The 60,976-nt window shown below is 40.9% G+C and overlaps 1 protein-coding gene across 1 annotated transcript; it reads right to left on the minus strand.

Moving 5' to 3' along the window:
- Nucleotides 1–25,920: 25,920 nt before the first annotated feature.
- Nucleotides 25,921–60,472, minus strand: ENPEP (glutamyl aminopeptidase). Its single transcript, XM_027677031.1, has 20 exons — nucleotides 59,580–60,472; nucleotides 54,518–54,659; nucleotides 51,868–51,999; nucleotides 47,663–47,783; nucleotides 45,398–45,552; nucleotides 44,657–44,770; nucleotides 42,853–42,987; nucleotides 39,718–39,783; nucleotides 38,270–38,335; nucleotides 36,823–36,974; nucleotides 33,900–33,979; nucleotides 32,114–32,241; nucleotides 31,941–31,996; nucleotides 30,973–31,123; nucleotides 30,299–30,372; nucleotides 30,097–30,198; nucleotides 29,818–29,988; nucleotides 27,901–28,041; nucleotides 26,999–27,077; nucleotides 25,921–26,752 (listed from the first exon to the last, which is right to left on the minus strand). The coding sequence occupies exons 1-20, from the start codon at nucleotides 60,209–60,211 to the stop codon at nucleotides 26,612–26,614; spliced, it is 2,838 nt and encodes a 945-aa protein (XP_027532832.1). The 5' UTR covers nucleotides 60,212–60,472; the 3' UTR covers nucleotides 25,921–26,611.
- Nucleotides 60,473–60,976: the final 504 nt, after the last annotated feature.

Genomic DNA, 60,976 nt, shown 5'->3' on the forward strand with positions numbered 1-60,976 from the left:
TACTTAATCTCTGTCCACAGAAATCGGTCAGCTCTTTGGGACCAGGGTATGTCTCGTGTATATGCATTAAAATTGGAGAAAACTCTCTAAAGGAGGTCTCTGAAGGCTTTTCATGGGGTAAGGAAGAGACCATGCTGCCCGGGCTATGAAGATCATGCTGACCCTGTTCTTTGGCTGAGTAAGAAGAGAAGATGAAACAGTTTGAGAAGAAGAAAAGAAATCTTTTTTCTGATTCCTGTTAGGTGTCTTGTGCAGTGACTATCACAAGAAGAAACCTTTGTCTAATACAATGCCACTGAAACCAATGTGTTATCTAATTAAGAAAAGTCTGTGTGCTCTGTAGATCAGCTCAGGGGTGGTATGTTATAGGAGTGATAATTCTGAATCTAATTCTTTGGTGATATAACCCAATCAATTTTGGTTTACTGATTTATTTTAACATAGCCTTGTCACTTGCTTAAAAGAAATGTAGTTGAAATAAGCTTGCAGAGGGAAAATGGGACAGCTAATTTGGTGATCTTAATGTAGTTTCTATAAAGGTAATGAAGATACTCATAATTTGTTCTTTCTTATTCTTCATGACATCTAATTAATTTCACTGTAAAATTCAGTTTACACGTATATACAAGCAGTGTATGGAGTGCTGTGGGCAGAATGCCCATCCTGACTATCCCAGAGGATTAGGAATGTCAGGCTGTTACAAAGGGAAATGAAGAGCCTAGAACAGGCCTTAAGAAGCAATGCTCTGGTCCTGTCCTTTCACCTTTTCCATTGGAGGTAACTGTAGGATGCTTGAGAAGTTACCTGCTCGAGGATTTGTCACTTAGTGCACTGAGGTCTCCCAGACGTACAAAGATAAGCCTTGCTCTGTCCACCAGGAGGTATGTGATTTGAGGCTAGAAACATGGACTTTAGCCAAATGAGTGAAAAGTATAAAATTGCAAAAAGCACTCATTGATATCTTGGCAAGAAATTCAGTAGGGTATCTGACACTCATCTACGCATAATGCTATAGTTCAACACTACTTAACTCTTAAAGGCATGACATTAGATATGTAATCTTGGCTCCATGGCCTCTGTGATTACAATGCTGTCACGCAATCCAGCTTAGTAACTGGTGTTGGACACACTTATGGTACCCCAAGGGGCTCTTGATGTTTTAGACCGTAGCCAAAAGATTCCTGCGACAGTTTCTGTGGGCTGGAGACGCAGTAGTAACCTGTCTTTCAGCTGCTTCCCACTGTCCCATATTGCCCTGTGAAATGGGACCTCTCTCTCCTCTGAAAGTGAACCCTCCTTGCCAGCTCCCTCTGTGAGCAAACAGTAAACCCCCAAGAGAGCTTGTGGCTGAGTTGGTATCTGGCCCCCAGCACCAAGAGGATGAGGCAGTTTCTGGATGCTATGTGTGTGAATGCAGAATGACCCTATGCCTCTAGCACAGAGGGTTAGACCAACACATCAGGTCTCCTGGACCCTTCTACATGTAGAGCCTGTGGCCATAGTGTTACTGGCCCATCCTGAAAAATGGCATGTCCTAAAGCTTAGCCTAGCTAACTAGGTTGTAAATAGGCTGTGCGTATGCTGAACTCAGCGAAATACAGGACACCAGCACTAGTTCATGTTTTGAGTACATGGACAACCTCAAGCCACTATGGTGGTGTTTAAACTGAAGAATCTGAGGTGCTTCCAGACCTTTAGATTCAAGTGCATGTCCTGGCCATCTAGATTGGTGTAATGCTTTAAGCAGTCAAAAACATGTTGAATAATCCCATGTATTCAAGTATGGGAAAGAAATCAGGCATGCAAATAAGCAAAGAGGGAACCACAATGTGTTCTCATCAGGTCCTCGGTGTGTGCCAAAGGAGATGGGCACCTGGAAGGTCCCAGGTAGTTCGTATGCCATGTAGGCTTGGTTCAGACGTTCTTTTTCAGATGCTCTTATTTGAACTAAAGCAACAATTGTCTCCCATGTGATGTAAAGATAAAAGTGCATTGGTGGTTGCAAAATGCTCAGCTAACTTGGTAAGGAAGAGCATTTCAATATGTGGACAGAAAATTAAATCCCTAATTTCTACCTAGAAATGGATACTTACTGTGCATAATGCACACTTTATTTTTTATGTTGTGTCTCTTGGTTTCATTGGATTGTGTGTTTTTGTTTGTTTTTAATGCATTATATTAGCAGTTTCAACTCCAGACCTTCTGTTCAGGTGATAATGATTATCTTCTTAAAAGTGTCTAGCTTGTTTGCAAACAAGCAAAGTGGCTTGTTTGCCTATAAACTGGAAATTGTGTACCTTCACTAAACACCACAAAAGGTTTCAATCAAAAAGACAGGCATCGCTACAGGAAAAACTGACTTAGAAAGAAGCAGCCACCTCACTGCAATATCATTAAGGAAAGACCTTAATAGGCTGGGACAGATTTATAATAATTAGTACAACTTGCTCATTATCTGAGACAAGGCATGTACAGCCTATAGCATGTTGCTCTGTGAAATTGTAGACAAGTGTGAGCTGATTACATTACATGCAAGTAGCCGGGTGAAGCAGGACATTTGGTCCAAATACATGTAAATAGAGTACCTAATAGTTTCGGTACTATGCCATGAGTGATTTATACCTCCCTACTTTGTCAAATCATGTTGGTCAGGTTAGACCTTTTCATTTGGTCTCCCCAGAGAAAAAAACCACAGCATTTTAGGGACTCGTCTCCAGCAAAAGTGCCACGGTGGTAGACATGCCAGCTTTTCATTTTCCCAGTGGGTGGTCTGCTGCAAAATTCCCAAAAGGCAAAGGATCTAGAGCTAGACAGGGCCTCCCTTAATCTGAAGCATTTAAGAGATTTTTTTCTGTGTAATTTAAGATGTTTGCTGAGAAATAGAGACTCTGATTTAACTATTTGCAGCTTATGATTTTTCCATTAGAAAATCTTAAGGAACCATCAGCACATTCCATATTTGACTGACCACAAAATCACAATTTTTTCCCTCAAATCTGTTGCCCCACAGCAGTGTTCTTTGTTCTTCTCCTTTCTCATTAGGCCTGTGCTTATTTGGAAATTGTCAGAGAAGACACTCAACTGCTGTCATTCACACTAAGCAATACGAACATCTAAAAAGGTTGCCACTAGCTCCTTTTGGGGCAATTTGCGAAGCAAGGATTTCATCTGGAGATCTGGGTGGACTGACATCTCTGCTTAATGTTTAACACAATTCCCCCAAACACTCAGAAGTTTCTCTCACCCCTTCCTGTGCAGAGCCCTCTCTTTAACAGCCTGAAAGTTCAAACTGAAGAGAAGCAAGTTGCATGCAGGATTCTTGCATGCATAAACCTCCGAGTCATCCCAAGTCATCCCAAACATGTTGGAGCTGCGTTGCAATAGGAAAATGCAACTACATCTAATTGTCTCCCTTATTTAAGTATTATATTTTTTGTATGAAATATATAACTTTTGTTTGACAGTGCAACAGGGTGGTCCTCTTCAAGTAGCCAAAAGGACCTGGAGCCAGTTTTCCCTCCTGCTCCCCCCAGTAAGCTCTTTTTAAGGAAGTAGATGTGTGAAGGAACAGCAGACAAGATAGAGACTGGAGCCAGATGTTCCTCTGGGAGCTGCCTCCTTACTGGGATAGAAACCCAGCTGTTTGCTGACTCAGGGAGATTCCAGGCAGAAAGCTCTGCGATTTGCCATGTGTGCACAAGAGAAAGGCACAGCCTACAGTCCCCTATGCTTACTCTCCCCAGCTTGTAGATGGAGGGGGAAAGCGTCTGCTTGGCTGGGAAAAGGATGCTGCAAGGACAGTGAACGTGTGCCATACAACCCTTTTGGAAGAAAGCCTCAGCACCCCATATTGTGCCAGTGAGATAGATAGCACATTTCTCCTGGGACCTGTGTTAAGAAATCCTGTTCTGTGAAGTGAACTGTTGCCTTAAATAGTCTGGGCATTTGCCTAATTTATAGAAAGAACACTGAGGAAATGGCTGTGCTATGGATGTGCTGCAGGCTGACAGCTTGCACCTGGCTTGTAAAATATATTAGATATTTCTGGACAAATTTACAAACAAATCCTAGTTAGGGTAATAAGCTGCTTGGCCAAAGTCAACATAAGCTGTAGCACACATTTTATCACCAACCAAAAAATTCCATCCAAAAATCATGGTTCAGCCCCAGAAAACCTCTCTACTCCAACTTGTGTTTAATGCTGTTGATTCTGTGGGAATACAAAGCTTCCCTGCATTATTGGTCCGTAGGTCACAGTCCCTAACCAAGAGTCCAGTGGGATGCAGCTCCACAGGCTGTACACATTGCTTGCTCAGAGATGTCTACAGATAATATGCTATGAAAAAGGAAGAAAAGTCCATTTAGGGTGGGTTTTATTTTATAATGTTTCCAACCTTCAGAAACAGGTTAAATGGCTAAATTGCTAAATGGCTAGGTGAGGCTCTTGCTTATAAATTCTGGAGAGGTGCACCATTACCCAGGACCCTGAAAGCATGCATAGCAAGCCTCTGTACTCTGTACTTGTTCTTATTCACAGTGTATTTCATTATGAGACACTGCCAGTGACAATTACCCACACTGGAAACACTAGAGCTGGCTGTGGCTTCTTGCTGCTGAGCAGGCATGTCTTTCAGCTGTATCTAAAATACCTCCTCAGGCACAAAGGTCTTGGTGGCGAGTGAGCCACCTGCGTTATCTGTCCTCTGCCACTTCGAGCTGTGTGTTCAGGTTAAAGGGAGAGAGCTTTGCGCACAGGAATGCCTGTGGCTTTGGTCTCTCTGGCTCAGAAGGGCTGTGTTGCCTGTAAGTCTCATCCTCCTCGGAGCTGGCCATCGCCAGAGGAATACTTCGGCAGCTCTGCAAGCTCACTTTCACTCACGGCCAGGATTAGAAGCACCTCTCATCCTCCTTGATAAAATGCAGCATGGGAGTGGATTTGACCTGCTCCTAAGCCAAGTGCAGCTCAGCAGCAACAGCTTGGCCAGCTCTGCTTCACGCTGCTGCACCCTACATCTTCATGGTTTTGAGGCTTGCCTTCAAAAACCTTGACCATAAAGTGGCAGCATTGTGATGCTGTGTCACTGCTTCAGCTTCTTGACAGGAAGAGCAGCAGAAGTGAAGTACTGGAGAAGAAGGCTTTACTACTCCTCTGAGTCCACTAACATTCCCTCTGGAAAAATATCTTATCAGTATTTTATACTGGTGCTTTTAATTGGTAGTTACTTGCTGGCTTTGCAATACAATAATCCCAAGGAAGACGGGTTCACATTCAGCTAAGCACTGCTAGCTAGCACAAGGTGAGAAATTCCCTGCTCAGAAAGGCTGCCATTTAGATAGATAAGGCAAACTGTAGGAAGAGAGACAGAGCTAGAGGAAAGTGAAAAGACTTGCTCAAGGTCACATGGCAGATCAGTGGCAGATCAACAAAACAGTCTGGTTGTCTGAACTGCCAGTCTACTGTCTCGCAAAATCTTTGGAAAAAGGTCTCTAATAGCTGTAGATATCCTTTTGCCCACAGTGTCTCTCTGAAGATGATATAACATAACTCAAATTCTGACATCCCAGAAATAAGAATTCCATATTTTATGCACTTGGAGTATGATTCCCTAAGGCGACTAATTTGAAAGTGAAAAAATTTGTTGGATTGGTTGTTTATTTTTAAATATTAACTTCTGTAAAGCATAGATGAACTGAAGTCTATTTTTTTTTCTGTGGTGAGAGGAACATGCTGGTGACCATAATCTTGGCTAAAATATAGGATAAGAAACTCTTTGTCCTTCCCCCCCATGTGCTATTTTGAGTTGGCATGTGTTTACAGAGATAACATTTGATGTCATAGTTGCCACATTTGACAGAGAAAAGCTGAGAGAACCATTAACTATAGGACGAGTCAGCAATCTAAGGCATCTTTGTCCTTTGCTAAATGATTAGCTCAAAGCAATACTCCTTCTGAAGTTTTCTGCCCAAGAAAATCCCACAAACAAACATTCCAATAGCTATTATAAAGCAAAGAATCCTTTATACATAACAGAATTTTACAATTGTGCAAAATCAACTCATCTTTATTGCCCACAAGAAAAAATACTTATTTGTATTCATTTCTAAATACGTTACAGCAATGTTAACTACAGATTTGAAAGCATCAGTAAATGAGAGAATAGAAACCAGAGACAAATAAGAGTCAGGATGCCAGATGTCTATTTCTGCTCTACCACTTGGCTGCTTTGCTACCCTAGGTATGTAGCTTAACCTCCCCACCTCAGTGAATCTATATGCAAAAGGCAATGATACTTTAGCATTCACAGAAATATTCTATGTCTTCTGGCATAGATCCAGACCCTTGACCCTTCCAGGGACCTGCTTGTGAAGATTTTGAGAGAAGTTTTTTTTCTTTCCCAATGAGTGTGAATTCTACAGGATCATATCCAGTAGACTAGATGTTGCCATCAAAAAGAAGAATTGCATGGAAACTACACTGCTAAGATGGTGCTTTCAAGACCTATGAGGTCTTGAGGGTGAGGACAAGACTGGTCCATGATGAAGCCCCAGACCTTGCTTTATTCTTAGACGCCTCCAACCAAGCAGAGGAGCCACTGGTATTTTCACCTGCAACTTATTTGGTTTCTCAAAGCCATAGCTGCGAGAAGGCAAAGATGGGAATGGGATAGGGACAGCTTTATTTGCCTGTGTAGGACAGAGGAAGACAGCACACAAGGAGGTTCTTTGGATAATGGGATCTGAGCACTTGGGGGAAGATCCCACTCTGAAGCATATTTAAGTTCACTTCTTATGGGTTAAGAAAAATTAGATCATTATTAACATACTACTTGTGAAACAATTTTCCTGTTCCTTGAAGAAGGGCTTTAGCAAAAGTTGTGACACAGACACCTGTATTAGTAAATGCTGTTACCGGGAAACATGGCACTACATTGCACCCATAAGAATGTAAAGTTGCCCTATGTAAATGACTATTTTAGGCACTTAAAATTTTTCCATGCTTTCCTTCATACTAAAAACATCCATGAAGGATGTCTATCTTAGGTTGTTGATTTATTTATCTTTTGGTTAAAGATTCAACACAAATGGCTCATCCAGTGTTTCCAGGGATAATGAAATTAATCTGTTGTTTGGCTCATTTTCCAAAGGGAGAAAAACACCTTCATCCTGCTGCAGAGCACTGGCTTGTGTGTGCTTAGGAGCAGGGATGTTAATTTGCTTAAAGGGTTACTCTGGTGTCGGGAACATGCCTTTTCCTTTCCTAAATATTATCAGCCAAATTTGTGAAATTCCAGTTTGGATGTATTCTAGAGAGACTTCTTAGAATTGGGCAGCTAAATTATCTGAAGGTTACGCGTGCGGTAGCCCCTGCCAGCTCACATCAAACTATTGCTGCTTTAAGAAACGTGTTACAAAGTCAAACTGCTGCAGTATGTCCCAGTCGTACTGCGCTGATGGCGAGACAGGGGCTGCTGCTTGCTTCACTTCTCAAAACCACCCAGGCATCTGTCAAACAGACCCGCAGGCTGTCCTGAACCCCAGCTATCCAGCCCAGGCTCCACTGAGCTGGGCAGGCTTTTCCTTGGCCAGCTTGGAGGATCTTAAGGAGACTTTGTGGCCAAGTGATGGCTGGAATCACCACTTTTTGTAAAGCAGAACTTGCCAAAAAAATTAAATAATCCAAGCCAAGCTAAAATTTAGGGAGGGCTGATTGCTGTTTCCATAGAGATGGTGGGGAACTAAACAATGTTTGAATTAGAACACTCACGCCAGAGACCATGAGAGACAGCACAGACAAGGGCACTATGGCATTAGGAAGAACTGTGATGGATCATATTCTCTCTGGAGTTTGTAAGTGTGAGTAGTGGGCAGTCAGTATGGCTAAAGAAGGTGACAACAGTGGTTTTGGTAAGATAAGATTTTCCATTGTCATTGTAGAGAATATGCTGGCGAAAGAGCTCAGCCTGAGTAACCCCCACTGCCTGCATCACCTCTGCTACAGCCATGCTAAGCTAGGTGGCTGCTGTTTCCACTCAGGAAGGGCTCAGGGCTGAGGTGGGAGCAGCTGTGGCTGGCAAGGAAGCAGAGCTGTCCCTATCAGCTGGTCTGGGAGTGACATGCTTCTATCCCAAAGATTTTGCACACAGGAACCCAGTTTCAGTCCATCACATTTTTTTATTCCCTCTATATGGTAAGATGGGCTGCCTCAGTCTTTGTCTTCTTATCCCAGGAGAAGCAAAACTGTGTTTTGCTACACAGCTGAGAAGCCTCAAGAGCTGTATTAGTGTGCAGCCTTCAGCTCCAAGGACAGTGCCTGTATGTTCAGAACTGACAGCACTTTAGACTCACACAGTGCATGTATGTGTCCCAGTGACATCCCCAGACCATGCTGGGTCAGGACCTTGCTGCACAATACTTCCAATGCCTGGCATGGAGCTGCAATAGGCCTGGGGATGGAGACCTGAGGGCACACAATGGCTCTGCCAGAAGTCAACATTGGCAGTTAGTAGCTTATATCTATACATGAGCAGTTCTATACCTATGCATGGAGATAATTACTTGTTATTACAATGGCTAGAGAGGGAGATATGGAGAGCTGGAGTTTGACAAGGTTTGTAATTAGTGCCACCCAGATCCTCATATGACAGAACAGGAGGCTATCAGAAGTGTTGGCCCTAAGCTAACACTGAGCAACACAGTTTTCTGCAAAATCCTTCTTCAAACCCTATTTCATCCAGATATGTTACTGGTGAATAATGCCAGTGGAATTTGTACCATGTTATGGAGAGTATCTGAAGAATACAGTGCCACCTCTCAGGTATCCCAATTGTGTGAAAACTTCTTGACTTTAGCTTCTCTGTGCTTACTTCACCATGATAAAACCAAAGACAACGCTTTTCCTTTTTGTCTTCCCTAGGAAAATGTTATTTACCTGCTAGACTCAGGAAAACAGAGACAGGAACAAGAAAAAAAGAGGGGAAGGAAAATAAGGAAACAGAATTAGATTTTTTTTTCCTTAAAAATGTTGAACATTTTAAAACTCGAATATTTTTCACAAAAAAAAAGGCTTACATCTGTTATTTATAAAATTCCATTTTTATGTGATTTTTTTTTACTGTCTTCCATTCAGATGACAAAAACCCAAATCAGACACAAGTATTACATGTTGTACCAGTAAGTACTAGATTCCCTGAAAGAATATAGCAACAATTAGTTTTTTTCTAAAGATTTGGCAACAGAGGTGTGTTTGGAAGAGGGATAGAAAGACCAGAGGCAGCTCAAGAACAAAGAGAAGGGTGATTAATAGAATACAAACCTCTTTATCTTCTTTTCCTCCAGATACCAAAAATATTCAGGTGAGCAATGAAAATGGCAAGTACACGTTACATCCCTGATGAGAGCCTCAGTCAAATGAAACAGACTTTCAGATAAATCCATTCTCTTCTTCAGATGAATATATTCAAAAAAGAACAAGCTTGTCAGCTTGGGCACTAGACTTATTTTTAAACATTTATCTAGTCAGCATGCCAAGCTCCTAGATATGCTCACAAGCAAAATTCTTAAGCCCAGTGCTTTGTAACAGCAGAATGGCACTGTTGTCTTCCTTGGGAAATGCATTATTTGGGCTGTGTCTGCACATAGAAGCTGTGTGGCTTCAACCACTCGGGCATAAGAGCACAAACACAACCATTCCCCTCTCCCCCACATCGTGTCTGCCATTATACCAACATAAAGACCCCATACCGATGTTGTTATTCCTCATCAGGAAAAGGAATGAATTGCAAGCACCTTCCTGCCACTGTAAGTGAATTGATACCAGGAGCTGTAGATGCAGTTAAAAGACCCCTGTTGTGCTTCTCCCGCACCAGGTCTCTCACACAACTGACACAGTTACACTTGTACAAAATCTAGCTATAGAGCAGGCTTTCATGGACCAGGAGACTTTACCCTTATTTAATCCACTTAGACTAACAGCAGTGCACTGCTAATTCACATGGCAAAGGGCAAAGGGCTTTTTGCAAAGAAAAACTTTTTCTTGTAACAAAAATAGATGAACCCACTTTCCTACAAAGAATTGATTACTGGATGCCTTTGTGGATTTTGTACAGCAATCTGGTCATGTGAACTAGGTGTAGTTTGGTGGATGCAAAGGCTTAACCCCCCTTCCTCCAACCATATGTGGGAAAGGAAGGAATTTGTACTTAAGTTTAGGATTGCAAAAAAATACAACAGCTCTCTATTTTTTTTTTTACACATAACTTACTTGGTTTTACATGTAATACCAAACATTTTAAAATAATAGCAATACAGAGCCCTCTGAAGTTTTCCTAAAACATTTGTCGTGCTAAGAATCTCAATCTCCATTAAGATGGCAACACATTTTATTGGGAAACAAAATCATAATTTGTTATGTTAAGTGCTAACTTTGTCCTGTTAACATTACTGCTAATCTGAAGGAGCCTTGGTCCATAAAGAAGTTTCTTAGAAGATGGACAGCTAAATATTATGGCTTTATTAAATATTAAAGGATTATGTACACTTCATGCACATACTTGCTTAAATTGTGTCTTAGGCCACTTCCAATTTTCACTAATAGAAATCAAGCATTTTTGAATCCAGGCTATTGCTGCTGTCTCAGTTGTGTTAAGTTGCAAAAGGAATTTTTAGGTATGACATGGTCTCCTATGTGCTACTTACAATTCAATTACATTGAATTTGACCAAATGCAATAAAGAGCCAATGCAATAGAGATAGGTGCTGCAATAATTCTAAGAGCACAGAAATATACATATATGCACACAATGGCAGGTACCACTAGAATTATAGTAAGCTGGAGGGGAGGTAAGTGAAGGCAATTTGTACCCATGTTTGTTTAATTTTTTTAAATCTCCTTTAGTATTCAGAATTTTCTTTCAGCAGTGGGAGATCCTTCAGCAATTAAATGAATATGCAAATATTTTAAAATTTCTAACACTAGGTATACATATGAGCTCAGTGACATTCACATAGTTAAAGTTAGGTTTGTGCTTCATTGCTATGCTGAAAGAAACAAACAGATTTTTCCCTGCTCTCTTAGCAAGGAAGTCGATATTAACAAAAAGACTTTCTGTATGAACTGGTTATTAGTCACGTTCTGTCAGTCTGTCAGATTTTGCTTCCTCCTTGCCTGACACCACATCCACTAAATCTCTATTCACCTGTAGACTGAGGCAAGTAGAATAAACCAGGAGTTGATTTCTTTGTATAAAGTACTACCAGAAAATCTCAGTCTGCAAAAAAACACAAAAAACAACCACACAAGAAAACCCAGCCTTGTGGATTAGTGGAGATTAAAACTATGGAAAGTTATTTTCTTCCACTATTCAATCACTTTTGAAGGTAGCCTTAAATCTGCACTCACACCATCCTTTTCAAATTTTCCAGCGAAAATTGAGATTTGATTTTCTTGAAAGTAAAATATCAGTGGCAGCAAAACCAAGGCTTTTCTTCCAGGCTATGATAGAGATGAAAACTCTACAGCCCTTCTTTTCCTCTTCCCTTCCTTGGGCTCAGTTTCTTACCCTGTGATAAATGGCATTTAGGTCCGGGCAGATCCAGCTGTATCGCAAGCACAGCTTCCTTAAGCATAACATCATGCTCTCTGTACCAGCGTGTGGACAGAGCCTGGGGTAGTGTGGAGCCTCCTGAAATGCAGCGAGGATATGGGCGTAAGCCATCCTTTTTGTGTGTATCAGATCTGGAAAATAACAACTGATTTTTGTTTCAATAAGGCATAGAGTCAACATCATCTCCAAAACTGTGGGGTTTATAATTTCTGCTCACAACAATAATTCCAGTCTAATACATATTGGAGGGGTTGGGAGGTGCTAGTGATGTTATCTCACCTACTAACATATAGAACTTTTCAGCTCTCATCCTGCAAATTATATCACACAGTTGGTGCTCCATAGAAAGAAAGCTCCTATTTAGCGGACCAGATGGCAAATTTAGGGCTTTTAATGGTTGTATCCAAAACACACCAGACCAAACAAACTCAGTGATTTTGCATCCAGAGACTCTTGGCTGAGCACATGAAAAAAAGACCTAGCTTCTGCACTCACATAGATGCACAGATCATTTTGCCTTTGTGAGAAGGGATTAATTCCTGGTGGCTGTGTCTTGCCTGTGGGCCAGGGGTGCTCCCTATTACTGCCCCGCAGGGAAGTTTTTCTGGTTCCCTCCTAGCCCACAGACTCCCTTTCCTCCCTCCAGACTGGGCAGGGGGCAAAGCAGAGCGATCACATTCCCACATTTCACCCCAACACAGAGTCAAGACGCAGCTGAGCCAGACAGCAGGACCCCGGAGCTAAGCAGTACTCAGGGTCAGACTGCATAAACACAGTCAGTATTAAATCTGTATTATTTGCTTTTGCTGCAGTGCCTCAGGTCTCTGAGAACCTTACTGTGCCAGGCACTGTATGAGTCCAGAACAAACTTACCCCGATATAGAATTTGAATAAGGACAGTATTGAACCATGACAGATTTAGAACACAGCTTTTAAAGATATCATTAAAAATATTTCAAACCCCTGTTTTTTTTGAACAACACCAACCCCCACGGCTTTAGAGGGGAGACCTTGTCAGGCACTAAATAAGTGTTTACAGAAAGGTGTTTATGACCCAACATTAAATAATAGTTTAAGATGGAAATGTTGACAGAGCCTGAGTGCTAGCAATGCTTTGCAGAATCTCAATGCATCTGGGAATGTATTTCCTTTTACAGCCTATGATAAAAAAGAGAATAGCTCTATCCATGTTTTAAAATTTCACATCAAGGGCCAACCAAAATGATCTATAATCCCTGAAAACAGGAATCTCTACTGGAAACAGGAACAAAACCTCTACTGTAAATGTTTTAGCAGGAAAAACAATATAAAAATCATCTCCATATGTTGTATAGATTCCTTTTTCTGTTTACAGCTCATTGTTTCAGAAGCTGGGATTTTTAACTAGCACTGTCTTTTCATTTTTCTATTCCCCTTGTTTGTCTTTTTATCTTAAAATGTGTATTTGCTTCAGAAAAGACTTCTTAATTTTGACCTGCTGGTGGCCCGGCTAAGCACTGAGCTAATATTGACTAATATTTCAAAATAAATTGCTCCCTCTAGTGAGATCACGGCAGTACTGATGTCTAGCAGATGTGTGAGTGAAAACTGCTTGAATGTGTTTCTCTGTACCACTCGATTAAGCAGCTGGGTTATTATGGATTTGAGTCTGTGCTTCTTACCCCACAAAACTCCATATGAGCTCAAAAGGAGGCTTGCCTAAGCAAGGGGTGCATGATAAGGCTTTTTGCATTTAAGATAATAATATTTACAATGGCTTATGCCTCCTACACCATTAATTCTTCCCTTAAAGAATGCAACAATTAACTAGCAGACCTTTGGAGGAGCACTGCTTGCAGAATGCTAAAGTCTTTGCTATGAATAAGTTTCATACAAACAATACTGTTATCACTATCTCCTTCATTTCTTTCAGCTCCAAGTTGTTTAAAAAAAATCCAATTAAAGGTAGACTTCACACCAAACACAAGCCACATGCTTCAGTTTGCTCCCCTACATCCAGCAGCTTTAAAAGTAAAAAAAATTAATATGGCATATTTTATGGCATCTTCAAAAGTCTTCTGAGAAAAAAAGACATTTAAAAGGAACAGCATTAGCATTGTTTTCATCACCTTCTAGCACGATGGCATGGTGGTATCAGAAGTAAAGCATTTCATACGGAAATGGGTGCCCTTTCTCTTTTCAGCTTACAGATTACAGAGGGAACACTTGGAAATAAGTTCCAGAGAGGCCAGAACCAGGGTGCTGGGATGCTCCTCTCTAATGTATGTGAGCTGTTCATTAGCAGCATTATCCAAAGCTGCCTATGCAGTCACTGAGTGCAACAGATGCCAGGTCCCTCCCTAAGCATCTGTACCACATGGTCCGAGTAGGCAATCACCTGTGGTGGCCTCTCCTCCCTGCACACAGGGGCATCATCTCCCAGAGCAAACCCCTGCTGTCAGAGAACTGGAAAACCAGCAACTGGCACCTCGTTATCAGCCCATCCTGCTCTCTGCTCCCTTCTTGCTGGCAGGGCAGGGCTGGCAGAGGCCTTGAGCTTGTGCTGCCGGAGGGGCTGGCTGTGGACATGCTGCTTGCCCTCACCTGCTGGAATAGGTCTGGGGGCTCTAAGCTGAAGTTACCCAAGTTCTTGGGGCTCTCAGCAGAAGTTAGTTACCCACCAACGGGAGCAGGTCTGAGGGGCTCTCGACAGAGATTACCCACGGGTATGCTGACACGTTGCTGAGAGTGGCAGCGTGATTTCATTAGCAGCACAGCCTGATTTCATTACCAGGATGATTGGATTAGTGTCCGACGAGTGGCTGTAATGGGAGCGGCCCGGCCACCCACCCCCGCCCTCCCTGGTGCACCAGCAGCGTGGGGGGCTTGACCTGCGGGAGGTTTGGGTGCTGCCCAACCTCATGCAGGGGGCTTTGGGCGCTGCAGACCATGTAGGATGGCGATATGGCCTTTTATTCTCCCTCCCACGGCCCTGCCTGCTACATGGAGAAGATACAAACGCTTGGTAGGCTCCTGGCTCCCTAAGAGAGGTCTCCCTCACAGTGGTGACCTTGGAACAGCCAGGGACAGGAGGTGAAGCCAGAGCCACTGTGGGTGCTGGAGGGATGCAGCTGCAGGGGATGCCGTACTGCACAAACCAACTCGGCTGCAGCCCAGAGCCCAGCAGCAGGGCCGAGCCTCCACCTGTGCTCTCACAGAGAGGCTTTATACTTTAAAACAGCAAAACAGCAGTTTGACTCGTGTGAGATGAGTATGTGGAAGAGACCTCGGCCTCCTCAGACTGTGTAAGAGCAAGGCCACCCCATCAGAGGAGGTAGGTATGAGCGGAGGCAGGAGACATGCCTGAATACAGGGACCTGATGTTCCAAAACCTTGTTCCCATCAGGGCAAACACTGCCTCAGCACTGGGATCAAGGCTTTGTTCTCCACAGCCTGTGGAAAGTCAGTCATGTGAGGGAGCCCATCCCTCTGGCAGCTTCTCCTAGCCTGACTGCCTGAGGGAGAGGGTCTGCACTGTGTGTGCCAGGTGCTGAGAGGGCAGGTGCCCAGTGCCTTGCTGCTGTCCTGCCTGAGACACCATTTCCAGACTCACCCTGGCTCTCCAGCCTCCCTTTGTAATGCTGCAAAAGTGTCACTGAGCCACTGACACTACAGACACTATTGTGACTGTGAACCTGGGTTCATCTTCTATAAGCGGAGCTTGACTGGCTGGAGCAGTTCTCCAGAGGTCTGTGCAGAGCCATGTCTGCAGGAGGGTAACCACCACAGGCAGTGGTGGATGAGTCCTTCTTCTGTACACAAGGTAATGACTTAAAGGCAGGTGCTCAGGCTTCTAAAACAAATATTTCCCAACTTCTTTTCAGTGAGGAATAAAAGAACATGTGACTCCCCAGAGTAATGGATTAAAAAAAACAAACATAAGCCTGTTTTGGAAATGTTGAGGGCTTTGTTGTGGGCTACTGGCAGGGCTGTGGGGGACGTTCTCTCTGGGGTAAACTGGCTGTGCCATTCCCTGCCACACCTCTGGTAGCCAGAGCTTGTTCCCAACTGCAGTGTGGGTCCTTCCATGGCCCCTCAGCGTTTTGCTGAGCACAGTGAGTTACACAGCATGATCACAGGCAGATGCTTGGTTTCCACAATCTCTCAAAGCACAAATGTGTGTGTGTCCCCATAAAGAAAGTCAAGTTTGCAAGGAGATGTAATATCTTCTTAATGACTCAGTTGCTATAGGTGAAATAACTTAAAAAACACCTGGCTCAGCGTGACGTTAAGGGAGTTTATGGGCATTTATGATTGCTGTAAATTACACGGCTCTTTTTGCTAGGAAGCTTGTTTTAGTTGCAAACAACTGCTTCAAGTAAAATAGCCATCATGCCAGAATCCAGCACACCTGCTGTATACAGACATCTGTGCGAGCTTGCTGTGACTGTCTTCAGTTCTGAATATTTGGCTTTTTGGTTCTTCACGGCAGTGCCCACTGCTTTTTGAAACTTAATGTGCATTTCTCTATTTCTGATGACAAGTGGTGGTCTCCAGTGGCCAGTATTGGGACCAGTGCCATTTAACATCTTTGTCAGCAACATGGACAGTGGGATTGAGTGCACTCAGACAGTTTGCCAATAACACCAGGCTGTGTGGTGCAGTCAGAACGCTGAAGGGAAGGGATGCTATCCAGAGGGACCTTGACAGTCTTGAGAGGTGGTCTTGGGTGAACTTCATGAAGTTCAAAAAGGACAAGTGCCAAGGTCCCGCACCTGGGTTGGGGCAATCCCAAGCACAAATATAGGATGGACAGAGAATGGATTGAGAGCAGCCCTGAGGGGTGTTGTTGGATGAGAAGCTCCACGTGACTAGCAATGTGTGCTTGCAGCCTAGAACGCCAACTATGTCCTGGGCTGTATCAAAAGAAATATGGCTAGCAGGTCAAGAGATGTGATTCTATCCTTCTGCTCCACTTGCATGATACCCCACTAGGAATACTGTATCCAGCTCTGGGACCTCCAGTGTAAGAAGGGCTTGGACCTGTTGGAGTGAAATTGGAGGAGGGTCACAAAGATGATCAGAGGGCTGGAGCACCTTTCCTATGAAGACAGACTGAGAGAGTTGGGGTTGTTCAGCCTGGAGAAGGCTCCAAGGAGACCTTATAGCAAACTTCTAGTACGTAAGGGAGGCTACAAGAGAGCTGGAGATGGACTTTTTATAAGAACAGGTAGGGATAGGAAAGGGAGAATGGCTTTAAGCTGAAGAAAGGTAGGTTTATATTGGATATTAGGAAGAAATTCTTTATTGCAAGGAACTGAGACAGGTTGCTCAGAGAAGTTGTGGCTGCCCCATCCCTGGAAGTGTTCAAGGCCAGGTTGGATGGGCCTGGTCTAGTGGAAGGTGTCCCTGCCCACGGCAGGGTGGTTGAACTAGATGATCTTTAGGATCGTTTCCAACCCAGGCCATTCTGTGATTAAAATGGCCACACATAATCTTAAAAAGTGATATAGAAACTTGTTTTGTGGGTTGATTCTTTTTTTTTTATACCTATAAATTTTAGAATGATTGCTATTTATTCTAGATTAAGTAGTTTTATGTGATGTTACTTAGAAGACCCTATGTGCCTAATGACTGGTGCTGTTCATAAGGTCTCTAAGGCAAGTTTGGGGCTATTTTGTGTATTTTTTGAAGATGTATTATAAATAGTTAAGGAACTGTTTCTGTAACCATGCACGCTGTGCTAAGGTAGTTATAATTAAATGTAATGGCTACCAACTGTCACTAGAGGCTGCTCTTTATACACTATGATGAAGTAAAAATAGGGAAAAATTTACTGCACGTCTCCTATCTCCTATAAAGCAGATTTTTTTTTTCCTTTCTTTAATGAGAGGAAAAAAAATTAATCTACATGCTGCATCTGCATAGTTATCCTATTTATTTCCATTGCTAAATATTCGTTTAACCATGAAATCATCCTAGCTATTACAATCCAATACAAGGACAAACCATATTTCCTAGACCACCAATATTCATTGTTTTTCTAGTGCACACAGAAAATAGATCAAAAGTTTTGTATTGCATTCTAAGAAGTATTTGAGCAATAGCTCCTAATTATTGAAGGAAATTTTTGGTTTTGGAATAATATATTTCACATAGTAAAAAATTAATGATACTTCATTAATATGTTTTCTAGTGCTTGCTTTTTTCTGTTCCTAATCTTCCTCATCTGATTTGTCCTTGAAAGATTGCATTCATCTCCTATGCAAGGAGTCCTAGCTAAAAGATAAAAATAACTTCAATATTTTGCAAAGAACTCAAATATTTTCTACAGAACTGTTAACCTCTAAGCCAAGTGTGTTTAAATAAACAAAAAATACAAGCTGTTTGTGTCACTAGGACATGGGTGTCAACCTGCTTTGGGAATTTAACTGCCTCTCTGTTCCCCTGTCCCATTATTTCCATATTCATTTGGACAGCCCAGAAGGTACCTCAAAAATGTCTTTTTCCTTAGTAAACCCACCCATCCATTAGACCAGAACAAGCAGTTTTGGCCAAATGAGTTGTTCTCCATTCATTGAAAATGTAAAGATGTTAAAACATTTCTTGCCCTGCTCTGTTGTCTTCTAGCCGTGCGTATGTGGACATGAGTAGGGAACATGGGGACAGGTTGGTCCAGGGTGAGCAGAGGGTGCTGTATTGGTGTGTTAGTGTAGCACCATGCTTGAGTGAATAGTGCCAGCTAAGACATGCTCTTTGGTGTTGTACCTGATTTCCCGCTCCTGCAACCTGATTTTAGCCATGGCTGACCTTCCCCTTGGTTGTGGTGTTTTGATGCCAACTTTGTGTTGTAGGCTCTGTTGGCTGTTCCATTTTTGTAATACTTAGTGTCTGACTGAATGTGCATTAAAGCCAGCCCCAGCTTGCATCAGCCCTTCTGAAATTGCTCAATTGTGTGCTTCTGTTTTGTGGCTAAGGTGATACCTGAGGGGGTAGTTTGCTCTGGTTTGCCTCCCAGTTTGCACTGGTTGACTTCCATGCCTGGAGCTTGTCTTTCCTCTGTTGCAGTCTGGCTGGGGAGCTGAGCAAGTTGTCTGTGAAGCCAACAGTCGTGTTATTTTGGGACATTCACTGGAGGAGTACAGTTCTGTTTGTTTGTTTTTCTCCTGAACTAGGGAGGAGGGGAGTGAGTCTGTACAGTTTGAATGAAGCTTTGTTTTCTGCTGAGGAAATGAAAAGCTGAAGTCTTGTCTCACCTGACACAGAAATATTCCCTTTTGCAGGACTGAGCCCTTTGGTTTGGAGTCCTTGAGGTGGTAGAGTAAAAGAAGGGACGTATTTACAAGAGCACTGGAGAGAGGAGTGCCCCTTACATGCGGTGGTTGGAGACCTTGTGTGGGAAGTGGAAGACTTGGTGAATTATTGTTTCTGCTGGAAAGAATTTTAAACCACATGTCTGCCCTTTTAGGATATTACTCAAACCACTGTACTGTTGAGTGGTGCTCCCCTACATTTCTAAATACTTAGGGCCTATTGATTCAGATCTCAGCTTGTTAGCAGCCTCTGTTGAAGATATCCATCTTTACTTAAAGTAATAATAAAATATTCTGTTATAAAGTGTTAATAAAATAGTCTGGCAATCCTGTATTCTCAGATGCTCATGTGAAGCACCAAACTAGGAAGCTACTAATTTGCTTTTGATTGTGGCTGTTGTTTAAGTACCACGAGAGAATGTGAAAGACCAGTCCCAGTATAGTCATGTGGAAGAGTTCATGTGCATTTCTGTGGGGGGGGGGCAGAGCTGAGCCTTGATCTGTTTGCTTTCTTTGCAAGTGTTTCAGCCCAAGAAAAAGCAGGGATGATGACTTTTCATCAGGGTTTATGTAACTTAAGGTCCATAGTGTTTTCTCCGGCTGAATTTGCTTAAGGAACCTGGGTGGGCCATAATTTCAGTTTGCTGAAAGTGACTGTTTGCTAAAATAAATTAATCCAATCAGGTTTTGGCTACTCACCAGGCACCTGGAAAATCTGCCTCTCAGACTGCCACAGCAACACCTTTGGCTTGTAAGAACTTGACCTACAGCTTAACACCTTTTTTTGCCATGATGTTCCGCAGCTTTTGCTCTGGCTGATAGCTACATTAGCTACCCTCCAGAGAGCATCCTGCAGTTGTTTGGTTTCAGGCTCCCTCTTTGAGAAAGACGTGAAAAATAGCCCCAAGTTGCAGAGCTGCTACAGGTATGAGCTCTGTAGTTCAGTGGTATGCAGTTCCTGCTTGGAGAGGCTTCTTTGCTGACCTGTGGTGCACAAATGGATTTGACAGCAGGTAAAACAGAATGGGGAATCTGGAATGGCAGAACCTCATCATCCACGCTTCGCCTTGCACTTCTTGGAAGAAATCATAGAGGTGACCAGTCCCTTGTCCATTGCAAACTGTTGAAAAAAAATTCAGAAGTGCTGGAAAGGATATTTAGAAGTCACTTGGCCATTTTATTGATGTCCAAAAGGAAATTAACGTTGATGGTTTAGGCTGGATGAAGGTTGTATGGTGGATATCACATATATAACTGTAACATCTATTTCAAATTAACTTTTGATTCTTACTAAGAATAATGACCCTGTATCCCCAGCCTTCCTTTTGAAGAGTTAGGCTCCAGTCCCGTCTCATGCCTGAATCTCTTCCTTTCCCTGATTTCCTGGTTCTTGAGACCATCCATACACATTGTTTCAGCATCGTTAAACCACCAGCAAGCAGCTACCAGCTTGGTAGCAGTCTCTGGTCATCTCTGTGAAGAAGAGAGGGTTAATATGGAAAGGTTTTCTGCAGGTGAGAGATTACTGAAAGAACTAGTGATTACTACTTACAAATGGTGTCTCTCAGATACTGTGTCGTGGTCAAATTTTTCAGAATTTGCTCTTCCCTCATGACTCTTTAGAATATACACTGGGAAGCCAGAAACTCTCAGATTTATCTGAATCATATACATTTTAGATGCTTTTATAAATATATTGGGGGCGTGTTCTAAAATGCATCCCAGAAACGTTCAGATATTTGGGCAGCCTTATGAACCACTGTAGTCCTTGTGAGCTGGAGAACATTTCCTCAGTCTCATGTAGCTATACCTTTCTGAACCAGTTTTATGCATACAGGCCTACATCCAGGTCAGGATGTGGATGTGAAAGCGAAATACCTCCAGGTCAACTCGCTTCTGTCTAAACACTTGGGAAAGCAAACACTACCTAATTTGACTAATTTTCGTAATTGGATACATATAGCACAAAACAAATTTTTCATCTGGCAGTATGGTATTGCTACTGCTAGCAACAGGATAAGGTCCTGGCCTTCAGACTCTGTTTGCATAGGCTTTCCTGTGCCCATCACAAGGCTAGCTTTTTCCCTTTTGCCTTGAGTCCCGACAGCTGCTGGAAGATGCCATCCAAAATGTCAAGAAATGGCACTGGTTATTGTGGGGTACTTAGTCATGTCTTATTTCAACAGACATACCATATATATAAGGTAGGGGTCATTTCTTATGTCTGCATACTGTGTAGGGATCTTAACTGCTGTTTTAGGAACTGAGTTCGTTGGCGAGTTGTAGACGCCTCGGTGCTATTAATTTTTTGCTCTGTGCAGTAATACAATGTTTTCAGTTGTTTCTTTACCTGAATTATCAAGATAAAGCATTTTCATGTGCCTATCAGGCTTACAGCCTCCTGAGGCCCATGGGCTCAGGCTCTATAGGACGCACAGCTGTGGCTGATATGAGAAGGATTTACAGAGCTGGTGTAAGGCAACACTGCTACAGTTGGAAGTGGCCCCTCTAACTTCACCACATTGCACTTCAATTACTCAAAGTGTTTCTCTGCCTCACTGCATGCAATAGCTTTTGCTGTGGTACAATAGGAACAGCAGAGCCTCAAAAAGCTGTGGGGATCTAAGGGGCCAGCTGGTTCTGCACTCCCTCACTTGGCTTTATCAGTAGAAATTCCTTCCTTGCTGATCGAATGACCGAGGGAAAATTATCTCTTTTTAAAACAGTTCACATTTCTTTGGATTCAGTTTCAAATTGGCATTCTTAAGCTTATCACAGACCATTTGTAAAAGCACTAGTTCCTGACCGAAAGATTTAGCATGTACCAGATTTGTTATCCGTCTAGGACAAACAGTCTGAAAGAGGCACATGCCATACAAGTACATTCTCCATGAGCCATTTAAAGGTAGAAAGAGCACTGCATAATCTAGAGAACATTATTTAAAATTGACAGAATCGTTACCCTACCATAAAAGCAGCTGCCTTCTGGGGCTTTTAGACTTAATTCCACGTTCACCTACCCACTTAAGATCAGTGTGGAAATCCAGCTAACCTTTCTGTAACACCAAAAGTATCCAAGAACTAGTCAAAAGTCTCTCTGATCCAGTGTGGCTCATGCACAAAGACTGCCCTTGGTCCCACCTTCCTTAATAGAATGAAAATCAAATGACAAGTGGCAATTCCTTGGTTCACCATTTAAATCCCTTTCTCTCCCTCATTTACCCAGGATCATGAGTCCTGTAGTTGTTCAGGCTTGCCCTCTGCTTCTCGTTCTCTCTTTGCCTCAGTGGTATGTTTCTGTTCTCTCTCTCTGGTTCACCTTTTTTCTACTACAGCGACACACAATGCTACCAAATATGTGTCTCGTCTGAAAGTCTGAAAGAGTGGTATTGTAGTGGTTTGAACCAAGTTTTCCCCCTGAAACTAAGAAAGTGGTAACCCCCAGGGGGTGGTGACCCTTGGGGCTTGACCAATCAGTGCTCCTGCAAAATATAAACATATCTCTGGAGACCGGAAGAGAAACAGTAGTACTTGTTGGAAGAAGAGGTAGCCATGTCGTAGAGGCCACGAGGAGAAGGGGCTCTGGCCCCTTGGGGGCCTCTTCCCCCCCAGCCCCGGTTGGGGGCTGCAAGGACTCAGAACAGTGTTAGACTGGACTGAGTGCCTGTGGCTGAGAAGCTGGGGGAGTTTCTCCCCGGTAGGAGCAGTGGGAGACGCTGGGAGCAGCAGCGGAGACAGCAGCGTACCGGAGCAGTGGCAGAAGGCCAAGCAGATAAGAAGCAGCAGAAGCTGGTATGCAGCTAAGACAGACACAGAGGTGTCTGAGGAGAAGGAAAAGTAGCAACAAGACAAGAGACCCGAGCCAGCAGCAGGAAGAGAATTTCGGAGGGTAAGAACTGGACAAACCAAAACCTCCAAACTCACTAGAGACCTCTCCGAGAAAGAGGAGGGGGTGGTGGACTGAGAGGAGTCCTAAAGTGCAGTATGCACTGCTGAGAGGAGCTAGGAAGCTCATGGCCTTCTGAGAGATAAGCCAGGACGGCCAAAGGAATGTGTGTGTGTGGGGGGTGACCTTGGCCCCCCCTGCTCCAGCTTCAGAGAAGCTGGCAGCCATCTTTGAGGCAGAGCATGGGAGCTCTGCACAGAGGCTTGATTTCCCCTGAAGATACCAGACTGTCACGAAGACCCCCGTGCTTCGTGATATGACCGTGGTGGAACGACCTTGTCTGGGGTTACGTAGTCCACGGAAAGACCCCCGTTTGAAGACGGAGGGCCGAGGGGCTTGGAGACCCCCTCGTGTGTGCTGGCAGAGAGCCAGCAACTGCTTCTGCTGCCTGGAAGAGAAGAAGAGAGCCTGCTGTCTAGAGAGAGCCTGCTGCTGACAGACTGGAAGGGGTCTTTTCTTCTTCTTCTCTCCTAGACTTTTATTTGGAGGGAGAAGAGATTTGGCCCATTGTAAATATTACTGTCATGGTAGAGATAGATATAGAGTTAAGATTGTATGCAGTGTATTATAGTATTTATTTATTTGTATAGTCTTTGTAATATATTCCTTCCCCCATATTGAGTCTCGTGTTTTTGTCTGGAAAACCCATCTCACATGGGGTTGAGATGTGGGTGGGGGGCTAGGAATCAGAATTGGATTTTGGGCCTGCTCAAACCATGACAGGTATGTCTGCACGATTTGGATGAAGGCTGTTTTAGCTATAGCTTTCCAGCGTCATAGAAAACCTTTATTACTTGCTCTGTTTCTTTGATGAAAGCCTACTATTGTAGCCAACAATATTGGTCAGCCGAGGGCTGCTCAGTGGTAGTAGGGACTACATGTAACAAAGGATAAAAATCTCTTAAGGTAACTACCTAATCTTCTATCACTCCCATACTAGTCATACTTTTCTTTCTACAACAAATTATGGCAGATGTGTACGAATAATTAAAATATCAGTTCTTTTTGCCAAATTTCATTAAATCATCTCTGAAAGGGAAAACAACTGAGCTATGTGACTGGATATCTTCATATTGGTTTTGCATTGTTGCACATCATGGCCACCTGGAGTTAAAAACTTTCAATCAAAACATACTGACAGTGCACAGAAAATTTTTCTGACATGATTGTACTACTGTATAGTCAAAGTGATATAGTGTGTTGATAGTATTACAGTGTGATGCTACCAAACCAGTTTGTGACCTTGAAATAAAGAGAGTTGTTATTTGGCTTCTACTCCTTCAATTCACTTATTAAAACTGTAAAATGGTGAAGGTGAGTTGTCATATGTTGTACTGAGTAGGCAGCTGCCCAAGGACAGTCTGCTCCCTGTGTGCTTACGGTAGTTTGGATGTGGTCAGTTGCTTCATTTTCACTGTCCTCTGTGTGTGAGTCTGAGCAACAAGAATAATTGGAAGAAATTGCCTGGCCCTTTGCCACCTCCTCACCTTAAAGAGCAGCTGGTATCTCTAGCAAGTTGTAACCACTGTTAGTCAAAATCCTGCCATATTTTGTTTGCAGAAGGCAAATGACTGACATTTTCCTTTGACAGGTCTTGTGTTTTAACCCCATTTGGCAACTCAGCCCCACACAGCCACTTGCTCACTACCCCTCAGTGGGATGGAGGAGAGAATCGAAAAAGCAAAATGAAGAAAACTCGTGGGTTGAGATAAAAGCAGTTTAATAACTAAAGCAAAAGCCACACATGCAAGCAAAGCAAAACAAGGAATTCCTTCACCACTTCTCATGGGCCAGCAGGTATTCAGCCATCCCCTGGAAAGCAGGGCTCCATCGCATATAATGGTTACTTGGGAACACAAACGCCATCTCTCTGAAAGTCCCTCCCTTCCTTCTTGTCCCCTGCATCTCCATATGCTGAGCATGATGCCATATGGACTATCCCTTGGGTGAGTTCAGGTCAGCTGTTCCAGCTGTGTCCCCTCTCAGCTTGTACACCCCTAGATTCCTCACAGGTGGAGTAGGATGAGAGGCAGAAAAGGCCTTAAGTCTGTGTAAGCACTGCTAAGCAATAAGGAAAACATCCCTGTTTTATCAACACTGTTTCTAGAACAAATCCAAAAAATAGCCCCTACCAGCTACTGTGAAGAAACTTAAATCTATCCCAGCCAAAACCAGCTCAACAGGACTGCTGACTTGGTCACCAGATTTGTCTGGGCTTGTCGCAGCTAATTGGGTGTCTAGGGAGAGGCCCAAAACAGTACCAGCCCTGAATCTCCTGTGGGAGTGGGATAAAATGTTTCCATCTGGGACTGTATAAACTCCTGTGGAGCCTTCTGTGCTGTACCAAGGCCCAGAGGCAGGCAGAACCTGTACCCTGGAATTTCTGTACCTTAGGGCTATCTCCTCTGCCCCTTGAATAGCACTGCAGGATGAAGAGAAGTGTTTTTCGACACTTCTGTCCTCCCATCCAACTGCAGAGTTTCCTGACAGCTGTGCCTAATCTCTCCCAGGGCTACCTACTGTGAGATGCTCTGTGATCCTGCTCCCTGGACATCCAGGCACTGGCTCTAGCTGGTTATGTTCTGCTGCACCTTTCCACTCAGGAGACTAGGGAGAAGGCAAGGAGGCACTCACTTTTGCTGCCCATACAATATCAGGACACAGCACATGGAAATTTGGGAGCTCCAAAGCACCCCAGCTTCCAGCTTGGGAAGGATAGACAGAGCAGCCCCACACCCTTCTCCAGCATCACAACAGCACAGGGATTTGGGACTGAGAGTTGTTTCTTTGTGTCTGTACTTCTGCAATCGACTGAATTGCAGCAGTGGGACTCAACTGCTCCTTCTGACTGCATTTACCACTTTTTCTGTTTTCTCGGAGGAGATAATAGATTTTTCCCCTTCAAAAGTTCCTGAAGCTATATGTACAGCATAGCTGGGCTATGTAAAGCCGCTTTTCTATATGTCGGGCCATTTTATCACTTCATTAGAAAAAGACTGAGACTTCAGGTAGATTTCTTAATTTTATTTTTCCATAAGAAAAGAGACAGTGAGTAAAGTATATCTTGTTTGCAGTATTGGCTACTCCATGTCCTTCTTTTTTTTTTTCCGAGAAGATTTAGAAATAAGACAAAAATAACCAAGACAACCCTTACCCTAAGCTACAGAATCCCAACTAATAACATTGAAAAAGAAGCTGGTAATATTGACCCCTTGTGTACTGGTAGTTAAACTTAAAAAATCAATGGAGAGGAAAGCTTAACTGGCCTTTCTGAAGTGTCAGAAAGCAAATCTAAATCCCAAATGTAAAATTTTTACGGCTATAAATATAGGGGATGATTTTCAGACAATGTTGAAATTACTGCTTAATTCCCTTTCCTTCAGGAGAAAGCTCCTATGAGGCGCACTTGGAAAGGAATCCCTGAGAGTACTAGATATAATTCTGTGTGAACCAAGAGTAGCTTTTCAGAGGTGTATGTGTAATAAGTGAGACCAGAGTGATCAGCAAGGACCTCAGTTCTGCCATCACTACTGCCTTGAGTAACTTTAAACGTTTGTCCTGTTTGTTCAGGCAAATTCAGCTTTCAGAATCTAAAGCTATTCCTGCTAAGCAACTACACAAATATTGTTCCGGCAGTGGTCTCCTGAGTGTTTGGAGAAAAAAATATTAGGCCTTGGTCCTCTAAGGTACCTAGGTGAGAAATCCACATTGCTAAACAACTTTGAAGATCCGACTGCCTGGTCTTTTTGACAAAGTAAGACATTGAAGTCTTACTGTGCTTCTAGCCACATTCGTATTTCCTCCTTGTTTTCTTTTAGCCATTCAATATTGCTCTTCACCTGCTCAAGTGACTGACTCCTGGGCAATTCTCCTGCCCCAGCATTAGGATATTTTTCAAAGAAATTTTCCATCTGGAAAAGAGAAAAAGTATTGATTTGAAGTAAATAATTCTGTTATTGGACAAGTGGCTCTTTAGAGGGACATGGTCAAGGGCAATTTTGGCTGGGAGAGATATTTAAGCTCATATTAGTAGCACTGAAATAGTTTTACAGTAACTCCTGATGCTTTACACAGTGAGAGGATAAAAAGCCAAGTTTCTGGGCGAGAAGAATGTTAAAGATATTGACTTAAAACCAAGAAAAGTGCTGTCACCATACCTGCCAAAGCTGGAGCTCAGTGTTGAAGGTTTGGGTAATAGTTACTATTCTACCAAGGGTTCTGTCATTGATCGTGAATCTAGAAAAATAATTTAATAAATGATATTTCATGCAAAACTATTGAAAGAGAAAAGGCACAAGTAATTATCTGAAGCTTAAACTCATAATTGTGCTGCAATAAAACAGATACATTGAAATTTCAGTATTTTTTTAAATTCTTGAAAAATAGTACTCCTATAAAATATCTGTGCTGTTCTTTAATATGTTTACTAATGGAGTGATCTCTTCTGGCAGATTTTTTTCTTTTTTAAATAATGACTTATTGTCTCAAGCTAGAAATTCGGTATATTGCTGCACAGCAATACAAATACTGTCCAGTTCACAGCTCTAGGCTTGCTGGTGTGTGCTGTTTCTGTACCCCCACCAAGCACTTAAAAAGGAAACCTAAAGAGACGGAAGTCACTTAAATAGGGAGGAGCAAAGCTAAAAGGTTTGCTATTACTTCTACTGCTCATCTGTATGTCTGCTGCCTGCTGTTACCATTAGATGAAAATTTTTAAAAAAATTCTATATGCTGTCATCTTGTTATGAAATCAGCAGCAAGAGTGGAGACAAGACTGACTAATTTCCGTGCAATAACCAGATTTCTACAGCCTTGGTAGAGCTTTCTATACTTCTTCATCACAATTTACTGGTAGCGATCATTTAGGGAAAGAGTGGTTTTCAAGTTAGCAACAAAGTACTTTTTCACAGCAGATGGATATAATTGTGTTGAATACGCTTTCAGTTTTCATTTTGCAAAGGCCAGTGATTACAGCTGTATAGTAAAACACGGCTATAAAAAACATGCATGTAACAAGATTTATAGACGGATGTAGTTTCCAGTGAGTTCATTAGAGTACCTGTCAACTAAGTATTGCCAGTTCAGTCGTATCCAGTCCCAGGCCATTGTTTTCCCATAAGTGTTATATGAGATGTATCTCAGGACTGTGAACACATCTTGGCTTTTGATGAGGTTAGTGTCGTAAATATATTTCAGATACCTAAGGGAAACACCATAAGAATTGATGAGAGCCATTTCCAAACAGGAATATTAGGTTTTTTCTCCAGCATTTTAAAGGTGAAGTACATGGATTTAAAACATTATCAAGAGATAATTGTATTGAGAGAAATCTAGGCAGTTAGGAGTCTCGTTAGAAAGTAGGTAGGGTTTCTGTTTCTACTTTCAAATAGCCAAATGCCATTATTATTCCTATATTTTAATCAAGTAGGGAAAACAAGATTGGATTAGTCAGTAATTCAGCCTGTTTGGGCAGCCAAGAGCCAAAAAAGTAGTAGTCCAGGCTATAATGATCTTACAGGACCGTGAGTACACACACAAGTGGCTTGCTCACACTGACATCCATGCTGTTTGTTTGGATACTTTTATCCATACAAAATTAAAATTCATTTGGGCAGAGCATCCCTGCAAGTGCTGCAGTTATAATTCCAGTTATAGCATAAATGTTTTTGACTGACAAAGTGAAGGGATTCCCCCAGCATGCACGTTTGCAGGGAGATGAATAACCTGATCATGGCTTCACAGCAGCAGCTGCAGAAGAACAACACCGTTTTAAAGTGTTGTGTGCTGGGATTAAGGATTGTCTTCCTTTTTCCTATGCATAAGGGGCAATTTTTTTCAATCTGTTTGCTCTTTTCTCCTTACTTGTTATTTCAGTATTAAATTAAATGACAAATTTTCCCTAGTTTAGGGGGGATTTTTTATTTTCTGCAAATACAGGCTGATCTAGCTAATTAAGTCATGTCTTAATCCTGTCAGTTATTATTTATTGAATGGCTTTAGATTATGGCTGCTGTGGTCAAAAGAATTTAGGAATACACCTGCTACCTATCACTATTTTAATTACTCTAACTCTTATATTTACTCTTCATGAACCTCCTACACTTCCTGATTTCATCTCATTTAAACTTGGAACTCTTCTAGGCAGAGATTGCTCCATCTTATGATATTTAGACAGGGCTCCAACACAACGGTGAACAGCCCTGGTGAAGATGTTTGCCTGCATCTCAGCTATATTATACAACTACATGCAAAGTTATCAGATAAGCTGAAAGTAGTAGGTGTGTCTATGCAGAACAACAGCCTGGTGAGACGCTTGCCCCGTCTGGCAGCTGGACTGGCCTGGAGCAGTATCCAGACTCCTCATCACTGCCACGGTAGCACGAATATGATATTTTTGTTTCTAGCTCAAGTACCTCTGCACAGCACCTCAGGGAGCATTGCAGGTTCACACAGGACAGTTAGTAACAATTGCTCAAGGTTGTTTGCTTAATTTTGCCTACTGAGAAGGTAGACATCTAGGCTAAGTAAACTCCCTCTGGAGCCAATGGAGGGTGACTGACAACACCCAAAAGCAATTCTTCCCATTGATTTTAAGCACCTTTCCTGGTCTGGGATAAGCAGTGCTCTGGAGGTCCTTCCTCCTTTCACTGATTATAGGGGAAACAGATGACTAATTTTCTCCTGATGCTTTACTATTAGGCAGCTAAAATTGCACACAGTGAAGGTGGACGAGCTGAAGTCTGTTGACTGGCTGCAGGAACTACCATATGTTCAATATCTTTCCACTAAATGAACAAAGCTTTTTTTCTGCTATAGTACAGTCTCAGAGGGGGGTGTTAGATAACTGGTCTTGAAAATGTGTTGCATTTCCTCTTGCTGTAATCTGACAAAAATGACAGGACAGAGGAGAGGAGAAGGGAATGAGCAAACCAGTTGCTTCTGCAGGAAAAGAGAAATCTTTGTATGTTTAAATCACCTGTCCAAAAGGGTAATATTCTTCACTGATGCCAGGCCATATAGCAGCTTTTCTTTTTCTTGGGCTAATGTAGTTTCTTGGTATTTGTTGAACATGTAATTCCACGATGACTCATTGCCTGAGTTCTGCATCCCATAGCGATATACTATGAGTCGGAGATTTGCAGCAATACTAAAATAAAGAAACAGTGCTTAAATATTCCTCTCCCTTTCCTGCTTGAAATCAGTGACAAAGTCACATGCTGTGTTCTTCACCACGATAAAAGCTGTGAGCACTCACGGTTCTCCTTGTAACCATTTATCGAAGAGTTGAGAAGCATTGTTCAAAGAGTCTGTGTCACCCATACTGCAGGCAAAGTCTAGAACAGAAGCACGAAGAAGCCTTGAAAAGAGAGAGAGAGGGAGAAAGAGACATTTTCCTACTGCTTACCATTCTTTGAATCCATCAATAATGTGAGAAGGAAAAAATAAGATTGTTCCACCTCTGCAAATGGCTTCCAGAATCATTCCAGCTCAGTTCATCCACAATGGGTTTTACCAGAGAGCGAAAATAACGCTGAGGTAGAAAAAGGGGGTTGGTTACTTTTGTAGATTTCTTTAAAGAATAATATATTTGTGTTCACAGTTTATTCTCCTGGGGTACAGCAAGGACACACTGCCACAACTGTGTTCCACAGATGATGCCGAGTTCAGGACATAATTGTTTTAGTGACCATTAAATCATGTTCAGTATGTTAGGTCAATTAACAAACCTGCTCCCTGCCATACTGAGGTATAGCCATACTTTGTGCTGAGGACAGATGTCAGAGATTTTGCGGCCCTATACATGCTTCTTTATTGAATGCAGGACAGCTTTGACTAATAAATGTCTGTACTCTGGATTATTATGGATTATGGTGACGGATTATAGAAATAATTAGCCATAAATTCTTTTATTCAGGTTCATAGTCCTGAATGCAGAATCCAGATAATTCAGATATCACTACTGAGCAGTTTTTAGCTTTCTTTTTTTTTTCTTTGAGATTACAAAAAGTAAATACTGATAATTCAGCACCACTGAAAATCACTTGAACTTCAACATTATTCTTGTTACAAATCCTGAACTGTCAGATGCAGTGGTCCCATGGAGGAATGAGTTTTTTTATTGTTTCATCACCTGAAAGAGGGGATAGATATTTGTATCATCTTCAAGCATGTTTGCAAGGTAGGTTACAGCTGATATAGCTCTATTCCAAGGCAAATACTCTGCTTCATTTCTCAGGTATTTTGTGAGGTTCAGGGGAACAGAGTAATCCACGAGTCCAGGTCTGTGGAAAGAAAAAACGTAACGCCTGTTATTTTAATGAATTTGAAGAACTTGCTTCTTCAAAGATATTAGATTTACTATTTACTCGAGAAGGCCTGAAATAGTGAAGTCTGTGAGGGGAAAAGTAGTCTGGAATGTAACTTGGAAGGTGTTTTCCAAAGAGATACTGAGGATCAGTGTTGATTAATGCCAAACTGTAGGAACTGTCACTGTTGTGAGGAGACTGCTCACATTGTGCAGCAGCCCAGTGTGCCCAGAAGTGGGTAGCTCTTAACTGACTACATTAACACCACACAAAAAGGAATTGATAACTGTAGACATCCTGAAAGGCTGAGGAGACTTAGAGACTGTTACAGAATGTCGCTTAAAATTTATCTGTGTCAGCATGGCTGCGTACAAGAGCTAGAAGTTTCTGATCAAGTTTCTGAATAAGATAGCTGAGGTGGTAGATACCTAATGCCTTGGTATGCATTGTAGGCATGCCTCTGGCTTTCTGGATACCTAACTTCTTCTGGAGCACTCCTATTATTGTTATTTACATGATAAGAACACCCCCTTCTAGGACCTGTGCAATTAAAGCGTGCTTTTTTCTTGCCATGTAACTGAAAGGGAGCATTTCTCTTGATTGCATTGGTAATGCAAGCTGGCAATGCATACTTAAAGTCACTCCTTTCGGAGGACAAGGTAAAGCAACAAAGAAATAAGACTTGTAACAAATTCAGAAAACTTCTTTCAACCACCCTTGTTGAGTTAATTCTAATTATTAGCAATGGAAAGTGAAAAATTTGGGTTGAAATCTCTGCAGGGAATTAGTTTACCTTGCTAAAGAAAAGGCATCATCCAAAACCCCTGCACGATCAGCAGTTGAAAAGTTCTGTATGAAAAGAGGAAAAGAGGAATCAAGAGTATATAGATTATTTGCAGGATAAAAACAGCCTTTACAGATCTCTTCTAAGAGACCCACCAGACAGGTTAACATTTCGATACTCACTTCGTGGTCTAGGAACAGAAGAGAGCTTAGCTTGGCCCAGTTTTGACCATCATAATTCACCCGATAGAATCCAATGTGGTCTGGATTGACGTTTAAAAAAGTATCAGGAGGAGCTGATATTGTAATTCCTGCAAAACAAACCAACAAACAGGGATCAGTTTGTGCATCTTATATGACACAGAAGTCATTGGAAATTCCTTGACTCCAAGAGTATTATTTGGTTTTAATGAATATCAAAATAAGATCCAAATATTAATTTTATTTATTTACTTATTTTTAAATGGCTGTGAGGAAAGATGAGTTATTAAAGACTTTAATGAATGCCAGCATTTGTATTAGAACAAGGAATTGTGGTAATTACATGGGCCAGCTAGTTTGTTAAATTTAAAATGGAGATCATTGTGACTAGGGTGAGGACAGTGAGATTTAGTGTCATTGTAAGAAGTAAAAAATTGCAAAGAAACAGTTCTTGCAAATGTATTTTTAAAAAGTTTTTCATCCTTATGTTTACTATTAGTTTCAAAGTTATCATATTTTATCCTCCATTAGTTTCATTTTTTAGTTTGCTTCAACTAACTTTTTAAGGGTTTTCTTCTCTGTATTCTTTACTAATTCATTTTTTGCAGTTACAGACAAAGGAATTACAAATTAGTTGAGACTTTCCTCAAGCACTCATGTTTAGGGATTTTCCTATTTAAAATGAATACTTGAAAAATGTTCCTTTCTCAGAATCTTGGGCTGGTCCAGTTTATGATGGTAGTTATGAAAGTTTTTCTGTTGCTCATTGAAAACAGTGGTCTTCAATCTGCAGTTTGAGCATGGCTGTAGTTAAAAGCACATTTGTGTTCGGGTGACCCAAAACAAGTATTTCTAAAGACATTTTTTCCTTACAGTTGCTGTTTGCCTTACTAGCCAAGAATTTTATGGATGTAGAAGTAAGCACGTAATCATGCCTTTGCAGGCTTTGTCAAGTCAATAGCCCCTTGCAGTCCACTGTAATGTCATGTGGAAATTGGAGAAAGAAAATTCCTTTGTGTAAACTTCTGACTTGTATCATGACATAAAACTTTTTTTTGTTTGCTTTTGCATGTATAATAAAAGCAACCAGGCAAAAAAAATAACAACCTCCCCCCCAAAAACAGAACAAAAGACAAATTACATTTTAAATAGGTAACATTCAAAAAAATTGAAGAAAAATGAGCTGATTGTAATATTTCTGAAATTCCAACATGTGATGTAACTGAAAAACTAAACGAAGTTTCCCCCCCCCCAGTTTTGTCTGCTACTGCTATAGAATGAGAAATTCAGATTTGACTGCATAATAGAACAATGATCAAAATTACCCACATAGGTATTTTCTCAGTCCTGAAATCAGCATGAGAAAAGATGTTTAATAATTTGTAGATCTTTTTCCTTCACTGAACTCAAACTGCCAGTTTACCATGCCTCAGATGCATTCATCAGCCTTCCACTTCACTTCTTTTCCTAGACTCGACAAAGCGCATATCTAAGTCCAATTGATTTTAGCACATTATAATTAAGAGTATGCTTAGATGCTTCTTTGAATAGGACTGTATTTAAACAGATGCTTAAGAACCATACTGTACTGTGCCTAAATTGACATAATGTGTCTACAGGGGGAATAGTAATCTATCACAGAAATTGCTACCAACTTCAGCCCAACCAAGCTGTGTGCTGGTTCCTGGATCTGAAAAGTGAAAAGTATGAAAGTAATTCTGTGTTATATTTCTTGTAAAGGACACTTAAAAGAGAATATGAAGTTTACCTGTAGAATCTGATGCATTGTAGAAAGTATAATTCGTTGAACTCCCAAGTCTCCATTTCACTGGTATGTTCCATTTGTAACTGAAATTATTTAAAGGGAAAGAAAATCAAATGACATTTGAAAACAAATGGTGAAAAACCCTCTTCAGTATGTCCAGTATGTGGGATGGAGCCACAGCACAGCCTGACCAAGACTGTGGCCTGGCAGTCAGGAAAGTGGGACAGCAGAGTCAGGGAAGTAGAACAGCAGAGCATGCTTTGAGCATACCTGCACAGCCACCTGCATTGGCCTGCTAAAATTACTGAGCCCTTTTGAGCAGTCAGCTGCTGTTCCATGTTGACATATTATAGTTCATCCCAGGGAGATTTTTCTTCCGCCTTAAACCCCTTGGTGACATGTGCTGTGGGAAAATCTAAGTCATCTTAACAACCCTGTGTTAAGTGAATGGTCATTAACTCCCAGAAAATACAAAAATGAAAGTTATGGTATCTCCTCTTGATAGAAAGATCTATTGTTTTATATCTGCTAAACAAAATATGTTAACAGATTTAATACACTTCTGGGTTTTACTAGTTCTCTTATGGAGCTTACTGTGATGGAGTTTAGAGTTGTCATTGTTTGGCCAGAAGCTCTAGTACTGTGTTTCCCCAAGAGAAAGCCCATATATGATTTTTTTAAATACAAACTCGATATTTGTAAATGCATTTAATGAGGGTGTGTGATGACCCACCCTTTACAGGAAGGATTTTATTTAGTTTTCATGTTCTTGAGATGACATAATTTTTCATATATTAGCTGTGTCCTTATGTATTCCTAACACGCTGTGCTGAAGCTATGTATTTGCCCAGCAGCACTATTTTAAAAGTACCAGTTTTTGAACTTCCATTTCTTTGGAGTGCCAAATGCAGGAGAGGACTTTTTCAAGCCAAACAAGCTTGGAACAAGCCAGCAGCTCGGAAGTTTATTCCTGCAGAGTTCAGAGAATAAAGCATACACAAGACCTGGAGTTTTCTCTGCTTAAATGAAACCCTGCACCCACACATGAAACAGGCCAGTTCCATCTGGGGTAGGATCTCTTTAGGAGCTTCTCATCCCCATCTGTGATGGTGGAAGGAGGAGGTTTTGATTTTTGGTGAATTGACCTTAGGTAAGGGAGTAAGTCTGTCACAGCACAGGTAATATCAGCATTATAATATATATTATGGGGAGTTTTTTTAATTAATTTATAAAAACCACATATTCAGAAAAGACCTTTCCCGTTCACTTTGGGGATAGCAGGGACAATACACATCTCAGCTTCTTAACAGATTAAGGTAGGAACAGTGCTAGGATTTCTACTTTAGAAATGGCAAATCGTAACGTACTGTAAACACTGAATTCAAGCAAAAGTAGGATTCCGGAGTCTGCTACTTCAGAGCATAGTGCAGTAAGTCAAATTTTTTAATAAAAAGAAGTATTTTTGCCTGAATAGTCTGTAACACCACCCTTCAGATGGCACAGTGCTGTACTTTGAGTCTATGAAATCTTCTGCTTAGGTTGGGAGAAACGTAATGTTGCAAATATACAGGTAGTTAGTTATCTCATTCCAACTCTTTTGATACCTATCCAAAACTGCCAATAGCAGGGGCCTTCTCATTGCTCAAGTTTTTTTCTTTTTAATCAGAAGGAAATAGAGTGGTCACAACCGTTTCTTCTGTTTCTTCATTTTCTCCTTCACAGAATCACAGAATATTCTGAGTTGGAAGGGACCCACAAGGATCATCAAGTCCAACTCTTAAATGAATGGCCCATAGGGGAATCAAATCCAGAGCCTTGGTGTTATTAGCACCACGCTCTAACCAGCTGAGCTAATCTCAGGGTCCTTGTTCTTGTCCTTTGAATTAAAAGAGCTAGTAGAAGTTAATGGAAAAAATGCATTTGGGTATATTTAGTTCTGCTTCATACTGGCAAGTTTTGCTGATTTAATTGATTGGTCCAGGATCCAGTTCAAGGAACAAAACCTTCCTAACGTGGATTAATTTGAATCTCTTTCACTGAAAGGTTAATGAAGTTGTACTGCCTCAGAAATGGGGCTGGCTATGAAATTACACAATGCCAGATCTGAAATATTATTCATCTGGTTAATGCCATGGTGCAGCCACGCCATTGTCCTGTGCAGGTGCACCAACTCACAGGTAGAGTTCATTTTCCTTTGGGTCAGTCGTCTGTTATTTAACAAATATGCTCCAATACGGTATCCCACCTGTCTTGAACAGGTAGATGAACGTCTGCAGATGTCTGTCTGGTCACATAAGAGCCCAAGATGGCTAACTGACTAGACAACTACATTTTAAATGGGTAAAATTAAACAATATATCGTAAGGAAAATAGCAAAAAAATAGCTCCTGATTAGGATTAATGATATTTATACATGACCAGCTACTTCACATTAAATCATGCTTTTAAGACGTGCAGAGAAGACCCTGTATTGTATGTGAAGATCTTGTGATGTATTATAGATCCTACACCGTAGACGAAAGGCAATAAACTACTGTTGTGTAAAATACTTGAGTCATAGTATCTGATTTCTGGACAGAGACAATTTTGTATTAGTTTTCTTAGTCTGAGAGACTATAATTTGCAGTGATTCAACAGATGACTTGCAATAATCTGAGCTGTCTGTGTGCAAATAAGGTTTTCTGAGAGATCTTGTCCAAATTTACTCTGCTGCATTTGAGAAAGAAAAACCCTGAGACAAAGGGCCGATGTTGTCCTAAGTTTGAAATATTTGTATCTAACTTCCTCCTGTCTTCCTTTTAAAATAAATGCTGAGAGTAAGTTTAGCAAGAACGAGTAAAACACAGCCTACATATATGTCAGATGAAAAGGGTATATGCACAGTATTTCTACCTGTTTTGAACAGACATTTACAGCAGGAACTTACCCAAGATCAGATGGAGGATGAGAAGCATTTGCCCTGGGATCCAAGAGAAAACGTTTCTGTGTGAATACTGAATTATCCCCCATTTCCAAAACAGGGTAGCCCATCTGTCTAGTCCATGTGTCCATGACTTCCTTCACAGGTTTATTACTTGCCTATGAATGATGGAAGAAGGTTGCAGTGAAAATGCAAATTCAGTACAAAGAGGAAAATAAATTAAATATCTCTGGTATTGAGAAAAAGAAGAGCAGAAAGGGGCAGAGGAAAGAGCAGGTTCGGTTCAAAAAATGCTCCATTAAATCCTTTTATGGTGCCTGTCATTGAAAGAGTGAGTTGGAAACTTAAACACAGACAAGAAATGAGAAGTGTGTGGACAGAAGACTGGCCAATAACATGGACAAGAAATACTGAGGAACCTTTGAGGCCCCTTGCATGCTCTAAGATCTCTCCATTTTTTCTGAGGGAATAATGGAACAGGACAAAAAAGACAGAGTGAGACTTTTCGAAGCCAGAAGTCTCTTTGCAGTGTGTCCTGTTTTCAGTGTGAAGGAACAGTCAGTATTAACCACCAGCAGCTGCACTTATGTAAAATTTGATCCATTTGATTCATTATATGGACTGTGAACATCTGTCCTAGGAACTGGAGCTGGAGAAAGCTGCCATGCTTCCCCAGGATGCCACCTGTGAGGAAAGGGAGCTAGGGTCACTGTTTCCTTCTCAAGATGAGGTAGATAATATGGAGACGCAGAGCACCAGAGAGAAAGTAGGAAGAAGTCCTGCTGAACAAGAAGTAGTCTGGGACTAAGGAGAAGATGGGAACTAGAAAAGAGACACAAAAGCATGACTTGGGCAGTGTGAGTGTCCACAGTGGTGGAAGGAAAGGAAATGAAATAATATCAAGGAAGAACTTGATAGTATGTAGGTGGGGTTTTGGGGGTAATGAGATAGACGGAAAGAAATAGCCCAGCCTCAGAGAAAAGCAAAGATCAGAAAATGGTGGCACAGACAATGACCCAGCTGGGACTCAGAAGCTACAGAGGCAGATAAGCACCAAAATTACTTGGGAATTGATACTATTGAGAGCTTTCAAACAGCTGAATCTGGTTAGAGAAAAGGGAGAGTATGGGGTGCATGTGTCTGGTGGATGAGAGGTCTGTTTTCACAAAATGAAATGAGTTCAAGTTGTGGGGGAAATGTTTCAGTTGCAGGCTGTTCATAAACGAGGCCTCCTTTCTTGTTTCTTATTCCACTCCCACGGTCTTATGCAAAAAAAAAAAAAGAGAAAATGATATATATTTGGTGGAACTAAGATATACTGGAATACAGTAGGAGGCTGCTTCTATTGTGATCTCTTATTGACAGGAGAGCTACAAAAAGCTTGGGAAACTGAAATTAGTGGGTGTGACACAAAACATTTATTAGCAAGGGTTTGGATTGATGCAAAACATACCTCTTCCAGAGCTTCCCAAAATTGTTGTGTCTTGGCATTCTGGAAATGGTGGTTCTTCAAATATGCCTAGAGAGAGGTAGAAGGCTGTGAAAGTACTACCAGGTCTTTCTTTTTTGCCTATGAAAACAGTACACATATTCAGTTGTACAGAGAGTTCCAATCAGTTGTACAGAGTACCCATGGGTGGCAATATAGTGAGCAGAAGGTTAAATGGATTAATATTCGGCTGATAAAGATCCTTTGCTCTGCAATGCATTCCAAAATGCTAAAAGTCAGCCTTTTCCGGTGTGACTTGTTAATACAAAATAAATTTGCACTTGAAGAGCTGTTTGTATTTTGTTTGAAGGGATACCAACATACCCTGTTGCAAATTTCTGTCTAATGTAAGAGGTTGTTTAGCAGAAGGAAGCTAATTCAGGAGATTTCCCTAGCTGTGGACTTGGAGTGGAAGTACGAAAGTCTAGTCACCTTTAAGTTGTGATCGAAACAACTATTACAAGGAACAATGGTATCCAGCGAAGTGTTTGCACCTCCTAAACTCTATTCCTGTCCTATGTCTTACCTGGCTGCTGAGTGTTTTCCTACGCTGTTACCTGACCCTGGCGAAGTTCAGTCAGTAGATGGTGCTGTTAGTTTCGCTGTTAGTCACAGCTGCCTACATTAATGCTCGTGAAGGCTCTGAGTAGAAGGGGAAGTGTTAGGCTCCTGGGGACAAGGTGGTTGTATTTTCCCATCCCGCGTAACTGTCCCGATTGAATATATAAAAGCGGAAATAAAGGAAAATACAGCTGTCTTGTAGCAACCTATAAATGTGCTGTCCAGAAGTGAGGGAAGTAAGAACGACTGAGGTAAACCTGCAAAACTCTGTAGAGACAACCGATGCTGGTTGGGAGGAAAGGACAGATAAACTTCCTCTTTCTGGGAGGGCTCCTTTCTCCCATTTCTTCTTTCCCTAATTTTGTAGCAACACATTTTCACTCCACAAGAAAAGACTATGAAGTGTGCAACCCTCTTCTACTCCCTATTACCTTGGCTTTCTAGGGCTGGTAGTGTCCCTGCATCAGGGCACAGATGAGCTTATGCCTGTGTGTCCCTACGTAGCAGGCTTGTGTGGGTTGGAGGATACTGGCCATATGAAGCTGCAGACGTGCTTTACAGCTGAATGAGGGGATCCTAGCAGACAACAGGGTAACAGTGGGGTGGAGTAGGTTTCTCCACTAAAAGCTGTCATGAATTTAGGTCCTCGCTGGCAGGCTACCAAATCTTAATGCAGTTCACATTCCTGCTTCTGTGGGAGCATGGAACTTCTTCCCCTCCATGTACTCAGTACTGAAATGCATTAAATACTTTTGCTACTAATACCAGGATCTCTGATACTCAGCTTTTGAATAATGGCTTTGCTACTGAGGATGGGCTGTATGTCCAGCAGGTTTTGGTGACAGCCTTACCTGACAGCCTTTCTGGAAGAGCTCTGGTGTAATCCAGTCTTGAATCATTCTGAGGATAGATGCACCCTATGGACAAAGGGAAAGGGGAGAAAGTTATTCCACACTGGTCTAACACTGGATTTCCGTTCACCTAAAAAGCAAAATGTGAATGAGTATTCTATAAGGCAAAAATAGAAACTGTCCATGACACTAAAGAAGTGTGTTTTCTAATTCCTTCATGGCGTGGCATGTGCCTGCCTGGTGGAGTTTAATTCTGGATGTGGGAATTGGTCTTCAGTTGTGATCAGATACTTGTCTTTAAGTTCAGCTGTGTTTGGTGGAAGAGCTACTAAGCCCTTCTGTTGGGGGTTACAGTCCTGCCACTCTACCAGTTTGTGTGAGCAGGGCTCCCTGTTTCATTTTGAACAGGACAGGGGTGAGGGCAGCTGGGGAAGTAGCCCTGTCAGGGGAACAGCCTGACAGAGGCAGACACTTCTGCTGAATATCCAACAAGCAGGGAACTCCAAAAATGCTGCAAGTCTGGGGCTTTACATGTTGGGGATGCAATCTCAAGATTAAGAAGGAGATTTTCTGAGGACTGGTGCAAGAGCTTTGGCCTCTTAAGCAGGGTAGAATTGTGATCAGGGAAGTTACTTGGATGTCACAGAAAAAACCCTGAAAAATTAGGGCCTTGAAAGAAGAGAGAAACAAAAGGAAGACAGGAGAGGGAAGTAAAAGAGTCATGTAGAACAAAGAATAGAGTAGGCACAAAATGACAAAAAAAAAAGCAGTGCAAACCCTGTCTAAAATGCAAAATATGATTTTAGGATTAGCATGTTTTCATTTTCTGAACTAAATCAAAGGGCAGCTGAGACCCTAGTGCTACGAATAGTTTAAAAATCTAGTTGTCCCATGAAAACAAGAATGTTATATGAATTCTCAGTAAATCCAGTTTCTTCTCTTTATGTGTCTGAGAATAATGACTGCACGAGTCATGGCAGAGGAACTGTTCAAACAGATATGCCTCAAACTGCTTTCCAGGCTATTGTTGCAGAGTCAAGGTGGTCAGCAGATAACTGTTTTCTGATACAGAAATTTAATGTGTTTGCCATGGAATATGTTAAAAAACAATTCAGTAAAATTTAGAACAGATATCCATTACTGGTAATTATAAGGCTGTTTATGATTAATGGTGATCATAAGGCCATGTCTATGTACTAGGGTACCTCAATTCCTCAGCTTTGTCTATCAGTCACTTCTTATCTGAAATCACCTCTCATAAACCGCCCCCTCCCATTTATATTAAAAGTTAGAGTAGAAATACACACTTATGCATGCATTTGGAAACATTGGAGATTTCTTTTTCTTCAAATTGTAATGTATATTTAGTTCTTTGAATTTTCTACTACTGTCATTCCTTTCTTTCTTTCCATCCTGTCTTTCCTCTGCTCTTGTCATTCCTCTGTAGTCCATGATGGAGTGTGTTTGAGAAAAACTCATCCTAACAAAATCACTGATTATAGGAACTCCAGTGTTTTAATAACTTTCCTTTCTTTCAGCTATTTGGAGAGGCTCTAAAAAGTGACCTAGTCTAATGGGGATGTGAGGGACAGTCTTTATCAATACCCACAGAACTTCTAGAGAGTCATAGTAATTGCCAAGTATATGACAAGATTTGGTTTTGGCAGAAATATGGAACATAAATCTTAAACTTCTTTAGCTGGGGGACTCTGAAAATATGGAGGTCCAAGAGCAAATCTCTAGCAGAACTTACTTAAGTATCTGTTTTCTGAAAAGATTTGCAAAGTTTGAACTCCAAAGGCAGAAATTCTCATTGTTACTTCAATAAAATCTTTCAAACTAAGGGAGAGGATTAGACTGGAAAAGAGGTGAGATGCAATTATTTTTTAAGAACAGATTAAAAAAATTATATACATTAATTGTTTAGTCACCAGCTCTACTCTGGTAGAGATTTCCTAGGCATACAATGCTCTATGGATCATACAGCAGTTAGAGGCTCTGTTACAGAATACACTGCAATGGCTCCATAGACCCTTAGGCAATTAGAGTTTTAGGATTGTATAAGCCTTGTAATTGTTCTGGTAAGACTAACAGAGAGCATTCCAAATTATTCTTTATTTGTTTAGTGATGAATATTATCAAGAGAAGATTGTTTTTATAAGAAAAATGCAAAAGAGAAGCCAAAATAAAGCTAAAAAGAAACAAGTTAATTTTGTCACGCATTTATATATAAATACCAACAGTAATTTGAGCTAAATCTGCGCAAATACTTTCTCTTTCAAGCCAAATTATATCCCAAGCCAAATTATATCCCAAGCAAACTGTTCCCAAACAATGCAGAAGTCCTCAAGTGTTTTCGCTTAAAAAAAAAAAGAGTTCATGTAGCAATTCTCTAGGCACAAAGAGATGAGTAAAAGCTAGGATTTTTTTTCTCCATTGTTTTTTCAGACCCTGCAAAAGTGTGTGTCTTGCTTAGTTCACCACTGACATACATTTTGGTCCAGAGTATTTGATTTAGCTTTGTATGTTTCATGACTTTTGCTAGTTTGATTTAAAAACAGTGTTACACAATGCAGGTTTTCACATGGTTTATGATTTGACTGTGAAGCATTTATGATGCAATAAATACTGGTTGTATTGTTGGATAGAGGATTTAACAACTGAAAACATAAAACTGATGGAAACGGATGGATCAAATCTAGTTAATAAAAATAGTAACTACGTTTACAGACTGTAGCACAGCTAAAGCGAATGTCAATGCAATATATACTCTATGCTTAGCTGATAATGGGAGCTTGGAGGGAAAGCAACAAGCTGGTTTAGTTTCATTTTAAAACCAACAACTCTAGTGGCAGAAGCTGCTGATACTGTGATTTCCCTGCAGCTCTGCATGCTGTGAGCAGGTCTGCATGGTGCACAGTGGCTGACCAAGGCTCTGGCTGTGCTGCTCCTCTCAACAGTTGCTTTTAACTGCATCAACACTGACAACAGTTGGGAATGTCCCAGAAGAAAGGTTTGCACAGACACAGCTCAAGTGAATCAGGAGTCATGATTACAAGCACCCCTGACTTTTGTCTCCTCTGCAAAGCCTCGACTTTCTTTTACATTCAAAGTCACAATAGGAGGATATCCTACCTTACTGTAGGATATCCCATCAAACACAGAGGTGATTTCAGCTGGAGATGACACATCAACCACAATTGGGTGGGAAGACAGCAAAGAGTCATCCTTCAGTACAGGAAGCACATCGTCAACTAAAACCTGTTCAAGCTGAGAAAGAGAAGACATTAGAATAAAAACAAAGGCAGGAGTATATGCCTAACTTCTCGAATAGGTAGCTTAAACTGCAACTTTTCTAGGGAGAGGCATTTGGAAATAGAATGAGATTTTATGCCCTCTAAAGAGGGACTTGAAAACTCCTACTTTACATCTGAGTGGGGAGGGATAAAGTTTTTCACTAATTAAGATAAACTGCCTTTTGCAAATCCTGTTTTCCTGTGCGTATCAACACAGGGAACACACACAACACAAACACACCCAGCCCACTCTCCCTCCACCGCCAGTAAGCAAAAAAGTAGGCTGTGTTACCAATTTCAGCAGTGTGACAATATTTGTGAAGCATTATGGGCTTCTCTTGCAAAAATAGAGCTAGGTAGGAAGGGAGGAGGAAAGAAGGAGGCAGCGTTCCCCATCCCAAAGCTTATAATTTTTTTAAGTGATTTTCATTTTTTTTTAGTATTAGATGGTCAGCAGTCAAAATCCCTGTACTGCCTAATAAATATTGACCAAAAAAGGCTAAATTTCAATTTAGTTTTTCTCTTCTAATACTCATGAGGATACTAACATTGAAATGTCTCTAGATCTTAAATTAATATTGTATCTAGATACAAAAAAGGGCTTTTAAATTTTAAACTCAGTAATTAAAATGTTTCTCATGTAGTTAGGATAACAGATCCTCTACTTCAAAGTATAAAAGTGACCCAGGAATGATTTTTTTCTCAGCCTCATATAACATGGATCACAAGAGATATTTATGAGGAGCAGCAAGGGAGGCAGGGAAAGCACCAAGTAGGCACTGCCTGCTTCTGAAGTCACTAGGCTAAGAGGATAGTAGATCCCAACAACAGACCCAACCTATGCAAAATCTTCCCTGCTTCCTTCCACTGGCACATGGTGTATGTTTCCCAGTAGCCAGAATCTCATTATACCTGGACACCTAGGGGAACTATGCATGCTATGTGCCATCACATTCTGTTTGGGAGGGGAGGAAGGAAAGAGCAAGAAACCTGCCTTTATTAACACACTTCTATCGTTCCTCAGAATCTAATGCATGCTTAAGGCTACTCTCTTTGCAACTCCCTTAAAGTGTCTGGAGTTGGTTCTGCCTCACAGTGTGACTGTAGGCCATCCACTGTCACTACCTATTTTTGCACTGCACAGAATAAAGATTGTCTGAGTTGGAGCATTTGAAATGACACTTAAAATGCTGGTAGAAGCTGAATGGGAGTCCGATACTTTCCTTGACAAGTAGCCCAAGCTGTGGAGACAGGCCCAGGTTCACAACCCTGACCAGATCAGATAACAGTCATAAGTCCCATGAAGAACTAAATCTTCTTCTTTCAGAGTTAGACCTTTAAACAACCTTGCAAAGTTACTAAGGCTCCAGAATCCATCTAGGTGTTAGTTGCCATAATCATAACCAAACTCTTGACTCACTTATTAAGAAATAGTTACTCTTCCCTGCAGACTAAAACTTTACTAAGTTTACTTTGACTAGGTAGAGGAAAAAGCTTAAACCAACACTTTCTTTATGTTGCACTGCACTGTGTTAGTTTTCTACAAATACACTTTGTGTCTTCCTTAACCTTGTCTAATTTTTATTCCCTTCCGAAATACTCCTCCCAGAAGTACAAGCCCTCTACAAGACAGAAATAATTACCATTTGCCAATCTGGTTCTGATGCATTTGCTCCCAGGTACTCAAAATAACTGGCAAATCCTTCATTTAACCACAAGTCATCCCACCAGTCCATGGTTACGATATTTCCAAACCACTACAATTATAAACATAAAGATGTAGTGTTAGCTAAATAGTAAATGTACATTTCAGTATCTCACGTCTCCACATAGAATAGTCATTTGCTTACTTTTTTCCTGTTGCCAGATGAAAATTATCATAACTCTGGGTCTTAAATAGGAATTAAGGCCTTGCTTTGTGTTAAAACATCACTTTTATTATAAAATTGCATATTACTGGGAAGATTGCTAATGATTCATGTGCCACTGAAAATATTTTTAGTTTTTTCCTCTTGATTTGATGATTTGTGCTTGTAAGGATATGTTTTCAGACAGCCTCCACAGCATATAGTTGTCCCCATTTCCTTGCCCAAAAGAGACATCTGCACATGTAAATGAGTTCCTTTAAGATATTTCAAACAGATTTTCATAAGCTGGCTGACAGTCCGGGCCCAAGCATCTAACTTCCTGAGAAAAATTCCAAGGCAGTAGTCATGGTATTTTAAAGCTCTAATGGGGATCTGTTTTAACATGATATTTTGCAAGCAGATTGTGAGCACGCATAAAAGATCCTGAGATGGAGTTAATAACAGTATTTTCAAGATTAAAATATTGTGACTACATATTTGAAACACTTTAAAAATTAATCATGTCCTAAAATGTACCTGATGAACAAGCTCATGGGCTATCACAGCAGCTACTCTCTGTTTGTTGGAAGTGGCTGACTCCTCAGGATCATACAGCAGGTTTGTTTCTCTGTATGTGATCAGCCCCCAGTTCTCCATAGCACCTGTCCCAAAATCTGGAATAGCTATTTTATCTGCATTGAAAGAAAGATAACATGATTACCACCGTATCCTTTAAGCCACTTAGCTTGTCCTCTCTCTGTGTTTTTACAGCCTGTGTTGCTTACCATTTCTGATTCTGGCTTACTACTGTGGACTGCAGGCTACAGTCTGTGTTTCAGAATCAAGGAACTGGCCTACAGCAGCTGATAGCAAGTGCCCCGGCTCTGCTGAGATTCACAGAGCTGGGATCAGCTGCCCTAGCTGAGGATCTGTCCTGTGAGGTGATGCTATGCCAACTTCTGTGAACGCGTGTATCACACATTACTTAATTTTGGCTCCAGAAATCATACTAGTGTCTGGGGATGTGCTGCAGGCAGTAAACCTCCTAAAACTATTTGTAGCCTAATGAGGCAGGACATTGCTTGTCACACTGTTGTATTAAAAGTATTTATTGACATTTTAACTGAAGTAAATCCCCCATGTTGTGAACAGCATCTGTTTCTACACCTGGTAATTTGTAGGGGTCACTCATTTATGGTCAGTAATCAATAGAGATTTAAATGAGAATTGCGGACTCAACTGGACTGGGATTTTCCTCTACAAATAATGACCACAGCCTTTCTATGTGGGTTGCTGAAAAAGTACATATGGATTTAAAACTGAATAGTATGAACAACTCTCACCCCACCATAAGAGAAGATAGGAATTACTTACTATAAATTAAACAACTTGATTACACGATCAAAGCTGATAGTCTGGTAAGGGCTTCAGTGATAGTTGAAATGAGGATCACAAGGAGAATGGCAATGCCAGAAGCCATAAATCAATGTGAAATACAATATTTAAATAAAACATTATGCAGAAACATATTTGATTCACCAATTTTGACCCAGATGACTTCTAATAATGAGCAAATGACATGGTAAGCCAAGATTTGTAATCCAACAAATAGACACTGAGGAAAACAGTATAAAATCTACAAAGGTATCTATCTTCTGATACTTCTGATACTGCTGACCTGGGGATATCAGTCCACCCTGTAGCCAGACCGGCCTGGCAAAGTCATCAGGCTTTCATGGAAATGAAAGCTTGAATATGAAGCATAGGTGAGATATAGTCCCCATAATTATTGGGGACCAGTGCATGAAAGAACAATATGTTGTAGTGATTTCCCTATTCAGTTGTCATTGAAATGCAAAAAGATATTTACAGTAAACTCAGATAATGTTTTGAAATGAGGAGGTAAAAATCTTTTGTTAAAGTAATATAGGTTAGCCTGATAGGTACAAACATGAGTAGCCAATAAAAAGTTTGCATAGCATTATTACTTGTCTCCAAAGTTTTGGGTATTTTTTTCCCCATTACATTGCCTTGATTTGTTTGCAGTTAGTATTTTTCCATCCTTTTAAGTTCATGAACCTAACTGAATTACCTCTTTGAAGGTCTTAGGAAGGGGCATTTCCAAAACGCTGATTACATTCCCAACTTTATTAGTTCAAATTGCACAAATCAGATCCATAGTCCGGATATTCCAAGCTAAAGGATGCCCAAATGCACTACTTTCTCTCTGCTTGTTTTGTAACCATGGGCAAAATTTGAGAGTGTGCCTGGTCTTGTTTATTTCTGGGTCTTTATTTAGCCCAGCAGTAGAAACTACAAATTAAATGCTGGACCACATTCATCTTTCTAAGAAGTTGATACACACCCACTTTGCACTAAGGTTAATAAATAATATGACATACTCTCTGGCAGTTTACATCTTCACTTATCTCACAGCTGAGTTTTGTCCAGAAGTTCCCATGGAAGTGGTACATATTTTTATGAAATTTCTGGCTCTGCTTTAACTCATGATGTTCCTTTGCTGATGACATCAATGCTTCCCCTGTTTTTCCACAAGACGCTTTAAAATAACCATGCCAAGACCAGTGCTTCAGTTTGGTAAACTGAGACCAACTCTCCCATCGTGACATTTAGGAGCATCTTGAACTACATTGCTACAGTTTTAAAATATCCTGACATAATATCAGCAGTTAGCAACCAAATGCTTTCATGCTGTTTTCCACTAAAGCACAGAGACCTGTAGGAGCAACGTAACCATGACACTGAATTAACAGAATGAAAAATATAAATATTAATAATTACCTAGTTTTGGAAGGGAATAGCTCAAATTAAAGTACTCTTCAAAGAAGTCAAATACAACTTTTGTTACATTTGCTGCATATTGTGCCGTGTGTAGTTGCTGTGGCTGGGCGTAAACTCTCAGCTGTAAAATAGAGACAATTAGAGCAGTTTTCAGTTAAAAGAAACCAGAAGGTGTCAATTGAAAAGGTGTTTAGCGTATATACCTATAACACAGGAGGTTTTCTCTAAAAGACTGGCCTGAATGCTGAGTTCTGTTCCCTGACACGTTTATTCAACAGAGTTTTTCAAATGCTGTATATAAGAGAGACCAAGCCAACATAATCTGTGCAAGCTTTCCACAGTATACCTAAATTTTAAAATGTCAAGACTCATGTCCAGAAGCTCACAGTGGCCTAGCTTGGAGCAGGGCCTGGATGCATACCAACCCCTACTTCCCCAAGGGCTGGTTTTCTCCAGAAGGAAACCTGGGCAAGCACAGTAAAAAGGGATCCACTTGTTCTGAGCAGTTAATTCATCTTCACTGATCCCATCAGACCAATCTTAGGAGCACATCTGTATGGAAATGTGTCTGAAGCCCATAACACCTTATTTTCTTCAACTTCTTCCTATCTTTTCTACCTACTATCATCACAGTTTCCTCTTGGCCTTGTATGTTTGAAGACATCAAATCCTCTGAAGACAGTGTGTTTACCAGACCTGTCACCCTTCCCAGATTCTGGCCCATGCAGGACCTTGGGCAGCCCCCCAGTCACAGCTGTGGTGCCCGCTGGGTTGCTGTGCCCTGGGAAAACAAAGCCAAAAATCAGCTCTTTCTTTTCCCAACAGGCAAATCCAGGAAAACTGGCATGTTTGGTAGCCCTGTGTGTGATGAGTGACCATTTCTGTTCTCCTCTTGCATATCTGAATGCAAAAAAATGGTGTGTTGTATGTTGACCTTTCTATCGCCGAGGCTTGATGCCTGGGACTACTTTGGCTATTGCTGTCAAGCAATAGAAAACCTCAAACTCTGTAGAACTAGAGACCTTATGGCACCCATATCCATGATGAGGAGGCCTACCTACAGCTTGAAAAAACCTTTCGGGATGTTATCTCCACCTTTTGAAGACAAAGTTTGAATTCAGAATTACGGAATCTCTTGAGGGTCTTTCCCTCAATCTCTTTGTCCCAAAGCTTACAGGAGCTGTAGGCTGTTCTCTTCACTGGCCCTAAATATTTCCACTGTGGAAAGTAAGAGATCTCTATATGGAGCGAAGTTTCTGGTTTTAGGAAAAATGATCCATCTCATTTTGCCAGCTCTGTGACTCTTATGAATGGGCCACATTCATCTGGCTATATCGGTGTGGCTTGTTTACTCCTCAGTGCTGTCTTACAGCCAGGCATTTAGGGCCCAAGCTGAGCAAAGGAGCTGGTCTATTTTAAGAGCTCTCTTGGAGCCTGACTACACATTGATTTCAATACCATGAAATTACATTTCCTCCAATGAGAGGGGAGGATGGGAAAGCGGTCAGAAATAAAGCTGGAATGAAAAAAAACAAAACCAAAAAAAGCTTATGGGATTCAATTGGGAATCCATTCTAGGCAGGGGATTTCCCCCAGGGTCAGTTTGCAATTACAATCTGCAATTTCCACTTCTGTAAGCTCTTTACCCAATTTAGCAGCCTTCAGTCCCCTAGCTGATCCATATTAATGGTTTCCAAAACCTTCAGCATGCACTAGAACTGACTCTGGGTTTCATTTGTATAACCTCCTCTGTGATTTTCCAAACCAGATATTTGGTACCTGACAGGTAATCAGCTCAGGAGCACTGTTTCCAGCTGTAGGCACATTTCCCACCATTGATTCCATTAACGTCTTCATTAGAGCTTTCAGAGTGAACAGCAGAGTTTTTAAATAATTTACCATTTAAATAATTTACCATGAGCTGTATGTTCTTGCTGTTGTTTATGAAAGCAATTTAAGGATCACAATGATATTTTTTGTTGGACTTTTCTGTTGCTAGAAATTTACACAGCAAACTATGGAATTTTCTTTTCAGATGCTGGTGAATCTAAATTTCTCATTGTTCAGCTGGGCTTCAAAGTTCTTGGACACCTTGAAAAGGTGTCTAGGAAACCTTGGAAAGGTGAGAAGAATGACTTTCTAAATATCTGATTTAAAACTCTAAAGATAATATGGTTTTCCTAGGTAAAAGGTAATTTTTCTTGATAGAGCTTATGATTCCCTTTAATAAAAACTATCTTACACATGTACTTTTTATTGGTAAAACTATGTCCATGTTAAGAGAAAGGAAACAGTTGTGATATTAACCTCGCTTAAACCCCAAGTTTTCTAGTGCAGGCAAGTCCTCAGACGTTGTTTAGTGAGCAACATTAATAAAATATGTAGTAAACGAGGCCTGAATTAGAAGATGTTTCTTCAGGCAACCTCTGTACTGACACGAATACTCCTGCTTCTACACACACACACTTTAATTACCATGTTTCAGTGAGCACTCCCTTCTATTTAGAAAAGCTACAACCAGTCAGGAACATTGTGGGCTTTACTGTTTTGCTTGGGGAAAAAAAACAAATATTGACCTCAGAGCCGTACTCTGGAGCGTGGCATGGACAAGCAGAAAATATTAACTTTTGCAACTAGAAAATAGTGTAACACACTTCTTTTTTTTACCCTATCGCAATATTTTCTGCACAAAAAGCTACACAAATTCTGCTTCTTAAAATAACTGAACTCTAGAGAACATCAATTGAGGCCAAATAGTTAAAGTCCTATTCTCGATAGTGAGTGGATCAGCTGCATTGAACAGCAACTGGTTAACAAAATTGTGTGACTAGGTGGCTTAAAAACGTGCTCCCGTTTTGCAAATTATTTAGCCAAACAGCAGGGAACTAAGCATATTACATCTCTACCTCAAACCAAGCTCCATTTGCTTGTCTAAGTGTAATTTAACCTTAGCTATTTGTCAAGAAATAATATAAGCATACAACATGATAGTAGTTAGGACACAGAGGAGGAAGGCCTCAGCACAGCACTATGCCAGGAAGTCTTTGCTAAGAACTGAATCAGAACCTTGGAGATTTCTACAAGACAGATTTTCACATTAGTGGACAGCCTTAAGTAGGCAAGGATTTGCTGAGCTTTTTTGGATAGGGAAACTCAGGAAGAGCTAACTTGCTAGGTGAATGGAGGCCCAGCTGGGGCTTTGTTATAGATTCCCTGTCCATTTGTGTCACTATCTCCAGAAAAGAAGGGAAGCACTGTTGACTCAGGTGAACCACAAGACCACATTTTACATAAGGGGAAAGGAAGGGGAAGCAGCAATAGCATACAGCCTTGGGATCATCCTCTGTGTCAGATGAAGAAAAAATCTAATCCAACAACTAATTAACAGCAGGTTGAGCATCCCAGTCTAGGTTTAGGCTAATGAGGAGTTTATGTTGAGGGGCAAATTATATTTAGGATTCCAGTTTGTGAATCAATGTAGAGTCTTGTTATTTCTTTAATCAGCTGTACCTTCAGGAGATTTGAATCTAAGCAAGAACTGGATGAGACTGCCTACTGCATCTAAATAAAGGAGCTATTTTAACTTTATGGATTCAGATTCAAACCCATGCACTTCATTAGGGCACCTACCAAATATCTAGCTCTTTAGGCAGACACTATCACTTCTATACTTACTTGTAAAGAACTTACACTGGGCAGTTGCCTGCAGCAGCTGTTATAAAATAGAGAATATTAAAGCCAACACATAATGGCACATAGCACTGTAGTCCTATATCTCCATGGCTGTGATAATATCAAATGCATAGATTCACATCTTTTAACACACAGAAAACTATAAAGTAATTGCATCCATGGCCTGTGACTCTCCTGCACTCCTTGACTTCTACAATCCTTCAGACACTGAGCTTCAAGTCAGGGACAAGGTCAGAGAAATAGTGTTTCTTCCTCACCTGTGTGCCCATATGGGAGGTACTGACTGAGATCTCACAAAGATGGGAGACAGGGAAGGACTGCAAAACACTATATGTAGTTAAGGTCAGAGGGACCGCTGTGAACACCTAATCCGATAAAATAGGCTGCATATAATAGGCTACGGGAAATGGAAAAATATGTTCCCGTTTTTATAAATTGAGATTTTTTTGTTTTAAATGCAAATCAAGGTACATCTGTCATCTGAAGCATGTTCAGGTTGCAGCAGGACTTACAGGTTTTCCACTACGGGATATTTTCTCTTCATAGGAAAACTGGTGCACTGCAAAGCATACCAAGTAAGTGCTCATGGGAACTGACTTCTCAAAAGTTGTTCGAGTCCAGCCATCACCGAGTTGTACAGTTTGCTGCAGAAATGGAAAAATAATCAGTTTGATTTTTGGAATTGCAAAGACATGCAGAAGAGGGTACAATATTTGTATGAAGGCTGCAACTACACAGGAATGATAAACCACCTCTTCAGGTTCACCGCTTCTGGCATCTCATTGCTGAAGGCGTGAGAACAGACATGGATTTCTTCTGCATACTACAATACATGAAATGGGACTTTGTTTTTCTGCACTAAATAAGTTTACTTAAGTGTAATTTTCATCAGAGATTTGAAATCATTCATACGCACAGGAATTTTTCCAGTGTATGCTACTGTGTTTTGTTCTTGCAATACTTGCATAAAATAGCATCACTTTGGAGAGATCAGAGAAGAGTCTGAATTCTCTCCTCTCTTAAATATATGCATCGTGTATGAGTCAGACATTGTAGAGACGCTACTTGGGATAAAGACCAATGTCATGAATCTATCCTGAATTCATTCAAATACAAATGAACACTGCTAACTGGTGGGTTGCTTCAATGTACATAAAATGTAGTGCTTTCTCGATTTTCCCAAATGTCCTTAACTCTCAAATGAATCATGTGACCAAAGCTTCATCCTGTTGTATGTGATTTATCCCATAAATATTTATTTCTGTTACTCATTTTGTGCTATTGTCTGATAATTTTTTGTGCTTCTGACTGGATGATTAACTTAAAGAGGAAAAAAGCAAAAAGAATATAAAAGACATTAGCTTTCTAGAGATACAATACTTCATGAGATTTTTTTGTTATAAACACAATATAAATAAAGCTCAGACAGTGAATGTTACAGGTAACATGATTCCATGAGAAAAAACCCTTTTCACAGATATTCATAACCCGCTTTTGACAGAGATATTCACAGTCTACTTTTACATTATTTGATTTATTTTAATATCTTTTTTTCTTTCAACAAACTCAGGACTTAAGTGGAAAAAAAATTTTTAAAAAATCAAATCCAGTGAAAAATGCAAATGAAATGAACAAGTTTCCAATTTTGCTGATCTGATTTTGCCATGCTGATTATATAGCTCCACACCACGAAAACTGCTACAAGACACGTAACACACAACATGCTTTGCATTTACAAACTACTACATTTCCATCTGTTGAAAGGGTGTTTCCCAAAGATCTTTCACTACCAAGACCAGAGCTACTCACCTTGTGAGGACATCAGATATAAAAGTGCCCCACTATAATCCCTCAGTCAAACTTGAGTATGAACTCAGCATAATCTGCATTTTCTTATCTGTACTTGTTTTTTAGTAAATTAATTAAGAAGCTGTAGCTAGCCCTTAAAAAGCTTATTTTTGTATGTCCATTCTAGAGGCAAGGTCCACATGTCAAGGTGTAAAGTAAATCTCAAAACCCACTAAATCTTCATACTATCTAGTCTTATCCCCTTACCTTCCTTGCCGGTACCCTCCCTTATCTGAGGTCTGTGAGGAAAGGTACAGCACTCTCCTTTCATGTGTTATTCATCAAAGTGCCCGGTCTCTTTTAGGTATCACAGAAATGTCTTTAATAACAATGGGTCAGATCTTTAAATTTGCAGAGGGCATGAAAGGCATCTGTACTAGAATGGTAATAGTCATCTCCACTGCATTGCTAGGAGAAAAAGTTTAGGGGACTCTAAATAAAACAGTACACAGTAAAGCAGACCTTTGTTTTCTGGGTGGGAGAGCAATTTGGGAAGATGAAAATGCCAAAAGCCTGGAGGCTTTTTTCTTTCTTTCTTTTTTTTTTTAACTTGGCACTTTATCTCCCACTACAGAACATATTATTAGAAATTACACAATGGACTACACATTCAGTTGAACTATTCATTAGAAAGTCTCTCATCTGAAAGCCATTCAATCCAGAAAGCCCAGAGGTAGATAATTGATGCTGTTGAATTTCATACAAAACTTGGAATTTGACACACTTGGTCCAGAAATGGATTATTTACGAAATTATAGACATGATGGAGTGACAAGTGTCCACATCCATGAATTGACAGATGGGATTTCAGATCCTGTATTACTAAAAATAATAATCCTAGACTTCCTTGCTAGAAGGATTCTTTGCCATTAGATTGTGATCAGCAGACCCTTGCTTTGGACCTTATTTAGTTTTAGTGATTGTTTTAGACTTTCCACCTGGGAATAAGCTGTCTTCCAGAGTATTCCTTCGCAGAGTCCACTCAGTCTGGTTGAAGACCCTGCCATTATCTATTTATAGTTACTAGAGGACACTTACCTAGAATATCTGAATACAGGATCAGCTAGCTAAAGACATAAAACACATTTCCTTTCTGCTTTGGATTGACTCTGTATTGCCATGCCGTGTCCTGGCGGACCACCATGAGTCCTAACAACCAACTAGTCCTGTTCTATGGAATATTTATTAACCATTAGCTTTACAGTGTCCAGATGGTAGAGTCTGTGAACGCGCAAGGACCTTGCAATCCACACTACTATTCCAGTGGCTTTATAGAACCATTCCACTCAGGCAGCAGAGCTGGGAAATACATACCTGTACAGGCATGTTTGAAAGTGCTTGGTATGTATCTTGATGGATGATAGATATGTTGTAAGTTGCCTTTTTGTTTGGCTCGTCAAAGCAGGGAAACGACTTCCGTGCATCTGTTGGCTCATGATCAGTAGCTGCAATGCTCCTTAAACAAACAACACATTGGCAAGCCTTCATTATAGAGCTTTGAAATCTTTTCTGTAACTTCTAAACATTTTTTTAGCAATTTCACAAACTAAATTCAACTACAAGTATTTGTGTGTACTTGTCAATTCATAAAAGCAGGTGACATCAGAAATGCACAAGCTGACATCACATAGGCATGTGTAACATATAAATCAAAGTCTGTCATCAGCATCCTCTAGGTTTCAGAGCAAAAGCTAAAGCAATTTGCTTATTATCAAATATTTTTAGGAGCCAGGCAGTAAGACAGGCATGACCCCTCATGGATGGTAAAAAATTTTGCTTACCCTCCTAATAAGCTTTTCCACTGATTTATGCACCTAAAATAAAATACTGATGATCTCACTTGAAAGGAAATCAAGTCACTCCATGCATCATTTACCCACTACAGCATATCTTGGGACTGGAGTTTTGAACATATCCCGAGACACCACCTTGAAATTGTGTAAATGCCACTAAAATCTCATCCTGCCTATGTGTTTCTTTTTCTGCATTTACCACATACAGCTTTCTGTTGGTGCTGTTATGCTTCCCTGACTCCATTAGTGAAACTGCTGGAGAAACGTGGAAAGTTCAGGTGAATATCCTAGTATATAAGTGATGCTATGCAAGCTGTATTGGGGGTTTAGAAAGTCATCTCAGTTGTGCAAAAACAGCTGGAAGTGCTGAACAATAGGGGTCACATAAAAACATAAGGTGAAGGTTGTGAACGTTCATATCATGTGCTTGCTTCTTGCAGTGACATTGGGCTTTCCCATTAACGAACCATACAGTGGCAGGGTGTATTCTCAAGTGATTGATGGTGAAAGGGATCACAGATGCTTCTTCAATTAATCTGGAATGTTGAGCATTTTCTGACAGCACTTCTACAGCTGCTCCAACTATATTAAGGTAGTTTTTCTTTCCAAAAAGTAATTAAAAGTGTACACCATAAATTACAAATCTGCAGCAATCCTACAAGCTCACTTGACAATCAATTTTTCAATGTTTCTGTTGCCCTTGGCATTTCCCTGTGACGGTTAAATACTAAACTGGTCATTAGGAACTTGTAGCCGCAAGGGTCACTTACCAGTCTGACGGAGGTAATATGTCTGGGTTCTCTCCGTTTATGCTCATTGGAATAGTAACTCAAAAGTTCATGGGCAGAAAGGATAATGAACATTCACCTTAACATAATTTCAGACTCAATAGAGTTTCTTTTGCTTAGTGCATTGTTTGCTGTCATTCTCTCTTTTTGTAGGATTTGAAAGCTATTTCACAATCAAATTAACTCCAAGCCTCCAGGGCAATGCTTCACAGCTATTGCTTAAAAAATTGGCTATGTATTTTGACACATTTATGTCTTGTTCCTACAGACTGATAACACTGTGATATCTCTGTTGATTTATAAGATGATAATCCATCTATCCTCATATGCTTGTGGAGGCATACAGACATTACGAGTGCAAAACCTTAGCACTACCATTCCTATAGGCTAGACAATGACAACTCCAGACTATGGCATGCATAAAAGTGGCCTCAGAAACTCAAAATGTTGTAATTTCCTTTCAAGCTTCATAATGTAGTTTTTAGCTAAGATTTTCTTCACTCTTTGGTGGCTTCTGCTCTTCTACTTGCTGTTGATGTCCAGATCTTTAAATGTGAACTAGAGGTGACAGTTGTAAATATCATACTAATAAGAAGTGAAAAGGTGGCTGAGACTGCATCCAGCTGTTCTCAAAATAAAATAGTGATGCATTTAAGAACCATGATGGATTTCCCTCCCTGCCCCCCCCCCCAAAGTACACGGCATTAGTGAAAAACCCCTCCTCCCTTTAAGCCATTTAAAGCATTTTTCTCTTAGTCTTTCCTAAAATTCAGATTTATTGCTTCTTCTGAGGAAACTTTCTCCTTGAGGAAGAAAACTAGGAGTGCTACTTGTACACAAAAGAAAATTTTGTCTTTCACTATTTAACAAAATCCTAAATGCAAGTGTCCCTGTTAGCCATGTGCCAAACCTCTTGTTCTTTTCTTATAGAAAACAGAAAGAATTCCTATAAAAGGGAAGCCATACCTTATCACTAATAGTTGTGCAAAATCCAAGCCAGCTGCTGTGACGTGTTTGTATTATTTGTAATGTTAAGGAGAAAATACAAGAGAGCTTTAGCACATTTCTTGTGAGAAATTAGTGAGTTGAAATAACTCATTACACCAGGCAAGGACTCTTCTTATACTTCTTTCCCTAATATCTGAAAATGACACAGTTGTAATGTAGTTATGCTCACTGCATCATGAAAAATAAGGAAGAACTGTTATTCACTTTTCATCAATGGGGAAATGGAATGCACGAGGAACAGTTTCACCAAAGGACTTAAGTGCTTACTGCTGGATTCAGGAACCCACAGGAGCATCTAGGCAGGTCTATGTCCAAAACCTACATTCTCAAAGTTTCTGCTTTCCTGTTCCCTACCTGCATGTGCACACCAATTTAAATAGTTGTGTTCCAAAGTATCTCAAGATCTGCTTTAGGGCATGTCCAAAAGCACCTTTGTCCTGATGGGAATTGTGTGATCTGTCTTAACAGGATTCCCAAATGAGGTGATCTTCTCTTAAGCCTCTCAAGGATCCCAGACTTATAGGCATGTTCAGCACATGTCTACCTGTTTTCCACAAAATGTAGTGGGAGATTTGAATTTAAGCAACAGCAGAGCCTGGATATGTGCCCAGTTTGTAAACAAAAGGCATTATAGAAATGTTTTGGCAAACCTTTGCCTTCACAGATAGACAGCTGGGGAGCAGCTCAGTCCTGGGAGCTGACTTTCCAGTTGTTATTAATTCTCTCAAAAGGTCCTGCTGCTTCTAACACTGCACAGAAGGGAAGGTTGAGTAGGTTAATTATATGTTGGATTGCATTTTCACCTCAGCCCTCTTCAATTTAACACTCCCTATTAATAGACTTGATCATTGTTCTTACCTAATCTGATTTGTATTTACTTGCAACATGATAAGAATGGAACTGTTTGGGTCGAAATTTTCCAAGAGTGATGTCTACCTCAGGCAAAGACAAAATAAAAAAGCTAATTCCAGTCAGCATTGCTTTTAATAGAAAGCCAGGGGAAAATGCAGTTTTACTAAACAATAAAACCCTTCTCTTGCCATCCTTTCTCACTCCATCCTATCACCTCCCCTTGTGCCACAGAGCAGCAGCTTGGCTGGTGGTCGTTTTAATTTCAAAGCTGTACTTATCACTATGATGTACATCACCTCTTCCACCCCCACAAACAATCTGCCCAAACTCAACCACGTGCAAAACATTTCAGAAGTCATCATTCTTACTAAAGCCCTTCTCAAGCCTAACAAACAAACTCACATGCTCAAGTTCCTTTCTGTATTGAGAGTTTTCAGACTGCTGGCTAGGATCATCCCTGCAACTGTAGCTTCCAGCCAGGAAGTAGGAACAGTCAAAGTGAGCTCACATTTCATATTTTCTTTAGTTTTTGAAGTTCCCCTTTTCTCCTGACATCAGATGCTTGGCCGTTGTCTACCTCTACTGTCTGGATTTGAGGGAAAGGCACTCACCTCTCCTGCTCTGCAACTCAGGAGACCTATGTTCTGGTCCAGCTGTTCTGGTGTTGTGACAGGTCTAGAGCCATTACTTAAATATCTAGGTATCCTTCACCAATAAAAAGGAAGTAACGCACCTCAACTTAGAAGTATCATAAGAGGTTGCACTTTAAAACTGTTGTGGAGATGTCAGATACTCAAAGTATAGCATCAAAGCACCTTTCAAGTCAGAGCAATACTGAGGTCAGAGATGGAGGAAAACAAGGGGGAAAGAGCCGTCTGGTGTTCGAGCTGTTCACTACATAGATTCTTTGCAGATCAGATAACTGTGTTTCACTAGGAAAAATCAATGCTTGCTTTATCCTCTGCCTCTTGGATTTGCTGGTGTCAGTACCAGTCACTGCTGCTACTCCTGGCATTGTCTGTCAGTGGTTGAATGGAACTGATATGACTCTCACTCATGACACCATTGTCCCAGGAGGGCAAACAAGTGCCATGACAACACATCGGTGCTTGTCTTCATGTTCCTGCTACAGGGCCTTGTAAAAGTCTAGCTAAGTTTATCTTTTGGCTGTAAAGGCTGGAATGAGTCACTTCAGAAATGTAAATATTGGAAAATGGATGAGTGTCCTCTCCATACATTAACTGTGAAGAAAAGCCTTTGAACAGTGGGCAATGGCTTTTTCAAGCTTTCACTGTAGTGCAAATCTGGCAAATGGAATGGGTTAGCTGAACTGGCAGAGGCTTTGTAATCTTTCAATAACTATTGATATATTAATAAGGAAGAGATGGAGCACAAAAAAACCCAAGTCAAAGATAACCTTAATTGTTTGGATTTTCCTGCATAATTTAAACCATCTGCAGGAGGGACAGAGAAGTTCTGGTTTGAATATTCCTCAGGCTTACAACATCAAGGAGGCATCATATCAGGAAAACTATCAGAAGAGTATTTTACACGAAAACTGTTACCTTGAGGAGTGACAGGAAGAGGGTGGCGATAGTTGTATGCTATTATTGTACTACAGAGATAAAAACAGGCCTCAATCCTTTCAGCTCTCTGACGGAGCAATTAATAAAGTTCAAAGGTAATCTGGGACCAGTAGAATTTGAAAAGGTTTTTCAGAAAAATAATAACAAACCCTCATCTCTCCAGCCCAGATTCACTAGTCAGCAGCCATAGGGTTTTGAATACAGGATCTTCCTTAGGGGAATGAGAAAACAGCCCAGAAATGTCAGCAAGTTGGTGAGAAGCAAGACTGAAAAGCTGAAACAGGAATAGAGCAGGCCTGAACAAGTAGAAATAAAGAAAGTTTAATAAATAAAAGAAAAACTGCTTTACTTGATCTCTCCGTCCTCAGTATAGGTGGTCCTATAAAACCCAACCAGCGAACCATTCAGCCAGCCTTGAAACTTCAGGGTGAGCACATAGGGATCACTTTGATCAGCGACAGGGAGCTCTGCTGCTGCCTTCATCACTATGTATTCCTGTGGGTTGTACGCAAAGCAATCATTCAGAGCAATCTGCTGTCCTGAAGATTTCTGGAGCGTGGGCATTTCTGTAATCTTGGTTTCTCGCAGGTGAAGCCACAGGGAGCTGGTAGGTTTTTCCAAAACAATAGAAATATTGACCGTCCCACTGTAAATGTCTGCCTCCATTTCAGGCTTGATTTCCAGATCATAGTGGACAGGCTTGACATAAGTGGGCAGCCTAAATTCTCTCCACTCTCCAGTCTCATCTTTTGGAGGACAGGGACCCAAATCCGCTGGGGGACGAGGCTGATCTGTTGTTGGTTGATCTGTTGTTGGTTGATCTGTTCCCTCTGGAGTTTTCTGAGATTTAGGTCTGCTCAATCCCACACCAAGCCCCACGGCAAGACCTACAATAACCACAACACCACAGATGATAGCCACATGCTTTGTCTTCATGCAGTACCTCTTGGACTTCTTATCGTCAAAATCCATGCCCTCCATCTCTGCTCCTGGGTCCGCTCTCAGAGCAAAACATTAACTACAAAAAAGGTTATTAGTCACTCCAACACTTGCATTCAGTAAACTCAGCAGTCTTGGTTTGTATTTTAATTGTGTAGCTATAGCTGTTCTCTGCCTGTCTCCCGCACCTCACTTTCCACGAGACACTCAATTAATTAAAGACAACATGCTCTTGGAGGAAATGTTAATGATCAAAAGAAGTGCAGCTGGGCTGAGAGAAGGAGGGAACTGACACAGAAGAACATTGTTCCTGTGATGCTACCCTTATAAGCAGTGCAACCCCACCCCCAGCCCCTCCTGTTCTGGCCTGAGTTAAATATAAAACAGTGCTATGTTAATCAGCAGTCAGGACATGATCAGATGCCAAAGCTCTGTCAGCAGCTTTCAGAAAGAGTTTGCAGATAGAGGTGTAACTGCTCCAAATCCTCAACCTTCACCGCTACCTCTTCCTTTTTTTCTCTGCTGTCTTGTTTAGGTTTTTGAGGTTTGGGTTGGGTTTTTTTCCCTCCTATTCATAAAGATTTCCTTGAACTTCCACCCTATATGTTGTGAAATGACATCTCCAAACTCTCAAAAATCCAGCAAAAATCACATACATCTTTTGATTGTTTCCCCTCTTTTCTGGGCTCATTTACCTTTGCCAAGTAATTCAAGGCAGTCACGGACAGATGAATGCGCAGTGGAATGATAAATTTTGATCAGTGACTTCAAACTTTAAAAGATGTCTAATTCCTCTTCCCCTCACAG

Source organism: Neopelma chrysocephalum, unplaced genomic scaffold (assembly GCF_003984885.1).
Source record: "Neopelma chrysocephalum unplaced genomic scaffold, ASM398488v2 Primary Assembly neopelma1_42b, whole genome shotgun sequence".
Lineage (NCBI taxonomy): Eukaryota > Metazoa > Chordata > Aves > Passeriformes > Pipridae > Neopelma > Neopelma chrysocephalum.

Bases quoted from the DNA above. Each gene is read 5' to 3' on its own strand.
- ENPEP (XM_027677031.1), bottom strand. From the start codon at position 60,211: ATGGAGGGCATGGATTTTGACGATAAGAAGTCCAAGAGGTACTGCATG. The intron at 30,373-30,972 runs GTGATGAAACAA...TTTCTACCTCAG, and splicing joins ATATCTATCCCCTCTTTCAG to CGTTATTTTCGCTCTCTGGT. The intron at 29,989-30,096 runs GTGAGTGCTCAC...TCTTTATTTTAG, and splicing joins AAATGGTTACAAGGAGAACC to TATTGCTGCAAATCTCCGAC.